This window comes from Pristis pectinata, chromosome 3, assembly GCF_009764475.1.
Source record: "Pristis pectinata isolate sPriPec2 chromosome 3, sPriPec2.1.pri, whole genome shotgun sequence".
NCBI classification, from domain to species: domain Eukaryota; kingdom Metazoa; phylum Chordata; class Chondrichthyes; order Rhinopristiformes; family Pristidae; genus Pristis; species Pristis pectinata.
Genome location: NC_067407.1, coordinates 120,253,581 through 120,325,669, shown reverse-complemented (window position 1 = coordinate 120,325,669; position 72,089 = coordinate 120,253,581). Strand labels below are relative to the sequence as shown.

Here is a 72,089-nt window from a genome sequence, read left to right as displayed (position 1 = left end):
AAAAGAGCCTAATCCTTCCCAGATGAACAAATTCTTTGCAGGCTCAAGTTTTCAAATGCTGTCATTGCCAAGATAGACAACATGATGCTAGAAACTTCTGGCACCTCAACTATTCTCTCCATCGATGTCAAGCAACTTGACCCTCAACTTCCTTACCACAGGATCTGTCCAAGCAGCCACAGCAGGTCTGTGCTATGCTTCACAATTTGCTACTCATGATATCATTGTAGGGGTCACCTAGGCACTCAACTTGCATTTACTTCAGATTTATTGATGAGCTAGTAGCACTTCAGGCGATGGGTTTTGCCAGTTTATTGATTTCCCATAAACGCAGGCATTCACTGACTGCGTTCATGCGCCCATAAATGCTTCCATTAATAACCCAGATCTTTTCATCAACAGGACTGGTTTTTACTTCCTCTGTGTCCAGTTGATCACTGATCATCAAACATGCTTCTAATGATGAATACCATGTTTCCAGGAAGCTCCCTTGAGGCCTTTATTTTCATGGAGGCCAAATTACCAGACACTTCAGTGGCCAGCAATGATGGATCCTGGAGGACAAGGACTACCCTCTATTTTCCTGCCTCCTCACATCAGTGTGTTATCCAACCACAACTGCAGAGCATCACTACTATAAGTGCCAGTCAAATACTAGAATTATCACCATTGGTTTGCTAGAAATGAAATTCTAGTGCCCGCATCAGTCCAAGATATATGCCAACCTGGTGTACTGACTTCACCATTGTGAGGTGCATGCTATACAATTAGCCATCCAGAGTCAGCAAGTGGTGTCGGGGAAGAACAGCAAGGAGCTACAGAGGCTCGGAGATGTCACTAAGCAACTTTTCAGTGGCACGTGGATGTTCACTTAGAGCTTCATTCTGGTCCCATGTATCAAAGGTTAGATGCCCAGCTGGATCAGTGTGAGACTGCATAAAATCAGAAGAGCTTCACATTGGTATTGGTATTGGTTTATCATTGTCACTTGTACCAAGGTGTAGTGAAAACTTGTTTTGCACACCATTTGTACGGATCAATTCATTACACAGTTCATTGAGGTAGTACAGAGTGCATTGAGGTAGTACAGGGTAAAAACAATAACAGAATACAGAGTAAGCTGTCACAGCTACAGGGAAGTGCATTGCAGGCAGACAATAAGGTGCAAGGTCAAACAAGGTAAATTGTAAGGTCAAGAGTCCATCTCATTGTAGCAGGGAAACATTCAATAGTCTTATCACGGTGGGATTGAAGCTGTCCTTGAGCCTGGTGGTATGTGCCCTCAGGCACCTGTATCTTCTGCCTGATGGAAGAGGAGAGAAGAGAGAATGACCCGGGTGGGCGGGTGGGTGGGGTCTTTGATTATGCTGGCTGCTTCACCAAGGCAGCGAGAGATATAGGCCATGGAGGGGAGGCTGGTTTCCATGATGCGCTGGGCAGTGTCCACAACTCTCTGCAGTTTCTTGTGGTCCTCGGCAGAGCATTTGCCATATCAAGCCATGATTGATATTGGTATTGGTATTGGTTTATTATTGTCAATTGTACCAAGGTACAGTGAAAAACTTGTCTTGCAAAACAATCATACAGGTCAATTCATTACACAGTGCAGTTACATTGAGTTAGTACAGAGTGCATTGAGGTAGTACAGGTAAAAACAATAACAGTACAGAGTAAAGTGTCACAGCTACAGAGAAAGTGCAGTGCAATAAGGTGCAAGGTCACAACAAGGTAGATCGTGAAGTCATAGTCCATCTCATTGTTATAAGGGAACCGTTCAATAGTCTTATCACAGTGGGGTAGAAGCTGTCCTTAAGTCTGGTGGTACGTGCCCTCAGGCTCCTGTATCTTCTACCTGATGGAAGAGGAGAGAACAGAGAATGTCCTGGGTGGGTGGCGTCCTTGATTATCCCCACCAAGGAGGGGATGCTGGTGTCTGTGATGCGCTGGGCTGTGTCCACAACTTTCCGCAGTTTCTTGCAGTCCTGGGCAGAACAGTTGCAATACCAGGACAGGCTATTGGTGATGTTCACTCCTAGGAACTTGAAGCTCTCAACCCTCTCAACCTCAGCACCATTGATGTAGACAGGTGCATGTACATCACCCCCTTTCCTGAAGTCAATGACCAAATCTTTGTTTTGCTGACATTGAGGGAAAGGTTGTTGTCATGACACCATATCACTAAGCTCTCTATTTCCTTCCTGTAATCCCACTCATCATTATTTGAGATACGGCCTACTACAGTGGTATCATCTGCAAACTTGTAGATGGAGTTAGAGCAGAATCTGGCCATGCAGTCATGAGTATACAGGGAGTAGAGTAGAGGGCTGTGGACGCAGCCTTGTGGGGAACCAGTGTTGAGAATAATCGTGCTGGAGGTGTTGCTGCCTATCCTCACTGTTGGTCAGAAAGTCAAGGATCCAGTTAGAGAGGGAGGTGTTGAGTTCCAGGTCTTGGAATTTGGTGATGAGTTTGCTTGGAATTATATTATTGGAGGCAGAGCTGTAGTCAATAAACAATAGTCTAACATAGGAGTCTTTACTGCCCAGATGCTCCAGAGATGAGTGTAGGGCCAGGGAGATGGTTTCCACTGTAGACCTGTTACAGTGGTAGGCAAATTGCAGTGGGTCGAGGTTGTCTGGGATGTTGGAGTTGATGCGTGCCATGACCAGCCTCTCTAAGCACTTCATAATGGTGGATGTCAGAGCCATGGTCAGTAGTCATTAAGGCATGTTACCTTGTTTTTCTTTGGTACCGGGATGAAAGTGGTCTTCTTAAAACAGGTGGGAACCTCAGACTGAAGCAGGGAGAGGTTAAATGTCTGCAAATATCCCCACCAGCTGATCAGCACAAGATCTGAGCACTCAGCCAGGGACACCATCTGGGCCAGGCACTTTCCTCGGGTTCACTCTCTGGAAGACTGATCTTATGTCCTCGATGGTGACCATGGGTTCAGTTGCATTGGAGGCTGTCAGGGTGACTGGTGACAATCCACTTCCCTTCTGCTCAAAACGTGCATAGAATGCGTTAAGCTCATCAGGAAGAGATGCACTGTTGTTAGCTATGCAGCCCGACGTTTTTTTGTAGCGCATTACAGCATGTAAGCCCTACCATAACTGACGGCTGGTCTGGGACTCTATTTTGAACCGGTATTGTCTCTTGGCCTTCCTTATAGCTTTCTGGAGGTCATATCTCAATATCTTGTAAAGGTCAGGGTCGCCAGATCTGTGTGCAGCAGTCCTCAACTTCAGTAAGGAGTGGATCTCCTGGTTCATCCATGGTTTTCAGTTTGGAAAAATCTGTGTTATCCTCTTTGGTACACAGCCCTCAACACACTTGGTGATAAAGTCTGTGATGGCGGTGACATACTCATCAAGGCTGGCAGCTGAGTCTCTGAACATGGACCAGTCCACCGACTCGAAGCAGTCGTGTAGCAGCTCATCTATTTCCTCAGACCAGCACTGCACGACTCTCTGTACTGGAACCTCCCGTTTCAGTTTCTGTTTGTGGCCTCCATCTGTGTCTCTATAGCAGCTCCAGGAGGCAACATGTGAAGGAATTGATGTTAAACCTTGGTAAGGAAATGCTCTTGGCTCCAGAGAGGAACTATGGCTTCCTAGCTCAGGGAAACTTCCTGAGTGTCCATGTTCCCTGTCATCTCCTGCTTTCAGAAAGACAGGCCTTACAACTTGCTCACCACCTCTGTGCATATCCATATCAGTTTTGTCAGGAAAGTATCCCAATTGTCATTTCCATCCAAGTCCTCAACTGCTTCATGAACATTTCCTCTAACCAATCCCTGCACCATATTCCCTGGTGCTGGTTAATCACCCGGTGACATGTTCCTTCAGCCTAATCTGCTCATCCTTCACTGTGCCAGCCTCTGAGATGCTGTGTGAGTTGTCAGGAATGATGCAATGATGTATTGTGCTAATCATCATCATTTCATCTTTCTTTCCCCCAGCTCATCCCCTCCCTCTAGTCCCTGCAGCTCCTCCTGCTCTATCTCTGCCTTCTCTCAGGTGGAGGGGGATACACATGTCCTTTCTGGATACATTTCAAGAAACAAAACACAGGATTATTGCACGTGTAAGCAGTGCCAGAGGTACAACTATGCTGATTCAGTAGCATGGATGGCAGTGACGGCATGTACACAACCAAATCAAAGGGATTACTGTAACCAGAATGAACCATTGTTAGTGAACATACTTGGCAGATGATGGTTGGCACCTGCCATCACCTATGGCTATCAACTAGGGCGTAATCTCTTCATTCCTGTTCAGGCACTGCACTTCAGAAGGCACCCCTCTCATGCAGGAAGCCTTCTTCCTATTCCTTGCTACTATTACCAAAGCAAAGGGAACGAAGGATATAAAGAACGCTTCTCACTCTTGTGTCTTTGGAAGCTTGAGCAGTGGTAGTTGTTAGAATGTCAATTGTGGGGTGAGGGTGGGGGATGGTGTAAGAGAGGATGTTGTGTTTGGAGGTATGGATGGAGTCAGAGTTTGTGTGTATGTGCACCAGTGTGTGTGTGCACCTGTGTGTGTGTGTGTGCCCACGGGCGTATGTGAGTAAAGGAGCAGTATTTGAGTGGTTGTACAGCTCACTCTCACACGTCTTATAAGATCCTGAAATTTCTTACAGCATTTCTTACAACCAGCAAGTAGTATATCATCTACTTGTACGGTAGTCTGGGAAGATTTCCTACCTGGCATCTATCTGAGCCACCAACATCTTAGTGTCCTGCTGAGTAAATTTGCGAGCTGTCTTTCTTTTCATCTCCACTACAGTATTTTTCTTCATGCTGGCAGTCATAATGTGTGCTGCTGTGACCTAGCTACAATGATTAGTGTGACTTTAAGAGCTGATAGCCTTTGGGATTTGTGTCAGCAAATCGCCTAAATTCAGTGAAATCACTGCGGGATCTTTGCAGGTCCAATCTGAATATATGATTCTGGGTAGAAACCACTCTAACAATTTTTTAAAGATGTTTTGGACCAGTTTCACTATTTTTGCCAGTGAACCAATTTGGTGTTAATAATAAACATGTTGCCCAAAAAATGGTGAACTCTGATTTCTCAGCTTTTATCTCCGGGTACATCTGATGCACTGTGCTTTACTAACTGCTGTAGGTCATCTTCCAAAACCCACCCTTCAAGAACTTTAGACTTTGGCCTTAATGATATTATTATGAAAAAAAACCGTTGATGTTCCTGAGAAAACTTTATAGAGAAATTTATTTACCATTTAAAAAAAAGTTTCCTATACTGTAACTAGATGGCGCTGTTAACTTTCTAACGGTGTTGCAGTAAGTACTGATGGTCTTTTAAAACTATTTTTATCACCAGTAACAGCACGGAAGCTTCATCAATTTACTCAATAGAGCATAATTCAACAAGTAACACTCGCCCAAGGCAACTAATTTTAGCAGCCACTTGATTTATCAAAAGCTTTAAGAGATATCTTCTATTTGGGCAACACACACAAAATGCTGGAGGAACTCAGCAGGTCAGACAGCATCTATGGAGGGAAACAAATAGTTGATGTTTTGGGTTGAGACCCTTCATCAAGACTGGAAAGGAGAGGGCACAAGCAGGAATAAGAAGGTCAGGGGAGGAGGAGGGGGAGGAGTACATGCAGGCAGGTGATCGGTGAATTCAGGTGATGGGGGAAAGTAGGAGGGTGGGGGTGGGGGAGGGGGAGAAGTAAGAAGCTGAGAGGTGATAGGTAGAAGAGGCAAAGGGCTGAAAAAGGAATCTGGTAGGAGAGGGCAGTGGACCATTGACTAAAGGGAAGGAAGTGGGGAATAGACAGGCAGGTCATGAGGGTGGGGGAAGGGGGAAGGGGCCACAGGAATGAGGGAAGACAAAAAAAGAGAGGAGAGGGGAGTGGTTACCGGAAGTTAGAGAAATTGATGTTGAAGTCATCAGGTTGGAGACTACCAAGGTGGAAAATAAGGTGTTATTCCTCCAACCTGTGTCTGGCCTCCATGTGACGGTAGAGGAAGCCATGGATAGACATGTAGTATGGGAATGGGAATGTAATTGAAGTGGCTGGCCACGAGGAGATCCTTGCTTTGGTGGCAGATGGAGCAAAGTTGCTTGATGAAGCAGTCCCCCAATCTGCGTCGGGTCTCACTGACGTAGAAGAGGCCGCACTGGGAGCACCGGATGCAATAAATGACACCCTTGGATTCACAGGTGAAGCATTGCCTCACCTGGAAGGACTGTCTAGGGCCCTGAATGGTGGTGAGGGAGGAGGTGAAGGGGCAGGTGTGGCACTTAGTGCGGTTGCAGGGATAAGTGCTGGGAGGGTCTTCTGTGGGGAGGGTAAAGTGGACAAGGGAGTCGCAGAGAGAGTGATAGCTATGGAAAGCGGAGAGAGAGGGGAAGGGGAAGATGCGCCTAGTGGTGGCATCCTGTTGGAGGTGGCGGAAGTTGCAGCAAATGATGTGTTGGATGCGGAGGCTCGTGGGGTGGTAGGTGGGGACAAGGGGAACCCTCTCCCTGTTATGTCGGGGAGGGGGATGGGGTGAGGGCAGATGTGTGGGAAGTGGAGGAGATGTGGATGAGGGCAGCATTGATGGTGGTGGAAGGGAAACGCCATTTACTGAAACAGGAGGACATCTTGGATGTCCTGGAATGGAAAGCCTTATCATGAGAACAGATGCGGCGGAGGCAGAAGAACTGGGAGAAGGGGATGGCAAACAGATGCGGTGGAGGTGGAGGAACTGGGAGAAGGGGATGGCAGATATTTGGGCATTGCCTCTGTTTCAGATTGGCATAACCGCAACTAGTATAAAGATAATTTTCTGAAGTTTCCAGCTAATGTATTTAATTTTAATGAAGAACAGATTAGAACATTACTAATCACGTCATTCCACTTTCAGGCATTCCAGTGTTCACCAGTCTAACACAAAGACAAAGAGCACCTGCATTATATAAAAAAATGGTTTAATATTCTAAATCCAGAATTTGAATTATATGACAATTTCCTATAGTGCAATTCATTTTTTGACTTTTCCAAAGCCTGCCACAACAGTTCATCTTCTAATTCCATCTAGAAATTAATAGGCTACCCGGGAAAGATCTGAAGAATTGGATTGGAATATTGAAGGGTAGGAGTTGCAATTGGCTGGTGAAGGAAGAAGATTGCCCTGGCATTTGGGTTGGTGGCAAGAGTTTGCTCGTGATTGAGTGGGCTTTTTGCCACAGATTGGTCATTTCATGGGCCCAGGGTAGTGCCACTGCGTGAGCTAAGCTTTTAACTTAAGGAGGGTCCATGTGAGGTTAGGGTCCCAGAGCTGGCATCAACAGCTAAGACTTGTTCAGGCTAGTTGCTTTTAAGTTATGCCAAATCAGGCCTTGTGTGCTGTGAAGGCCCGGTTCTGCATGAATGACCTGTCTAATCTACAGGCCACAAATATGTGGACAAAAAGCACTATTTTTTTTAAGCATGGTAGCCATTTCCCTAACGTTAAGCTCCAGAGTCAAGCTTCATTCTTAGTAACAGTTACCCACTAGTGACTGTTGTTCACCCCTGAAAGAAAGTGCATCTTTTCTCCCTGCCCCCTCCCCTCCAATTGTCCACAATCTATATTAGGGCCTCTAAGGTGGCATCAAAGAACTTCAGTGCTCTTTTAGTGCTTGCTTCCTGTAGCCATCTTTCCATTCATAACTTTTGTGAGATTTTACTCTATTATTTTGGCAAAGCACAAATATTAGATGCCATAGTGCCTTCCTATTCACCTTTGTAACATTACAGATTATGATTCTGCTGGGCAGATCTCATCATTTTCTGGAAGCTATGAAAAACATTGCTTTAAATAGTCTGTTGTACTAAAATATCCATTGTTCTGTGCAAATGATCACAAAACATCATGTGCCACGTAATGTATTACTGCTGATTTATTCCAACATTAGGGAGCATGAAAAATTTACTGATAACCTGCACACATCCAATACTGAAATTAATTTAAAAATCCAGGTCAACCTTCCAGCTGTTTATAGTTTCCTCTTCTAGATCTAAAGCTTCAGTCTGCTTGACACTTCTTTTCATTGTGAATTGTGATCAACGATCACAGTAAGGTGTGGTGTACCATCTACAGGATGCACTGCAGCATCTCACCAACACTCTCTTAGACAGCACCTTTCAAACCTATGACCTTTACCTGTTAGAAGGACAAGGGCCCAAAAACATGGGAACACCACCACTTGGAGGGTGACTTCCAAGTCTCACACCTTTCTGACTTGGAAATTATTAACTTTTCCTTCACCTGGATCAAAATTCTGGAACTCCCTGCTTAACAGCATTGTGGGTATACCCACACTTCAAAGACTGCAGCAGATCACGAAAGCTGCTCACCACCACTTTCTCAAGGGCAATTAGGGATGGACAATTAAACACTGACAGCCTGCAAAGTCCACATCCCTCGAATGAATAAAAAAATTATATCATCAAGCAATTTTATTAGAAAACTTATCTAAAGGAAATTGCTTCAAACCTGATTGGAATTCAGATTCAGTTGCTATATGTTGGAGACAATAGACATTTAATGATTGCGTAGATTTATAATATTTTCACAATAGATGTATCTAATGCTGTTAAAACACATCTTTGTTAATTATTTGCCATTATATTTCAATGTTGTTTGTATAGTCATTGTCTCTTTTTCCTCTTTCATTTTTACATTCATTCTTTTTGAAGTTTATTTGCAGGACTCCCAGTCAAGGGAAAACACAGAAATTCCATATCTCTACCCTTTGCTGATTTCCCTCTGCATTGGCTGTGAGAAGAATAGAACAGTCCTCATCTCCTGATTCTGATAATCAAGACTGAAATCTCCTCCACATCAAGAAAATTTGCTCACAATCAAGTGTTCTATCAGCAAAGTCAGAAAATAACAAAGTTCACTGAGGAAGTCATAGCTTTAAGAAACATAATAGGAGTATGAGTTGGCTACTCGGCACATGAAGCCTGCCCTCCCATTTAATATGATTATGGCTGATCTGCCCCAGGCCTTATCTCCTCTTCTGTGCCAAAAGCCAAAAGCTGTGGTGGATGATATAATAAATGAAATGGTTGTAGTGCACACAAGAAAGGGAAGTGACCTTAGGTGAAATTGTGAGACAAGGTTAAAAAGCATGGAAGTGAGGAAAAGCAACAAAAACTGATTAGCAGGGATAATTCAAAGTGGGAAAGTTGGTCTGGGTTAAGAGTGTGGCTAAAAGAGATCAATTTTAATCTTTGATACTTTCATACTGAAAAATGTGATCCTTGTTGATAATACTAATGGGGCCTAATGACTGCTTCAAGCCAATTGATCAATTGAGCAAGACAAATGTTATGGAAGCACTGTTCAGATTTTTCTCTTGATTCATGAGATCTACCAGCTGTTCCAAAGGAGGCTACCTTCAAAACACTAATCTTTTTTTTAAAGCATAGAATTATAAACTGTTTCTGTAGGCACATAATAAATAAAATCTGAGAACAAGTTTCATATAAATCTGGCTTCTGGTGAGTATTGACAAGATTCCATTCACTTCAGGCCTGCCAATGGGCCAACATCAAAGTCTATCCCAGAATGGAAGAGTAATGGGCAATTTGAAACAATAGATGAAAGTGAGTAGCAATATACCATCACTGTTTGCAGGTAAAACAATAATTTTGTTATTGGACTGGAGTAGGTTGTATTCAAAGTTTCATACAATAATGTATTAGGAAGCATAGTTCTGAGGACCACAGAGGCTTCTATGGGATAATATATAGATGGGTAATCAAACTCCATCTACACTTTTTTACTCAATGTCAGCAAATATCAGATGATAGATTTTAGAGAAAATAATATAATTATTAGTTATACTTTGAATAAGAGAAAGCTTAGAGTCATAGAGAGAGGCAGCATGGAAACAGGCCCTTTGGCCCAGCAGATTGGTGCCAACCATCCATTTACACGAATCATACATTAATTCCCACATTCTTATCAATTTAGTACCCCCTCAGATTCTACCACTCGCCTGCACACCAAGGGCAATTTACTGTTGCTATTCAACTTACCAAGCTGCACATCCTTGAGATGTGGGAGAAAACTGGAGCACCCTTATTTCAAAAGGGCAGTAGGAGTAAGCCTGAAAACTATAGGCCAGTGAGCTTTACTTTAGTGGCAGGGAAGTTGTTGGAGAAGATTCTGAGGGAGAATATTTATGTTCACTTGTGGATGGGTGTTTTTCTGACTGGAAATCTGTAACAAGTGGTGTACTGCAGGGATTGGTGCTGGGACCCTTGTTGTTTGTAGTATGTTTAATGACTTGGATGAAAATGTATGGCGGTACGATTAGTAAGTTTGGAGACAACACAAAAATCCGTGGAGTCATAGATAATGAAGAGGTTGTTAAAAGATACACCAGGACATAGGTCAGCTGGAAAATTGGGAAGAGCGGTGAAAGGTTGAACTTAAACCATACAAGTGCAAGCTGATGCACTTTAGGAGATTAATTATGTTAGGACATATAGAGTAAATGGCAGAGACATCAGCAGTGTTGATGTACAGAAACACTTTGGGGTCAAGGCCATAGCTTACTGAAAGTAACACAGGTGGATAGGATAGTGAAGAAGGCATTTGGTATGCTTGCCTTCGTAGGCTGAGGCACTCAGTATACAAATCAGGATCAGTAAGTTTGCAGGTGACATGAAGATTAGTGGGGTTGTTGACAGTGTGGAGTGTAGTCTTAGGCTATAGGGTTTTATCGATGTATTGGTGAAATGGGCTGAGAAATGACAGGTGGAGTTTAATCCAGATAAATGTGAGATCATACATTGAACATAGAACAGTACAGCACTGGACCGCCCATTCAGCCCACAATGTTGTGCCAATCTTGATTTTAGGAGTACTAATGAGGCTAGGTCATATGCCATGAATGGTAGGATCCTAGGAAGTATTGAGCAACTGAGGGACCTTAGTGTACAAGTCTAAAGATCCTTGAAAGTGGCAGTGCCAGTAGTTAACATGATTAAGAAGGCATATGGAATACTGGCTTTCATTAGTCAGGGCACTGAATACAACAGCAGAGACATTCTGCTCCAACTGTATAAAACATTGGTCAAACCTCAACTGGTGTATTGCGTGCATTTCTGGTCATCACACAAAAGGAAGGATTATTGATAGAGGCAGGGGAGGAGGTTGCTGGAGCTTTGACAAATATCTTTGTATCCTCTCTAGCCACAGGCAAGATACCAGAGGACTGGAGATTAGCCAGTGTTGTTCCTTTGTTTAAGAAGGGCAATAGGGATAATCCGAAGGTCATCCAGCTGCAGCTCCTTACAGACCATGTTAGGGAACTGGAGCTGCAGCTGGATGACCTTCAGCTCATACAGGAGAATGAAGAGGTGATAGATAAAAGCTACATGGAGGTAACCACACCTAAGTTGCAGGAGGCACATAGCTGGGTGACTGTCAGGAGAGGGGAAGGCAATAGGCAGATAGTGCAGAGCATCCCTGTGGCCGTTCCCCTCAGTAACAGGTATACCACTTTGGATACTGTTGGGGAGGGGCGGGGGGGAGACCAGCGTCAGGTCACTGGCACTGAGTTTGGCTCTGTGGCCCAGAAGGGAAGTGGGCAGAAGAGGAGAGCAATAGTGATAGGGGACTCTACAGTTAGGGGAGCAGACAGGAGACTTCTGTGGACATGAAAGAGACTCCGGATGGTATGTTGCTTCCCAGGTACCAGGGTCAGGGATGTCTCAGATCGGGTCCACAGCATTCTAAAGGGGGAGGGTGAGCAGCCAGAAGTCATGGTACACATTGGTACCATCGACGTAGGTAGGAAAAAGGATGAGGTCCTGAATAGTTTGTCTTTTATTATGAATAAAGCTTATTTTGGAATAAAAAAAATATGGGGAGCTAGGTAGAAAGCTGAAAAATAGGACCTCAAGGGTAGTAATATCTGGATCGCTGCCTGTGCCATGCACCAGTGAGGGTAAGAATGGGTTGATTAGGCAGATGAAAGTTTGGCTGAGAAATTGGTGCAGAGGGTAGGGTTTCAGATTTGTGGATCATTGGGATCTCTTCTGGGGAAGGCATAACTTGTACAAAAGGGACGGGTTACACCTGAACTGGAGGGGGACCAATATCCTTGCAGGCAGGTTTGCTAGAACTGTTGCAGAGGGTTTAAACTAGTTTGGCAGGGGGATAGGAACTGAGTGATAGGTTAGAGGATGGGGCAGTTGGTGTACAGGCTGATGCAGCATGTAAAATGACTGTGAGGAAGGATTGGCAGTTGATATGGCAAAATTGCAGTCAGTTGGATGGGTTGAAGTGTGTCTATTTTACTGCAAGAAGTATCAGGAACAAGGGTGTTGAACAGAGCATGGGTCAGTACATGGAATTACAATGTTGTGGCCATCACAGAGACTTGGCTGTCACAAGGGCAGGAATGGCTACTGGATGTTCTGGGGTTTAGATGTTTCAAAAGGGACAGAGAGGGAGGTAAAAGAGATGGGAGAGTGGCATTGCTAATCAAGGATAGTATCACAGCTGCAGAAAGGGAAGACTTCCTGGAGGGATCATCTACTGAGACAGTGTGGGTGGAGGCCAGAAACAGGAAGGGGGCAATCACGCTATTGGGAGTATTCTATAGACCTCCCAACAGCAACAGAGACACCGAGGAACAGATCGGGAGGCAGATTTTGGAAAGGTGCAAAAATAACAGGGTTGTTGACATGGGTGATTTCAACTTCCCTAATACTGATTGGCACCTCATCAGTGCAAAAGGTTTGGATGGGGTAGAATTTGTTAGGTGTGTCCAGGAAGGATTCCTGACACAATATGTAGACAGGCTGACTAGACGAGAAGCCATTCTGGATCTGGTACTAGGCAATGAACCTGGTCAGGCATCAGATCTCTCAGTGGGTGAGCATTTTGGAGACAGTGACAACAACTCCCTGACCTTTACCCTTGCCTCGGAGATGGATAGGAACAGACGGTATGGGAAAATATTTAATTGGGGGAGGGGGAATTATGATGCAGTTAAACAGGAACTTTGGAGTGTAAACTGGGAGCAGAGGTACTCAGGGAAATGCACAATGGAAAAGTGGAGGTTGTTTACAGATCACTTGCATGGGGTTCTGGATAGGTTTGTCCTACTGAGGCCTGAAAAGAATGGTAGGGTGAAGGAACCATGGTTGACAAGAGATGTGGAATATCTAGTGAAGAGGAAGAAAGAAGCTTACTGAAAGTTTAGGAAGCAAGGATCCGACAGGGCTCTGGAGAGTTACAAGCAAGCCAGGGAGGCACTTAAGAATGGACTTAGGAGAGCTAAGAGGGCCTTAGTGCATAGGATTAATGAAAACCCCAAGGCATGAATTGAGTGAAGGTAGGTCCAAGCAGGGATAAAAGAGGAAACATGTGCCTGGAATCGGAGGAGGTAGAGGAGGTCCTTAATGAATAATGTATTCACCTGTGAGCGAGGCCTTGACCTTTGTGAGGACAGCTTAAAACAGGCTGATAAGCTAGAACATGTCGACGTTAAGAAGGAGGATGTGCTGGAACTTTTGAAAAACGTTAGGATAGATAAGTCCCTGGGCTGGACAGGATATGTTCCAGGATACTATGGGAAGTGAGGGAAGAGATTTCTGAGCCCTTGGCGATGATCTTTACGTCCTCACTGGCAACAGTAGTACCAGATGATTGGAGGGTAGCAAGTGTTACTTCTTTGTTCAAGAAAGGGAGTAGGGATAACCCTGGGAATTATAGACTAGAGTCTTACTTCAGTGGTGGGAAAATTATTGGAAAAGATTCTTAGGGACAGGATTTATGATCATTTGGAGAAGCATAGTCTGATTAGGGATAGTCAGCATGGCTTTGTGAGGGCAGGTCGTGCTTCACGAGCCTGAATGAATTCTCTGAGGATGTGACAAAACACATTGAGGGTCAAGCAGTGGATGTGGTGTATATGGGCTTTAGTAATGCGTTTGATAAGGTTCCCTGTGATAGGCTCATTCAGAAGGTCGGGAGGCATGGGATCCAGAGAAACTTGGCTGTATGGATTCAGAATTGGCTTGCCCACAGAAGGCAGAGGTCAATAGTGTAGAAGGTTGTCGAGGGTTACAATGGGATATTGATAGGATGCAAAGCTGGGCTAAAAAGTGGAAGATGGAATTCAACCCGGAAAAGTGTGAAGTGATTCACTTTGGAAGGTCAAATTTGAAGGCAGAATACAGGGTTAATGGCAGGACTCTTAGCAGTGTGGAGGAACAGAGGGATCTTGGGGTCCAAGTGATGGGTGCATGGAATGGGCTGCCAGGGGTGCTGGTAGAGGCTGATACATTATGGACATTGAAGAGACTCTTAGATAGGCACATGGATGATAGAAAAATGGAGGGGTATGTGGGAAGGAATGGACAGATTGATCTTAGAGTAGGTTAAAAGGTTGACACAACATCATGGTCTGAAGGGCCTGTACTGTGCTGTAATGTTCTATGTTCGATGTTTCCTCTGGAGTATCAGAGGCTGAGGGACGACCTGACAGGAGTACACAAGTTATGAGAGGCATAGATAGAGTAGATAGTCAGAGTCTTTTTCCCAGGGTGGAAACATTCAGAGGGCATAGATTTTAGGTGAGAGGGGGAAGGTTTAAAGGAGATGTGCAGGGCAAGTTTCTTTTTACACAGTGAGTGGTAGGTGCCTGGAGTACACTGCCAGGGGCAATGGTGGAAGCAGACACAATGCTGATGTTTAAGAGGCTTTTAGACAAGCACAGGACCATGTAGGGAATGGAGGGATATGGATCACATGCAGGCTGATGGGATCAGTTTAATTTGGCATCATGGTTGCCACAAACATTGCGGGCCAAAGGGCATGTTCCTGCGCTGTACTGTTCTATGTTCAGCCATGATCTTATAGAATGATGGACCAGGCACAAGGGGCTGAATGGTCTACTCCTGCTTCTATTTCTAATGTTCTTTACCCCAAAAGCTTTGGTTGAAGGGGCATTGGCAGAGGTGAGGTGACTGTGGTTTCATTCTATTGAATCTAGCCAGGAAGCTTCTTTAATCAAATATTTCAATTATTGAATGGCCCTCTAAGAAATTGTCCACAATAAAAATAATACTTAGTTGTAGTCCTTTTGCTCAGCCTCTCCCCATAAAAGCTTATTCTTTTAAGCATATAGTACTAATGATAATTTTCAATTAAAGGAATATCAGAATGCACACTCAATTAGCATGTTAATTAACTACCCAACACTGTCACGAACTACCTTCTATCATTTTCTTTCGGGCGTCTCTCTGAATGTCCAACAAGATGTTAACATGGTGAATGTTTCCCTTCCAGAGGATTGATAGAAATGTTTTGTTTCAATTTATTCATGTGACATGGATGTCACTGGCTATATTGCCATTTAGTGTTCATTCTTAATTGCACCAGAAGTGAGGAGGCATTTAAGAATCAACAACACTGGTGGTCTTGAGTCACACAGGTCAGACCCAGTAAAAATGGTTGATTTCCCTTGCTTAAGAATATTAGCAGATTTTTTTTGTAATAGTTCAATCATTTCATGGTTATCATTACTGAGACTAGCTTCCTTTAAAATTCAAGCTTTATTTTATTGATTGAATATAAATTCCCCAATTGCCATAATGGGATTCAAAGTTAAGTATTTGGAACAGTGGTCCAGGCATCTGGTTGCTAGTTCAGTAATTTAACCACTATACCTATATGGAATCACCTTTCATCAAAAGTTAACACCTTTAAGAAATGAAAGAAGAAAAACAGGAAAAATGTGGAAAACTGTCAGCACTTCCTTGAGTGTATCTAACTTGAAGCATCTGGTTAACGTTGTATTCGTTTAACATTGTCTCTCTTTGTCTGCATTCTCTGTGGTGAAATACTTAGAAAAATGTAGAGAAATATGCATAGATAAAAAAAGATAAAGAGATACTGAAGAAAGACGTGAAGTTTGTGCCAATTACTAAAAGCTACTCTTTTTACAGTTGTCTTTCAGGTATAAAAATGTGAGCAAAAGAATGCTGAGGACATAGTCCACAGCAGGTAAGAGTCTTCAATTTAGGTGCGGTTTGGCTTACACATGCTTAGTTGCACATTTGCATATTAGAAAGTATGCATATTCACATTAAGATTTTGTGGATGTTGTTAAGAACATGAGCTCAGAATTCTGCGCAGGGACAAATAGGAGCTTTACATAAAGCAATTTTACTGTGAGAATTTAAAGTTAAAAAGGGTAAAAATGGAAGACATGCATTTACATTGCCCCTTCATAAGCTTGGGGACATTCCACAGAACTTTACAACTAGTGAAGCATTCTTGAAGTCTAATAACTATTGCAACAAATGTATGCACTGCAAGATTAAGATAAGATTAAGATATCTTTATTAGTCACATGTACATCAAAACACACAGTGAAATGCATCTTTTGTGTAGAGTGTTCTGGGGGTAGCCCGCAAGTGTCGCCATGCTTCTGGCGCCAACATAGCATGCCCACAACTTCCTAACCCGTATGTCTTTGGAATGTGGGAGGAAACCAGAGCACCTGGTGGAAATCCACGCAGACACAGGGAGAACGTACAAACTCCTTACAGGCAGCGGCGGGAATTGAACTCGGGTCGCTGGCGCTGTAATAGCGTTACGCTAACCGCTACACTACCGTGCCTGCCCACATTAAGAAATTACCACACGGTTTGAGGACCTTGATTGGAAATAAACATGGGCCAAGAAACCAGAAGTCTCCTACTCTCCTCTGAAACAACAATTTTTATAACAATTTTTAAAATGCCTTTTAAGGCAAAACATCCCAAGATACTTGACAGAAGTGTTTTTAAACAAATATTGACACTAAGTTACATCAAATGTTAAGGCAAATGACCAAAAACTTGATCAAAGTGCTGAGTTTTAAGAAGCTTCTTAAAGAAGGAGAGTCAGAAATATTTAGGGAGCAGATTCTGACATTTAAGTGCTGAAAGCGTGGCTGCCATTGGATGAGCAGTTAAACTTGGGGATGATCAGAAGACCAGAAATTGGAGGGGCACCAACATCTTGGAGATTTATAAACATGAAGGAAACTAGAGTAAGGCCATGGGGAAATTTGAAAACAAGAGTGACAATGTTAAAAATTGAGGTGCTGCTGAATAGGAATCAGTGTAGTTCAGAAACCACAGTTGAGTGAATAGGCCTGGTACTAGTTAGGATGTAAAGAACCGAGATTTGGACAACCGCAAGTTTTTGAGGATAGTATGAAGGAGACCTGCCAGGAGTGCATTGAAATAATCAGGTCAAGAGAAAACAGCAGCACAGATGGGGGTTTTAGCAGTGAGGCAGGTGCAGAGTCAGGCAATATTATAGAGGTGGAAACAGACAGCCTGTGATGGCACACATACATTATCTGAACCACATCTTAGGATCAAATATGATACCAAAATTACAAACAGTCTGGTTCTAGTTTGAACAGATGTCTGAAAGTGGGTTGGAGTCATTGGTAGGCAAAGAAATTTTTAATGGGCATCAACAGAGTTTTCTGATGATAAAGCTAGGTGGCAAGGTGCACCAAGAGAAGGACAAGATAAGATAATGCAGAGAGGCTTCAGGAGGACTTAGACAGGTTACAAATGGATGATAGGTGAGGAATGTTAGAAAGGTAGGGTGTTTTTTAAATGGCAAGAGAGTGAAAGGTGTTGATGTTAGGATGGACCTGGATGTCCTAGTACACAAATCAGTGAAGGTTAACATGTAGATGCAGCATGCTTTTAAGAAGACAAACAGTATGTTGGCTGTTATTGCATGAGGATTTGAGTACAGGAAGAGAAACACCTCGGTCCAAGTACCTAAGGCTCTAGTGAGACCGCAGGTGGAATATTGTATACAGGTCTCATCTCTCTACCCTAGGAAAGATATATTTGCAGAAGAGGAAGTAGAGTGACAGATCACTAGATTGCTTCCTGGGATTGTTGGTTTTTGCACAAGAAGGAAGTAACCAGCTGAGCCTATTTTAGCAAGTTAAAACTGAGTTTAGCAAGTGATCTCATTGAAACATAATATTCTTATTGAGCTTCACAGGTTGGATGCAAGGATGATGTTTTCCCTGGCTGGTGAGTCTTGAACTAGGGGTCATAGTCTCAAGATGGTCATAGTCTCAAGATTGTCATAGTCTAAGAGTTCAGCTATACTGGAGAGAACTAAAATGCCTTCACTTAATGAATAATTGGAATTCTCTACCCAAGAAGGCAGATATGGTTTAGCTGCTGAATATATTGTAGAAAGAGATCAATAGATGTTTAAACATTAAGGCAATCAAGACATAAAGGCTTAATGCAAAAAGGTGGAACTGATATAAAAGATCAACTATAATCTTATTTAATGATGGAGCAGGTATGAGGGATAGAATGGCTTCTATTTTTTTTAATGTTCAAGGCAGGCACATCAGCAGACACAACAGACAATTATCACTACCCTGTATAACATATCCCATTTTCTTTCAGGATAATGTTGTGCATTGCATCAGAACCCAATGGAAAATAACAGGGATAGTTTGATTATGGCTGAGACTGCATTCACTAAAACTGTAGCACCCAATACTGAGTCTATTGGCATGCTTCACACAATAGCAAATGACTATATCATCAGACCAGTCTTTCTTTTCATAACCTACTTCCCCCTCATCCCACAATTGGTTCATTGATGTATTCATGATCCCACTAATGCTGTACTTAATGATACTTGTTAGCTGGACAGTCCAGATTGCACTCATACAGGGAAGTACAATCTTAAGCCTCTAGGTTTAGAATTGCTCGGGCTTTCTCACCAAGACCTTGCAATCTTCTACACAACTGCTTTCTATTGGCCATGTTGATGGAATCTTGATCTCACAATCTACCTCGTCATGGCACTGCACTTTCTCTGTAACTGTAACACTATATTCTGCATTGTGTTATTGCTTTTCCCTTGTACTACTTCAATGTACTAATGTAATGAAATGATCTGTATGGATGGCATGCAAAACAAACCTTTTCACTGTACCTTGGTACATGTGACAATAATAAACTAGTTACCAATATTGTTGGCATGGAGTTTCACTACACAGGAACAGACAAATGCACGTGGCAGACAGATATTAAGTAAATATGCACAATGATTAGTTGATATTTCTATGCAGTTTGGCCTGCTTTGATTAAATAAAAATGGTTTGGAATGTTTAGACTGGGTTAGCTTTCAATTTTTAGAATGAAAAATTCTAATCACATACTGTGATGGAAAGCAACAACAGGAACGTGGAATGTGAGAGCACCAATTACATCAGCTAAACACAATGCTGTCACAAGTCAATTCCCCCTCCTGCAGAATAAAGTTGTGCAGGCAGAAACACATCAGTGGTTAGCAAATATCTAGTTCTGGTGTATAAGGGTCCCAACCATATAAATGTTTATTATTATGGTGAACTTGACAACAAGTGGCTATGCTTTCATTGGTTTACTCTGGGTTATGGTTATGATTGGAGGTGGTATATTTGAGTGTGAACATTACTGAAGTCTCTCACAATTTGTTCCTCTATGATGCTCAGTATGAGAATCGGTCCCTGGAGACTTTTTGTGGACATGGTTTCCTGCTAAAAGCCCCCTTCTCATTTGCCCCTACACACAGACACAGACACACACCCTTTTTGAGCAGCTGATTCTGCTTTTCTTTTCCTCCACTCATCTCCTAGGCATGCTATATTCCAAAGGGAATGAAAGCTTATTTTTGAGAACAACGAGTTGATTCAGAAGCACTGACATCAGGAAAATGTCCTTTAACACTTGCTGCAATATTTCCTGCAGACTTCAACAATTTAATAAAAACTCTAGAAAATACACACAGAGAATTGTAGCAGCAGTTTATAGTAATCCATCACCGACTGACCTTCAAATAGTTGATAAACCGTTTAAATTGTATCAATGGGGATGTATCCAGCTGTACTAGGTTAAAAAGCAGGGTTACCTGCAGCAATAAGTTCCAATGTGGCATTATTGGTAGCAATTCAGTGTTCTGTACTAGTTTTATTTATTCATTTATTTTGCAGGATACAGGCTTCTCTGACAAGGCCACCATTTATTGCCTATTCCCAACTGCCCTCCAGAAGATGGTAATAAGCTAGCTTCTTGAATTGCTGCAGTCCTTCTCACAAGATCACAAGACAAGGGAGCAGAAGTAGGCCATTCGGCTCATCGAGTCTGATCCAAAGAAAAGGGGAAAAAGAAAAAAAAGAAGGGGAAAAAGAAAAAAGGAATGAGAAATGGTGGGGGGGGGGGGGGGGGGGGAGTCTGCTCCATGAGCAGAAACAAAACTATTCTAACCCCAATTTCCCGCCTTATCCCCATATCCCTTGATACCTTGACTAATTGGATATCTATCTATTTCCTCCTTAAACGCCCCCAATGATCTGGCCTCCACTGCTGTACATGGCAAGGAATTCCATAAATTCACTACCCTCTGGCTAAAGGTATTCCCAAAATGCCATTAGAAAGGGATTTCCAGATTTAGATCAAGCCTTGGTGTAGGAATAACAATGTTTCCAAGTTAAAATGGTGGGTGATAGTGAACCTGCCTATGGCAATCCACCTGCTATCCTTATTGTTGATGGTGGACATTGCAGTTTTGAGAGGTGCTGATGGAGAAAGTAGGCAAGTAACTGCTGTGCATTTTGTTGATGGCTTGGGGTACAGGAGGTGAGTCACTTGCTACAGGATACCTTGCCTCTGACCTGCTCTCATGGCTATCATATTAATGAGAAGGTCCAGTCGAGTTTTTCTTTAATGGTGACCTCCAAGATGTTCATGGCAGGGTCTCAGCAATGGTAATGCCATTGAATGTCAATGGTCAGTGACCAGATTCTCTCTTGTTGGAGATGATCGGTGCAGGTACTTCTGTGGTGTGAATGTTGCTTGCAACATGTCAATCCATCCTGAATGTTATCTAGATCTTGCTGCATGCAGGGATGGACTACTTCATTTTCTAAGTGGTGAAAGGAACTGAATGTTGTGCAATCACTGACTATACTCAGTTCTGACCTTAATGATAGAAAAGGAAGACCATTGGTTAAACAGCAGTACATGGATAGGCCAAGGGCACTGTGGAATTCCTACAGTATTGTCTTGGGACTGGGATGATTCACCTCCAACAACTATAATTATCTTTCCTCCTGAGAAGTATGACTCAAACCACTTTATTGTTTACTCCTCAATACCCAGTGACTTCAGTTTTACCAGGGCTCCTTCATGACAAGGAGAGTCACTCTCACCTCAGTTCTGGAATTCAGCTTGTGGGTCCATGTTTGAACCAAGCCTGTTGAGGTCTCGAGCTAAGGTGTCCTGGTGAAACCCAAAACCAGCATCAATGAGCAGCTAGTTGGAGAGCAAGTGCCACTTCATAGCACTGTTGACCACAACTTCAGTCATCTTGCTGATGATTGTAAGCAGTTGGATTGGACAGTCGTACTTTTTTTTTGAATGTGACATACTGGGGCAATTTTCCACATTGTCAGTTAGATAGTAGCGTTGCAACTCTACTGAAAGAGCTCAGCTAGAGGCACAAGCAGTTCTTGACTACAAGGCCTTAGTATTATAGTCAGGATGTGTCTGTTCCTGTAGCCCTTGCTGCACCTAGTGCTCTCAGATGTTTCTTGATATCACGAAGAGTTAATTGGCTGAAAACTGGATTCTATGATCGCAGGGAGCTCTGGAGGTGGAACCATGTGAGAGATCATCCACTTGTCACTTCTGGCTGAACATGGTTGCAAATGCTTCAACCTCATCTTTGGCACTCATCTGCTGGGCCCTGCCATTGTGGAGAATGGAGATACTCTTGAAGGCTCTGCCCATTATTTGTTACGTAGCATGCATGCAGTCCTGTGTTGCAGCATCACTTGGTGTACCTAAAATATGCTTGCTCTACCACAAATAGGGTTGATCTCCTGGCTTGTAATGACAGTATAGATACACTGGGTTATGGTGTTTTAGAATGTGGTGGAATGTATTTCTGCTGCTAATAATGGTCCAGAGTGCACATGGATACTTGATATACCTATTCCATTTTACACAATGATGGTGCCTTACAGTACAAAGGAAGCCATCCTCTGTGTGAAGGTGGGACTATATTATTACTAATTCTGTCATGGTCAAATACATCTGCACAGGTAGACTGTCAAGGCTAAGGTCAAATAGGTTTATCCCCAATGTTGGTTCACTAACTCACTACCTTCTAAACTTGGCTAGCTTGGTCAGGAAACGGCTTGCTCTCAAATCACTTGTGGTAAAGGATATTGAAGTTTCTCTACCCAGAGGACATTCTGTGTCCTTGCTAGTTTTAGTGTAGCTTCCAAGTGTGGTTCAACATGGAGGAATACTGATTCCTCAGCTGAGGGAGGATGGTTGGTAATAATCAGAAGGTTTCCTTGCCTTTGTTTGACTTGATGCCATTGTGATTTCCTGGCATCTGTAGTCAATGTTGACAACTTCCAGGGCCACTCGCTTTATACCACTGAAGCACTTTTGGTGGATCTGTCCTGCCAATGTAACAAGGCTACCCAGGAATTGTTTTGGAGGAGCCTGGCATATTGTCTATCAGTACACTGTTTCAGGCTATTTCTTTACTTGGCTGTGGGTCACCAGCCCACATATATTTGTGAAGAGGATTTTGCAAAATTAACTGGACTGGCAGTGCCTTTGCCACATCCACATTGAGTGTGTAGAGTAATGCTGGATTGTGCACTTGGTTTTATCCTAGTTTAACAGAGCAGTTATGACACAACTGAATGGCTTGCTCAGGCATTTAAGAATCAACCACATTGCTTTGGTTCTGCAGGGATCTTTAGATTGGGCCTGATAAGGGCAATAGACTTCCTCCTCTGAAAACGTTAGTGATGGGCTTTCACAACAACTTTGTAATTTCACAGTCACCTGTGATTGTGTACCTTAGTGAGCCAACTCACAGCTCTGGCAACTTGGATTTGATTCTGACCTCTGGTGGTGTCTGTATGGAGTTGGTAGATTCTCCATGTGACTGAGTGGGTTTCTCCTGGGTGCTCTGGTTTTCTCTCAAAAGAATCAAAGGCAAACAGGAAAAGCTATAATGGAAAAAAGGGAAGTTGAGAAAATGATAAAGCCTGTTGTAAAGGATGTGATAATAGGACACTTAGAAAATATCAACTGGATTAGACAAAGTCAACATTAATTTATGAAAGGGAAATCATGTTTGATAAAACTTTGAGGATGTAACTGAGAAGCAGTGGATGCAGTTTTCAGATTTTCAGAAAGCCTTTATAAACTTCCATAAGGGATAGTGTGCAAAATTAAAGTACGTTAGTTGGCACAATATACTAGGCCAGCATTCACTCAAGTTTAGAAGAATGAGAAAGGATTTCATTGAAATGCACAAAGTTCTTACAGGGCTGCACAATGGATGAGACAGGATTCCAGTCTCAAATTACAGGGCAAGACATTTAGGACTGAAAGGAGGGGAGTGAAGAACCTGTGGTATTCTCCACCACAGAAGGTGCTGGAGTCAAATTGACTACATATATTTAAGGGGACACAAATTTCTAGACACAGAAGTCATTGTCCCATTTACCATATATGCCCTACACCTGTTTGACATCCCAAAATGCATCACCTCGCACTTATAAAGTCATAGAGCACTACAGCACAGAAACAGGCCCTTTGGCCCATCTAGTCTATGCCAGCCTAGTTTTCTTCCTGGTCCCATCTACCTGCACCTTGACCATAGCCCGCCATACCTCTTTCATCCATGCACCTATCCTCTTAAATGTTACAATTGAACCCGCTTCCACCACTTCCGCTGGCAGCTCATTCAACACTTGCACCACCCTCTGAGTGAAGTAGTCCCCCCTCAGATTCCCCTTAAATATTTCACCTTTCACCCTAAACCTATGACCTCTAGTTCTAGTATCTCTCAACCTGAGAGGAAAAAGCATGCATGCATTCACACTATCATTTCCCCTCATAATTTTGTATACCTCTAAGATCTCCTCTCATTGTCCTGTGCTCCGGGGAATAAAGTCATTAACCTATTCAATCTTTCCCTATAACTCAAGTCCTCAAGTTCCAGCAACATCTGTGTAAATTTTCTCTGCACTCTTTCAAGCTTATTGACATCTTTCCTGTAGGTAGGTGACCAGAACTGCACACAATACTCTAAGTTTGGCCTCACTAACGTCTTATACAACTTCAACATAACATTCCAACTCCTGTACTCAATACCCTGATTGAAGGCCAACGTGCCAACAGCTCTCTGGATTGAATTCCGTCTGCCAATGCTTCACCCAACTTTCCATCTGATCTACTTCCTGCTGTAGCTTTGGACAACTCTCCTCGCTATCCACAACACCTCCAATATTCTGTCTACCACAAACTTACAAATCATAACCCCTATATTCACATTCACTAATATATATCACAAACAGCAAAGGTCCCAACAGCAATCTCTGCAGTATAGCATTAATCACAAACTTCCAAACAGAAGAATATCCTTCCAACATTATCCTCTGCTTCCCATCTCCAAGCCATTTTCGGATCCAATTAGCCAGCTTATTTGGATCCCATGTATATCAGCCTACCATGCGGGACCTTGTCAAATACCTGACTAAGGACCACATAGAAAACATCTACTGCCCTGCCTCTATCAATGTCCTTTGTTACCTCCAAAAGAAAATGCAATCAAGTTAGTGAGACAGGATTTCCCTTGCACAAAGGCATGCTGACTGCATCTGAGCAATTCCTGCCTTTCCAAATGTACACAAATCCTGTCCCTTAGAATTTTCTCCAATAATCTCCCTACCACTGATGTAAAGCTCATTGGCCTACAATTATCTGGTTTATCCCTGCTGCCCTTCATAAATAAAGGAAAATTAGCCATCCTCCAGTCTTCTGGTACCTCATCTGTGGCTAAGAAAGATGGAAACAATTCTCCATCAGGGCCCCAGCAATCTCCTCCCTGGTTTCCCATAGCATTCTGGGATAGATCTCATCCGGTCCAGGGGATTTATTAATCCTTATGCATTCCAAGACATCTAAGACCTCCACCATTTTATTGATGTGTTCCAGACCATCAACATATCCCTCCTTGGACTCATTATCTCCATGTCATTCTCCTTGGTGAATAAGTATTCATTTAGGATCTCACCACATCCCCTTGCTCCACATTTGTATTACCCTTTTGGTCCCCAAGAGGACCCACTCTTTCCCTAGCTACTCTCTTGTTCCTAATATACTTATAGAATGACTTACGATTCTCCTTAATCTTACCGGCCAAGGATATTTCATGGGCTCCTTTTGACCTCCTAATTTCTTTAAGTACTCTCCTACACCCTCTATATTCCTCAATTCATCTGACTGTAGTTGCCTATACCTGTCATATGCATGCTTTTTTTCCTCATTTAGCCTTTAATACCCTTTATCATCCAAGGTTCCCTAATATTACCATCTTTGCCTTTCACTCTTACCAGAACATGCTGGCCCCAAACTCTTGCTCTCTTTTAATAGAGTCCCACTTATCGGATGTTGTTTTACCCACAAGCATCTGCTTCTGACCTACTTCTGCCAAGTACTGGTTTTGCCCAATTTACAATCTTAACTTGAGGACCAATCTTATTCCTTTCCATATCTACCTTGAAATTTACAGAATTATGGTCACTGCTTCCAAAGTGTTCCCTTACCAACACTTCCAACACCTGCCCAGTTTAATTTCCAAAGACTAGGTCAAGTACACTCCCTTCTCTGGTAGGAGCATCTAAATTTTGTCTCAGTAAACTATTCTGAACACACTTAACAAATTCTGCCCCATCTGAGACAGTTACACAAAGGTAATTCCAAACAATATTGAGAAAATTAAAATCCCCCACTACTATAACCCTATTACTTTTACAGCTTTCTGCAAGGATACAATATTTTTCCTCAATGTATCCTGCAATCTTTAATGACGATGACATGTACCCTGAGGTCCCTTTTTTCCTCCTGCACACTCTTTAGAATAGTGCCATTAAATCTATGTTGCCTCCTTTCATTCCATTTGCCGAGATGCATTATCTCACACTTCTCTGAATTAAATTGCATTTTTACATTTTTTACAGGAGTGAGGAACGAAAATGGGAACCGTTGAAAAGGCAAGTCTCATCGCTTCTTAGTTTCACTTTTACAGGAGTTAGGAGCGAAAGGGGGAACATTAAGAAGGCAAGTCTCATTGCGTGTTTCATTTTTACAGGAGTCAGGAACAAGAATGGGAACCTTTAAAAAGGCAAGTCTCGTTGATTGGCTAATTGGAGGGCATTTTAAGCAATGAAGGGAAGATAAGATTAAGTGAACTGGCCATTCTGAGAGTGGGCCAGAGTAAGGGTGAGGAGCTGTGACTATGGCTCAGGAGGCACAGGTGAAAACAGGCAAGGTTTGCCTCTACTGCCACGTTGAGACCAGATGCAGGTTGGAGGAACAACACCTCATATTCTGCCTTGGGACTCTCCAACCTGATGGCCTCAACATCGATTTCTTTAACTTCCAGTAACCCCACCCCTTTTCTTCCCTCCCACTCCTTTGTCTTCCCTTATTCCTTTGGCTCCCTTCCCCTGCCTTGATGAGCTGCCCATCTCCTCTCTTTCCCTCCTCCATCCTTTATTCCATGGTCCACTGCCCTCTTCTTCCAGATTCCCTTTTCTTTGGCCCTTTGCCTCTTCTACCTATCACATCTCAGTTTATTACATCTTCTCCCCTCCCACCTACCATCCCCCTCTCACCTGGACTTGCCTAGCACCTGAACTCACCTATCCCCTGCTGCATGTGCTCCTCCCCCTCCCCCCACCTTCTTATTCTGGCTTCTGCCCTCTTCCTTTCCAGTCCTGATGAAGGGTCTCGGCCCAAAACGTCGACTGTTTATTTCCGTCCATGGATGCTGCCTGACCTGCTGAGTTCCTCCAGCACTTTATGTGTATTGCTCCAGATTCCAGCATCTGCAGAATTTTTTTGTGTCAAGGTTTTATTTTCGTGTTTATCCTTAGCACTTGACTCAGTGTAGGCAGGCTGGCAGTTAGGGCAGTGGAATGCTCTTCCTGCAAGATGTAGGAAGTCAAGGAACCTCACGGTCTCCGATGACTGCATCTGTAGGAAGTGCATCCAGCTGCAGCTCCTGACAGACTGGGTCAAGGAACTGGAGCTGGATTTGGATTTAGTCAGAATCATCCAGGATGCTGAGAGCATCATAGATGAGACTTCTACTGAGGTGGTCACACCCAACGTGCAGGCTTCAGATAGATGGGTGACCACCAGGAAAGGTAAGGGGAGTAGGCAGACAGTGCAGGTTTTCCCTGTGACCATTCCCCTCACTAACTGGTATACTCTTTGAATACCTTTGGAGGGGGATGATCTCTCAGGGGCTACAAGCAGCAGTCAGGTTTCTAGTACTGTGACTGGTTCTGAGGCTCAGAGGGAAAGGGTGCAGTCAGACAGGGCGACAGTGATAGGAGACTTGATAGTGAGGGGGACAGACAGGAGATTCTGTGGCTGCTGAAGAGACGGCAGGATGGTGTGTTGCCTCCCAGTGCCAGGGTCAAGGATTTCTCTGAGCAGTTGCAGAACATTCTCGAGGGGGAGGGCGAACAGCCAGGGGTTGTTGTACATGTTGGCACAAACGACATGGTTAGAACAAGGGATGAGGTCCTGCAGAATGAATATAAGGAGTTAGGCAAGATGTTAAGAAGCAGGACCAAGGGTAATGATCTCAGGATTACTGTTGATGCCACATGCTTGTGAGGATAGAAATAGAAAGATAAGCCAGATTAATGCGTCGCTGAGGAGCTGGTGCAGGGGGCAGGGATTCGGGTTCAGGTTCTGGGGTAGAGGCAACTTTTACATGAGGGATGGGTTACACTTGAACCAGAAAGGAATGAATATCCTTGCAGGGAAATTTGCTAGTGCTACACGGGAGGGTTTAATCTATATTGGCAGAGGGTTGGGACAGGAGCAAGTCATGGGATAAAGTAGTAGCCAGCGAGAGCAAGTTTAGTAATCAGGATAGCCAGGGGCACAGTAAAGGGAGGGAAAGGAATACCCAGTTAAACTGTATTTATTTCAATGCACGAAGCTTGATAGGTAAGGCAGACGAACTCAGAGTATGGATTAGCTCTGGGGACTGGGATGTTATAGCTATAACAGAAATATGGCTAAGAGAAGGGCAGGACTGGCAGCTTAATGTTCCAGGATACAGATGCTACAGGCGTGACAGAGATACAGGTCAGCGAGGAGAGGGTGTTGCCATTTTGAAAAGGGAGGATTTAACAGCAGTGCTTAGACAACATTCTTGGGGGATTGTCCAGGGAGGCGATATGGGTAAATTACTCATAATTGTAAGAATAATAGGGTTGTATTAATGGGAGATTTTAATTTCCTGGTAATGACTGGACCACCCAGAGTGTTCGGGGCTGGATGGGGTGAAATTTGTGAAATGTGTCCAGGAAAGTCAATACTTTGGAGGGTGCAATACTGGACTTCCTCTGAGAGAATGAGGCAAGGCAAGTAACTGAAGTGGCAATCAGGGAGCACTTTGGCTCTAGTGACCATAATGCTATTAGTTTTAGGTTAGTGATGGAAAAGGATAGGACAGGTCCTCTGGTTAGGGTCCTAAACTAGAGCAGGCTAATTTTGGGGGAATTAGGCAGGATCTGGCAGAGGTTGATTGGGTGAGCCTGCTTGAAGGGAAAGGAACAAATGGCAAGTGGGAGGCTTTTAGGAGTGTGATCACAAGAGTCCAGGGGCAGCATGTTCCTATTGGGATGAAGGGTAAACCTGCCAAGTTTAGGGAACCCTGGCTGCTGAGAGATATTGAGGCTGTGGTCAAGAAAAAAGGAAGCAGACATTGGGTCTAGGAGATTGATTACGAGTAAATCCCTTGACGACTATAAAAAGATTAATAATACACTTAAGAGGGAAATCAGGAGGGCAAAGATAGGGTGTGAGATAGATCTGGCAGGCAAGGTTAAGGAAAATCCCAAGAGGTTCAATAGATACATTATGAGTAAAAGGGTGGCCAGGGAGAGAGTAGATCTCCTTAGAGATCAGCAGGGCCGCCTATGTCTTGAGCCACAGGAGATGGATGGGATTTTTAATGAATATTTCTCCTAGGTAAGCGGCGATGTTTTGGAGATCATTCAGATTACCAGGGAGGAAGTATTTGCAGCCTTACTGCACATATTAAGGTGGATAAATCCGAGGACCTGACTGAGTGCATCCTTGGACTTTGTGGGAGGCTAGAGGAAATTACGGAGGCCCTTGTGGAGATATTTGCTTCATTGTTAGCCACTAGTGAAGTTCCTGAAGACTGGAAAGTGGCTAATGTTGTTCTGTTGTTTAAGCAAGGTAGTAAGGACAAGCCTTGGATTGTCAGGGGTGGTGGTGGAGGCAAATAGAATAAAGGTGTTCAACAGGCTCTTAGATAGGCACATGAATGTGCAAAGAATGGCGGGATATGGACATTGTGTAGACGGAAGGGATTAGTTTAGTTAGGCATTTAATTACTAGTTTAATTAGTTCAGCACATAGTTGATAGTGAAGAAGGTTATCATAGATTACAGGGGGATCTTGTTGAGGTAGGGAAGTGGACCGAGGAGTAGCAAATGGATTTCAATACAGATAAGTGTGAGGTGATGCAAGTTGGAAAGTCAAACCAGCGCAGAACTTATACAATGAATGGTAGGGCATTAGGGAGTGAAATGGAACAGAGGAATACAAGTGTATAGTTCGTTAATAGCAGCATCACCTGTAGACAGGGTGGTGAAAAAGATATTTAGCATGCTGGCCTTCATCAGTAAGGGGTGCACTTGGAATACTGTGTACAGTTTTGGTCACCCTGTTATAGCAAAGATGTGGTTAAACTAGAAAAAGTGCAGAAAAGATTTACAAGGATGTTGCCAAAGACTAGAAGGCCTGAGTTATAGGGAGAGATTGGCCAGGCTAGGTCTTTATTCCTAAAGAAAGTGTTTAAAATTATGAGAGGCATAGATAAAGGTGGACAGTAACAGTCTTTTCTGTAGGGGAGTCCAAAACCAGGATAGATTTAGGGTGAGAGGGGAAAGATTTAAAAGGGACCTGAGGAGCAACTTTTTTCATGCAGAGGGTGGTGAGTATATGGAATGAGCTGCCAGAGGAAGTGGTTGCAGCAGGTACAATAGTATCATTTAAGAAGCACTTGGATAGGAACATGGAGGGGTGGGGCTTGGAGGGATATTGCCCGAATGCAGGAAATTGAGACTAACTGGGTGGACAACGTAGTTGGCGTAGACTGGTTGTAGACATGGTCTACATGTCTTTGTGGTTGGCATAGACATCTTTGCATTTGGTATCATCAGCAAAATTTTGAAAATTTCCCCTGGATTCTAATATTCAGGTCACTTGTACATATCAAAAAAGGCAACGGTCCTGACAGGAACATTTGGAGAACACTGCTTATATAAAAAAATAATTCACCATAACCTGCTGCCTTCAGACCTTGAACATTTTTTCCCCAAACTGACCCTAACTCTTCTATTCCATGAGTCTCAATTTTAACAAACTTTTTATGTGGTACTTATGACATGAAAGTCACATTGATGCCGTGACTGGATCAGCCATGATTTTATTGAATGGCAAAGCAAGATCAAGGGGCGGACTGACCTACTCGTGCTCCTGTTGTTGACCTTAGGCTCGGACTGACTCATAGGCAGACCTGATGCAAGTTGGCAACATTCAGGTGACCTGAAGTTGTCATTTAAGTCTCAAATGCGCCAACTGTTTTGCACAACTTACCAGAGACTCCAAGTTGGGTATTTCCAGGTATGCTAATACATAACTGCACTATACAACTATCCTCAAAGAAAAAGGAAAACGGGAGGGGGGAGTACCTAAAATTGGAAAATTCAATATTCATGCCATTGGGTTGTAGACTACCCAGGTGGAATATAAGGTGTTGCTCCTCCAGTTTGCGTTGGGCTTCATCCTGGCAGTAGAGAAGGTCAGTGTGGGAAGGTGAAGGGGAGTTGAAATGGTCTGCAACTGGGAGCTCTGAAGGGTCATTACAGACTGAGTGTAAGTGTTCTGCAAAACGGTCACCAAGTCTGTGCTTGGTCTCGCTGATGTAGAGGAGGCCACATTGGGAGCACTGAATGCAGTAGAAAAGGTTGGAGGAGATGCATGTGAACCTGTGCCTCACCTGGAAGGACTGTTTAGGTCCCTGGATGGTGTGAGGGAGGAGGTGAGAGGACAAGTGTTGCATCTACTGCAAGGGCAGGGGAAAGTGCCAGGCGTAAGGGAGGGATGGGTCTGGAGTGATGAGAGGACTAGGGAGTCATGGAGTGGTCCTTGTGGAAGGTGGAAAGGGCTAGGGAGGGAAAGATGTGGCTGGTGGTGGGATCTCATTGCAGCTGGTGGAAATGACGAAGGATGACATGCTGGATGCGGAGGCTCATAGGGTGAAAGGTAAGGACCAGGGAACTCTTTCTCTGGTCTGTCTGGGAGGAGGCAGGTGCAAGAAACAGAGGAGAATCAAAATCAGGCTCCATCAACCACAGGAGAAGGGACGGTACACTTCTTGAAAAAGGATATTTCAGATGTCCTGGAACAGAGAGCCTCATCTTGACAGCAGATGCGGTGGAATCAGAAACTGGGAGAAAGGAATGGCGTCCTTACAAGAGACAGGGTGGGAAGAAGTGTAGTATAAGTAGCTGAGGGAGTCAATGGGTTTATAGTAAATATCAGTGGATAGTTTCCCTCCTGAGATGGAGACAGAGAGATCTAGAAAAGGGAGAGAAGTGTCAGAAATGGTCCACGTGAATTTGAGAGCAGGGTGGAAGTTGGTTGCGAAGGTGATAAAATTGATGAGATCCAGATTCAGCATCTGCAGTCTCTTGTGTCTCCCTTGCTCTCCAGTTTTTTTTCATACCTAGTCAACCTTTTATCGTAACAAAAAAAATGCTGGAAACAGTCAACAGGTCAGGCAGCATCTGTGGAAAGAGAAACAAAACGAATATTTCAGGACAAGGACGCTTCTTCCAAACTGTGAAGGAGAGAAAAGAATTTGCTTTAATTTTGCAGGGAAGGTTGGGGAAACATGGTTAGGACAATGGCAATATCTCTGACAGGGCAAGGCCAGCATTGCTCTAAATTAGCTTAACTGGTCATTGGGGCAGATGGGGAGAGAGAACATGGTCCTTTGTTCAAAAAAGCTATGAAATGTTAGAGAGATAACACACAAAGGGCTGTAAACAGCATAGCTGCAGGACATGCCCAACATGATTGGCTTTGCTATTGGAGAAAGTGAGCCAACATCTCAGATGACTGACACAAGAGAACGCAAATGCTGGAATCTGGAGAAGAACTCAGCAGGTCGAGCAGCATCTATGGAGGCAAAGGGATGGTCAACATTTCGGGTCAAGACCCTGCATCAGGATTGAGTGCAGACAGTAGTTAGCCAGTATATTAGAAGTGAGAGGAAGTGGCTGGAGGAAGTGGTGATAGACGGAAACATGAGAGAGAGAGAGAGAGAGAAAAAAACTTTTGGTAGATGGATTGGGGAGGGGAGGGGGGAAGGGTAGATTCAAAAGCTGGCAGCTGAAAGGTGGAACCAGATAAGGGAGCGATGATGGGTGGATGGAAGTGGGGTGGAGGGGCGGACGTGATGAGTCTAAGGTAACTGGAGTGGGCGGTGGGGGGAGAGGAAATGAAAAGGTGAAGAAGGGATGTGTAAACTGTGGGAGTGGGAAAGGAACACAGGGAGGTGAGTGGGGGTGGTTATCTGAAATTGGAAAATGCAACATTCATACCATTGGGTTGTAGGCTACCCAAGCAGAATATAAGGTACTGTTCTTCAGTTTGTGTTTGGCCTCACTGTGGCCGTGGATAAGGCAGAGGAAAGACAAGGTCTGTGTGGAAATGGGAAGTGTAGTTGAAATTGCATGCAACCAGAAGCTCAAGAAGGCAATTATTTTTTCCTCTTTTCATCCGTTTCCACTTCTCACCTACCGCCCTCCATCTCAACACTCCCCCTCCCCCACCTGGCTCCATCTGCCCATCATCTTTCCCCCGCGAACCACCCCCCCCCCCCCACACACAATCTGGTTCCACCTATCAGCCTCTGTCTCACTCCTCTCTCTCACTTCTATATACTGGCAATCTTCCCTCTACACTCTCAGTCCTGATGCAGGGTCTCAATACAAAGTAACGATGATCCCTTTGCCTCTACAGATGCTGCTTGACCCCCTGAATTCTTCTAGCAGCTTATTTATATTTTGAATTACAGATGGTTGACCTGGCCTTTTCTGATACAGAGAAAGTAAGTTACCCTAAGTTGTAGAATTCAGTATTGAATCTGGAAAACTGTAATGGAATCCTGACAGAAGATCAGCCAATCTTGGCTGATGAGAGATATTAAGGCTCTGGTCAAGAAAAAGGAAGCATACATTGTATTTGAGGTCAGGGACGAGTGAATGCTTGATGACTGTAAAAAGATGAAGAATACTCTTAAGAGGGAAATCAGGAGGGCAAGGAGAGGGTATGAGATGGATCTGGTAGATAAGGTTAAGAAAAATCCCAAGAGGTTCTATAGCCATATTAAGAGTAAAAGGTTGGCCTGGAAGAGAGTAGGTCCCCTTAGATATCAGCAGGGCCGCTTATGTCTTAAGCTGCAGGAGATGGGTATGATTTTCAACAAATATTTCTCCTCAGTGCTTACTAGTGGATATCATTCATATTATCAGGGAGGAGGTATTTGCAGCCTTGTAGCACATTAAGGTGGATAAATCCTCAGGGCCTGGCCAAGTGCATCCTAGACTTTGTGGGAGGCTAGAGGAGAAATAGCAGAGGCTCTTGCAGAGATTTATGCTTCATTGTTAGCCAATGGTGAAGTTCCTGAAGACTGGAAGATGACTAAGGTTGTTCCGTTGTTTAACAAAGGTAGCAAGGACAAGTCAGGGAACTACAGGCCAGTCAGCCTGACATCAATTGTGGGAAGGTTACTGGAGGGCATTCTAAGCCGCAGGATCTACCAGCATTTGGATAGACAGTCTGATTAGGAGGAGTCAGCATGGCTTTGTGTGTGGAAAGTTGTTCTTGACGAACCTTTTAGTTTTTTGAAGAGGTAACCAAAAGGGTAGATGAGGGTAGGGCAGTGGATGTTGTCTGTTTGGACTTCAGCAAGGCCGTCAACAAGGTCCCACATGGTAGGCTGGTCTGGAAGGTTGGGTGCCATGGAATCCAGGGAGAGCTGGTTAGGTGGATTCAAAATTGGCTCGGAGGTAAGAAGCAGAGGGTGGTGCTTGAAGATTGTTTCTTGGAATAGAGGCCAGTGTCTAGTGGTGTGCCGCAGGGGTCGGTGTTCGGACCCTTGTTATTCGTTATTTACGTAAATGATTTGGATGTGAATGCACAAGATTTGATCAGTAAGTTTGAGGATGACAAGAAATTAGCAGGTGTTGTTGATACTGAAGATTACAGGGGAATCTTGATTAGTTAGGAAGTGGGCCAAGGAGTGGCAAATGAATTTCAATACAGCTAAATGTGAGGTGATGTATTTTGGAAAGTCAAACCAGTGTAATGGTATGAATAGTAGGTCACTAGAGAAGGTAATGGAACAGAGGGACCTAGAAGTACGAGTGCATAGTTTTTTGAAAGCAGCGTCACCTGTAGACAGGGTGGTGAAAAAGACATTTGGCACGCTGGCCTTCATCAGTCAGGACATTGAGTATAGGAGTTGGGACATTATGTTGCAGTTGTATAAGTTGTTGGTGAAGCCGCACTTGGAGCACTATGTACAGTTTTGGCCAACCTGTTATAGGAAAGGTGTGGTTAAACTGGAACGAGTGCAGAAAAGATTTACGAGGACTTTGCCAAGACTAGAGGGCCTGAGTTACAGTGAGAGGTTGGCCAGGCTAGGTCTTTATTCCTTTGAGCGTAGGAGAATGAGGGGTGAATATATAGAGGTTAATAAAATCATGAGGGGCATAGATAAGCTGGATAGTCTCTTCCCCAGGGTAGGGGAGTCCAAAACTAGGGGGCATAGATTTAGGGTTAGGGTGGAAAATTTAAGAAACTTGAGGGGCAACTTTTTTTTACACAGGGTGGTGAGTATATGGAATGAGCTGCCAGAGGAAGCGGTTGAGGCAGATACAATAGTATCATTTAAAAAAAACACTTGGATAGGTACATGCAGAGGAGAGACTTAGAGGGATATTGGCTGAATGCATGAAATTGGAACTAGATGGGTGGGCCCCATGGTCGGCATGGACTCGTTGGTGGCCGAAGGGTCTGTATCTGTGTTGTATTGCTCTATGACTCGGAGGTGCTGTTTATCAAGCTTTCATTGGGCCTTGTTATAAGAATAGAGGAGACCACAGATAAGCCAGGATGGCAACAGGATGGAGATTAAAGTGGCAGGCAACAGTAAACTCGGAGTTTCTCTTTCCACAGATGCTGTCTTACCTGCTGAATGTTTCCAGCATTGTTTTTTATTTCAGATTTCCAGCAATTGCAGTTTCTTGATTTTCAACATTTTACTATATCTATTTTTCTATTTTATGAAGATTCCATAAAAGAATATACTTCCGTCAGTGCTGCGTTTTTGGTCTCGTTTCTTTCGTTTGCCTTTTTAAATGTTGCCTTATCATCTTCGGTGTTTTCTTTTTTCTACTGTTTACTAGTGTCCCTATTTGAATTTTACGGGGTAGGAGTGGATACCTTTTCAAATACTGGTGCCTTTGTCTGTGCCACTGTGATGGTGTCTTACTTTAAAAATGTCATCTTATCTAGAACTTTAGACCCCGATCTTTCTCTCTGGCGCACATTTACATCGTCGGCCCGTTCTTCTTAAAACAGATACATCCCATATGCTAAATCGGCATGTAGTTCAGGAGCAGAGGTTTTCAATTCGGCTTCCCTCCCTTCGCATTTGCGATAGTGCTCTCTCTACTTCCCTCCCGCTCTTAATCTTCATCCACGAAACTCTTCCACTGTTTTCACGGCAGACACTTTTCACTGCCTTTACGCATGCGTGATGTTTCCACCCTAGTTACTGCATTGCACCACTGACTCACGGTAACAAACATCACCCAGCAACTGAACGCAGATGTGAGAAGTTCGTCTCCAGTTCAATAACATATTATAAAACAAGCAGATAAATAATAAATAACTTAGTAACATATTTTGCCATCGTTGTTTGCCTTTGGTCATCTCTTGCTGGGAAAATTCGCAGAGAAAACACCAGACTTTACAAAGTCATGAGCACATAATTAAGCAGGCTCTTCGTCTAAACTGTATCATTGCTATATGCAAGGATGTTGAAAGTTATGTAAAATCAACAAAAATGCAAGAATCTGTGGTCCAACGTGTTCAAAACCATCCCTTCCCTGTACATACTCACTTAAAACAACATAACAGTTTAAGAGATAAAGCAATTAGAAACCTCACAAGCAAGCAGCCATAAATATTCCAGTTACTTTAAAAACGTGCTTCATATTAATTTTTGCTGGTATGCATCTTAAATTTGTAAATAGTATCATTAGTGATCTGACAATATTTGTGAATCAGAAAGACACGTATAATGCCAGGAGTTAGGTTTAATTTAATTTGACATTGTCTGCATGCATTGTAATCCAATATTGTCATTTCAGCAAATCTATTCGATTGGAGCATTGTGGTTCAGGACTTTGAGCAACTCAATGTCTGCCTTTGCAGAAAGGTGGAGAAATTTCCTTGATTAGAATGAATCAGTGAGAAGTGAACTGAATGGTCTATGTCTGCTCACACAACTATGACATATGTGCTGTACCAATTTGAAACATAAAATATTTCATAATACTAAAGGTATAAAACATCTGATCATATAAACCTGTGTGTTTCATTGACAATTGATAATTATTAGGGACAATTACACCCATCAATATGTTTAAGAGTTGCTAAAACAAATCACATAAATTGAGCTTCTGCTTCCTTGATATGAAATGTTTATGCATAACAAACTGAACATACGCAAATCCAGAAAACGTTAGTGCGGATTAGCATCAGCCAAAATATATGCACTACCAAATATACTGCTGATATTTAACTAAATAAGATTCATTAACTGATCAGCTTTGCATATCCAGTTAAATATTTTGCACAATTTTGCCTGATATTTCTTGGGTTCTGGACAATGAAGTTACTATTTTGTCCAAAAGGATTGGAATCATTGTAAGGCAACTCAGATTCTCCTCTTTTAAGGTTATTTGCAAACTGTATTTTAGAACAAAACAACTTTCATGATTAATTACTGAGCCACAAATTGTCAGATTTTATACACTCAATTTCAGAATTTACCATAAACTTTGACTCCAGGTTGGCTCTGCCACTAAAATAACTACAAGATATCGAGTTGATGCAGATCAGCTGAAACAGGCAGCTCCAAGTGACAGATGGACTTCAGATCTTGTCAAAAACGCACACTCCAGTCAATTATCAGCAAGTCCTGAAGATCTACTTTAGGTTATAGATTATTAAGTGTCAATTCAGTTGTCACCAAACTTTTACTATTATTCTTATGACATGCTCATTTTGAAAGAAATTAGTTACTTCCTTACTCAAGAAGAGAATATTAGCATGTTAGTCATTAGACAACTGATAAGCTTAGTCCATCACTAAGAGGCAGTGAGCAAAAATCTCTTCCAAATCGTATAATGAGCAACAGAAACCAGAACAAAATGTGCGAGTATACTGCCACTGTTCTCCTAACTGCAGCAACTGAAAGAGGGCCTTTTGTGAAGGGCTACTTCAGCAACTGTTTATCACCACATAACACAGCTAACAAACTAATCAAGGCAGCAACTAATTTCTGAATTCAAATCTCCAAGAAATCCATTCTGATAGTGGACAACGTTTGAGTTTTTTTTCAGATCAGACAAAGATTTGCCTTTAGTGAGGGCCACTACCAATTTACCAAGTTGGATATGTTGAAGTCTTATGTTAAAATGCCATTTAATAAACTTAACCTTTTGGATTTGGTTAAAGACTGATCTGAAAAAGGTAGCATACTCAACTTAGTGACCAGACTCGCAAGCCCACTAAACCAAAAAATTAGAGATTAAGTGCAATGTGTCAACCTGTACGTTATGTTGATGATGTGTAATGGCTTAATCCTGGTGTAAATGCTCATATTAAAAATTCTGACCTTTAGGCCTCTCAGTTGCTCAGAACATTTAAGTATCACTCATGGCCCAGTTGGCAGCCAATGTGGTGGATTCCACTTCAGAGACTAGAGCACAAAAATCTAGGCTGACACTTGCAGAATTCAATGAGTCAGAAGTGTGTGAGAACAATCCCAGGAATGAGGGATTTCAGTTATTATGGTAGATTCTGTGATTGTTCTCCTTAGAACATAGATGGCTGAGAGGAGATTTGACAAAAATCACTATATGTTTAGGGAGAGTAATAGGAGAATAGCAGGTCACATATTTAAAGTGACTTCCAAAATATCCACAGGTGATGTGAGGAAAAATGTTTTTATGCAGAAGGTAGTTATGATATAGAATGAAATTCCTAAATGTGTGTAGGCTGCAGATTCAATTGTAACTTTAGAACATCGAACCATACAGCACAGCAACAGGCCCTTCAGCCCACAATGTCGTGCTGAACTAATTAAGCTAAAAGGGAAATGGATAAATATTTAAGAAGATAAAAAAGTGCAGGGCTATGAGCAAATAACAAGGAAATAGAACTGACTGAGTTGGATTTGATGAACCCCTTTCTATGCTGTAACAATTTTCCAGCTCCGGGAATCATTAAATCAAAGTCTTGTTTGCTCCCTCACAAGGAAATTATGGCACTACTTCAAAGAACAAGTTTTCCTCAGTGTCCTTACCAAAATTTATCCCTCAATCAAATCCACTAAAAAGCTACCTATTCATTAACGCAGCATTGTTTGTATGTACATAAGTGGCTACCATGTTTCCTACATTTGCAACATTGACTTCATACTTCTTTGGGAGATCATGAGTGTTTCTATGTAAATACAAGTCCCTCTTTCCAAAAAGTGTCTACCAAACATAAAGCTTTGGTCATGTGTTCAGTGATGCTTGGGCACAGCTCCCTTATTACTGAATAAGAAGTTGTTGTCAGCAGTATAACTTGGATCTGGCAGATGCTAATTGGCTTATTATTTCCAGCATTTTCTGGCTTCATAACTTGGGTTTGCTATTTGTGAATACTGCACCTTAACTTCTGTAAACTTGAAAACCATGACATATAATAGTTTAAAATTTCTGATATTTTAATGGTTTAATATCAAGAACGTAAAAGTTTCATACGATAATGTAAGGTTTTCCATTTTTAAAAAAACTCCCCTTTCAGGTAATTCTGGTATTCTGCTGTATGTAGAGAAAGTACAATCCAGTTCTGTCATGAATGGAAATTATTTTGAAATGTACAAGACTATCTGCTGCTTGCAAAACCATTATTGGCAGTAATGGGAGGAAGTTGACTAATAAAAAATCAAGACTATCACTCAATAAGCATTGAATTAAGTGTATTTTTTGTGCCTTTACAAGTATCAACAGCTAATCAAGCAACAATTCAGTTATAGAAAGCAAGATGATATCTAATTCTTTCTTAAATAATTTGATAACTTTGTACACTAAATCAGTAAACTAAATAGTAAATGGAGAAAGGAAATAATGATGTAAGCATTTATCCATATGATGAACTACCTAAATGTATTTGATTACCACGTATGCACCCAAAATTAATTTTGTACACCACATACTAGAGCCTTAAAAGTCGAAATGGCTTGTTTTGGCTCGTCATTAAAGAGTCACTGTTATCTGTAGCGCACAACCTTTACGAACAGGCCCCAAACCTTGTAGTACCCCAGAATGTGTGTCGTAAAAGATAATGAGAAATGTATAGTACAAAACTGTAGGATTGAATGCTACCTTAAATTTTATAAATGTCAATTTGGAAGTTGTGGTTAACAAATATTCCACATTTAATTGGTGTTCAAATTAAAAACTGAGAACTATTCAGAAACTTACGTCTACGATTTTGCTAGGTAGTAAAGTAAGCCAAACAGCAAAAAGTTAAAACAATGAGATCTTAAAAAAAATACAGGTTTAAATTTGCAACGAAATAACAAATGATCGTACACTATTGGAATATTGCAAAAGTAAAATAATATATTCAGCAACTACATTCGGTACACAAACATTAAAACAGCCGAAATTACAATCCTGTACAAAAAAATAAAAGATTACAAAGGCATCAGACAAAAACTGTTTATAATAATAAAAAAGCTTCGACTGGCGAATACCAACAGCAACAATGAAGATATACACGTGTATCTGTAACAGAAACCGCGAATGCATTAACTTAAACCCAACTCTAGAAAACAACTCAAAACTTTGTTACATGAATAAAATAAAATCCACAGCAAGATTCTGCGTTCAACAGTCAAAACTACATGTGTATTAAAGCAAATTTCATATAATATGGAATAAAATAAACTATTGTAAGAAAAACCCTGTATAAACACAAGAAGCTTGTACCAGGAAGATGCAAGGGAACAGGTTGAGTTAATGTGTTAATACTGCAATGTGCATGTTAAATCAGCATTTATCCCATCCGTATTGCTCCTTTTTTTCGCTTTACTACACCAAGCGCTGCACTGCGCCGAACCATACCACACCGTACTGCGCTAAGCAACCACCCCCTTCCTGTGAACACCGACTGAAAAGCTCCGAATAACGGAGCAAAGCAAACGGACGCCAGGCAGCGACGCTGCCCTGCAATGACGCATTGCAGGTACGGTCCAGCCAATCAGCGGCCGCAGAAGGACCGAAGCTTCGACCGCGCCAGCGTCATGCGGGCTTCATCTCCTTCCGCAGGAATAAAATAATCCCTAGCCGGTCTTGCGGGCAACCGCGAAATTGGCACTTTATTTGGTCGACGGTAAAATGGGAATGGAAATTTAGCTTGAGGCTTGGTGCGCAATCCTGCAATGGTGGATCTTTAAGTTGCCTCTGTGATAGTGTAGATGTGGGTGAGGGACGGGGGGCGGGGGGGGGGGGCAAGCTGATCCGCGGAGTGCGCGGTAGGCGGGGCTAGGCGGAAGGGTACGGGAGCAGAGAGGAGTTAAGCAGCCGCGGTGAGCGGGGTGTTTATAGTCAGTGGTGGTGAACGTCTGAGGAGTTAAGGTGCCAGAGAACAACCGCTGATAAGTTAACGTAGCAAAATGGTGAGTTCTGCTACACGTCGGGATCGCCAATTAGCTGTTACTGTTTACCCGCCGCTACAGCGTGGCAGAAAAACTGGATGTTCCAAATGTAGCCGCACATATTTTGACTCTACTTTTGTTTTACCCTTTCTTCGTTGGGAACGTGGGCTGGGTGTGTGTGTGTGGAGGGAGGACGCGACCGCTGCCGAGTCCACCGCGGCCCATATGCTGCGGCTTTCTCTTTCGCCTTGACTCCTATCCTCTACCTCCTTTCCTCCACCCGACGAGTATGCGGCCGCCGTGAGGGCAAACGATGAGCAAGCGGGGGAATAGTCACACATCCGGGATGGGGGTGTGTGTGTGTTTTTTGTAACGAGCTTGAGGCTGCCCTGGGGCGTGTCACGTTAGGTCGCCTCTCCGTCTCACGGCGGCTGTGACCTTACCGAGGTTTCCGCGCCGTTCTCAGCGGTCGGCGGCTGCTCGGCGTGCGGAGTGGCCGCGCTGCTGCGTCCGCCCGCTCTCGCCGACCCTCCGATTCAAACTGCGGCGGTGGTCTCGGACCGTTAGCCGGGCGCGAGACAAAGCGCAACGGCCGGAGGCGCGCGCCAGTCCACCCCGGGTCTTCCCGCCCGCCCTCACAACCCGCGCAGCCCACGGCGTGCGCGCTTATTTCGTGTGTGTGTTTTGCAAACGTGCTAGGTTTGGGTTTCGAAGTTGTTTTACGATTGGGATGGCGAGGACGGGCAGGGTTGCCGGTCTCCGATGACGGGTGATTTTAAATTATCAGCACTTCCGGCTGCAGACGCGCAATGCAGAAGTGAGGGTCGAGGCAACTGCAGAGCATGGATCCAGCATATCTCCATCGTCTGCAGCACCAACGCACGATTTTGGCGAACTGGCTTTTTTTTAAAAAGGAGAAACTTGGCCTCTAAGCACTAATATCGACTTGCATGTATCTTAAGGTGTCTTTGAAAAATCCTGAATGGGTTGTCCCCTTCTGCACCACGTGGGGTCTGATGTTCTGTCATTTCGCTCTCGCTTCGTTTTCCCATATTTTATTTTTTTTGGATTGGGAAAGGATGCGTGCGATGGTTACTAAGATCGTATTGATGTCCATGACTGTTAGCTTGGTGGAATTTGGGCTCTTGCTGCCATAGGTTCTCCAGTTTCTCTCTTTTCCCCCTCTGCATCAGTGAATATTTTCACTTAAATGGTTTTTTGATTTATTCAGTGAGCTGCTTTCAAAACATTTACTGTAGATCGTATTGACTTTACACTGACTATTTTCATTGCATGCTTAGTTTGAATAAATTGTCATAATTTTAGTCATTGCTTCTGTGGTGAAGCATAGCTCTTAACTATTTTATTTTGATAGGGGGTTAATGCTTATTTGAAACGTCAGTTCTGGAAGCCTGCATCTTGCCAAAGAGTTCCAACTATTGAATTAATGCCCAATGACCACAACTTGGTTTCCTGAAATGTCTGGGTGTAAATGTTGAAATGGGCATTTTGTCACAAACAGCATGTGCTATATTGAAATCTTAGTGGCTTTAATTGGAGCAAAATTTTCAATCTCTGGGTTTCCACCCATGCTCTTTATTTGCCTTTGTTTTGCATGAGGTTTCCTTTGGAGATGTGTATTAACTTTAGGATTAAATTGTCCTAATTTTGAATTTCTACTTGCCCAATACGTAGTCTTGTGTAAGAAAAGTGTGTAATATGCAAATATCTCTTTTCAGGCTGATCAACTAACAGAAGAGCAGATTGCTGGTAAGTCTGAATAAGCTTCCCTACTTGGGGGGGGGGGGGGGGAGACATACCTCTTGAATGGATGTGTGGCCCAGTACTTGGAGTTACAAGGGAGTTGTTTTAAAATCTTGCTGAATTATAGGGCCTGTAGATTATATTTTTAAGCATCTAAACTTGAGTGAGTGCTAATGCTTTGCTTAGTTTGTGATGTGTAGTTGAGTTTATTGTTGTTGAGATTATTAAATGTATAGCTTCTGAAAGGAAATGTACTGAGTCTGCTCCTGGTGAAGTTTGTTGGTTTTCTTGATGCCTGTCCTTTGCTCTTATCAGTGGCTAAATTAAATAACATGGAAGGAGAGTGAAATTCTGTGCTATATATCTCTGTGGTCTAGCTTTCTGGAAGGCTTTTGCATGTATCAAGTGCATTGGCATTGTAGATTCACTTGGCCTGATCTTGTTTGGGAAGGATGTTGTTGCAATATGAAGGGGGCAAAGCTGCACTCTTGGTCTGCAATGTACCATGTGTGAATATCTGGAATTGCCCTTGTTGATCAAGGTTCTGGCACAGCATAAACTGTTCCAGTAGTACAATTTGATTTTAATCTTCAGCTAGCAAGGAAGTCCAGAACACTTTAAATATGGGGTAATCCAGCACTTGTAAGCAAGGATGTTACTTAGGAGATTTGAGGTTTAGCAATGATGCTATCCATAAGTTAATGTGTTACTTCATGAAAGTAAAGACTTCAAAGCCTAGATTAAAGTTGACTTGTTCAAATGCATTTTTTGTGCAATATCTCTGTACACTGACTATTTTTCTGCTGTATTATAGAATTCAAAGAGGCCTTTTCACTCTTTGACAAAGATGGAGATGGTACCATAACAACAAAGGAGCTTGGAACAGTTATGCGGTCACTAGGCCAGAACCCAACTGAAGCAGAACTACAAGATATGATTAATGAAGTGGATGCTGATGGTAAGCCAGTGGAACAAAAACACTAAAAAAAACTTTTAATTGCATATTTGGTTTTACTAATATTTATCTTTTTTGTTGGGATGGGGCAGGAAATGGAACAATTGACTTTCCAGAATTTCTGACAATGATGGCAAGAAAAATGAAAGATACAGATAGCGAGGAAGAAATCAGAGAAGCATTCCGAGTGTTTGATAAGGTATTGAGCAAATGTTAAAGTTGCATACTAAAATTGTTTGCATATGAGATTGTTTAGCTGATCTAATTCCCCCAACCTGAACCTAGTCTATCTTTTTGTTCTTGGGATACAAGTTGTATTTGGAGTACATGTTTTGGGGTGAGCCTTAGTTTTGGGAGACTTCCAATACGGACTGGATTTTAGTCTAGGTCTCTAGGTAGTTTGTGCGGTGTCTGTCACAGCCTTGGCATCTGAGTACTTGTAAACTAGTTAATTTGACTGTGGTTCCTGTTGGAATGGAATGTGGCAAGCAATATGCACAACAATGAGAAAATGATAAGTTCTGGTTAAAGGAGCAGAGCATCTGGTTGAGCAACCTTGTTCTAAAACAATGACAGATCTGCATCTTTGAGCAGATAGGATCTCACTCTTAAAGGCAGTGGACAATTTGTATAAAGCAATTGCACTGTTGTCTGCAAAGCTTGATTAACATTAGAATACATCAAGTGTTGGCCTTTATTAGAAGTAGTGCTGCAGTTCGGCACTTCAAGGCACCTGGGAATAGTGGGTATAGGAACTAAAACAAGGAACAATGTTCATGGGTGGTTTAACATTGATTTTTGTGGGCTAAGAGTTGGATGTGGAACAGTGTGGAGAATATTTTTGGGGTCCTTAACATGGATGTTAACATAACTAGTTCAACATAACTGACATTTTTGGAGTTCTTAACATAACTGGCTCTTTTCTCATTGGAGACAGTTTAGGGCAGAGTCTCAGAATGAAGATTAACCACTTAGGTCTGAAATGCACAATTTTATTGTGACTAGTTCTTTACCCCAGAAGGCTGCTTTTAAACTTGGATGGAGTTGTGATGGGGATCAGCCATGATCTTATTCATGAGAAAGTATGCTCTATGGGCTGGTTGGCATACTGCAGTTTAACATGGGATTTGAACTCTTAATGATAGAAGGGTGTTTAATGTGCATGTCTACTCCATTTCCTCATGATGCTCATTACTGACCTGTTCTGTGCCTTAAATGTGAGCTTGGAGAATAATCTTTCTGCAACTTTTGTATCCAGGATGGTAATGGGTATATCAGTGCTGCAGAACTTCGTCATGTAATGACAAACCTTGGAGAAAAATTGACAGATGAAGAAGTTGATGAAATGATCAGAGAAGCAGATATTGATGGTGATGGTCAAGTGAACTATGAAGGTGGGTTTGCAGCTTCCTATTGTGTGCAGTGATTTGTTTTAGATGTTCTTGTAGCCTTGACAGAATGCATTTCCAAATTGTTTTCCTGAAGTGGGAGGAAGCAACTATTTGAGAAGGCTTTTTAATTGTCTAAGCAATCCATTGTGACACTTTAGAAGTGTTTGCAGATGGGAAATGCAAGTCCACTTTTGTCTCCCTTGTGTATTTGAAATGCTTTCCTCAGTTTAGACACTTTTTAGTTGGTTTCTCAAGCAATGGAGTGGTATGTTGTTTAATTTTCTAAGTATGCAGCCGGCACTACAGTACAGAATTGGGTCCTTCGACCCATAGAATTTGTGCTGATTATTGGTCACCCATTTACACTAACCCCACTTATTCACCCTTTTTATGGTTAAGAAAAATAACTGTTTCTAGTCTCTGAAACAGATTACTATAGTTAAATCACTGAGTAACCTAAGGTATTCCTAGTTGAGCTCATGGTATGATGAGGCTGTCTACATTAATCCCCAAGTCCCTCATCAAGAAAATATTTAATAAATTGCTGTTTGTAATCATTTGTAGTTTGATAATGTGTTGGTGGGAAACTCAAACTAACATTGGGTTATCAACTTGAATGTAACTAGTGTAAGGAATTGGGTGTTGTTCACAACTATTGGGGGAAAAAAATTAACTGACAACCTATTCACTTAGCAATTAAAAATACATTTCTAGTATCAAATCATGGAACTTGCTGATTAATTTGACTGTGGCTGTTAGTTAGAAATGTCATGTAAGCATTGTTGCTGTCATTCAATATTTGGAATCCTTGGAAGGAGTTTGCATCCCTTAATTTCTTTGTGCCATGAAGTTGGCTGTAGAATATTGAAACGAGTACTTGATGCTCATACAACATGAGCTACAGTGAAATGAGTAAATTTTAACCATGTTGGATTCAATGGATAATCCTGATCAGGCTTTAACTGAATGTTTAACTGATTTTACTCAATAGTAGTATCATAGATGTATGGAATTTTTAAATTTTAAATAACTTGGTGTAGTAAAATTGATCATAATGTAGAGAAACTAGATTGCATTTAATGGAAAACTTGCATATTTGCTTGTTAGTATTTTGTGCAACAGTTATTAAACTGTTTTTCTTGACTGTTGGATTTGTTCAGCTGTTCAACATACCTTCTAACCAATATGATTTGGATTGCTTGATATAAGAAACTGGGGTAACACTGCTTCAGTGTCTTGCAATTTAATTTAAAATTGTTTAAATTTCCAAAAGTTTTGTTTTTTTTTTCTCCCCTTGGTTCAATGGGAGGATAAAGTTTGCAGACTATTCTGAAAGCACTGTAGTACTTAAAACAGCTGACTTGGAGGTTTTGAATCTCAAGCCCAATTTTTTTTTTCAAAATGGCTTTTGAGGTGAAAACAGGTGGGTTGAAACTTGAGCAAAGTGATAATTAAATCAGTCAGGTTTGCTGTTTTTAGAAACTCAATATTTCCTCCTTTCTTTACAGAGTTCGTACAAATGATGACTGCAAAGTGAAGATCTTGTACAGAAAACTGTTTTAATTTTCTTGTAAAAAAAACCCATTGTTTATTTGCCTTCCTTTGTTTGTAATTTCTGTAACGTTTCTCTCCCTGCCCTAACTGTAAAACATTTGCATGTATAGTGGGTAGAGTTAGTCCGTTACTTTCCTTCATTATCATCTTGTCATTGTTTTCCTTTGCATTTGAGAAGACTATTGGTGTGACAAAAGTTGCATGTAGCTTTATCTTGAAGTGCATCCAAGCTCTTCTACACATTCAAAGCTACATAAGGACTTGTGGTTTAACGAGGGATCATCTGGATATGTTGCTGTGAGGAAATGGCTGACATGTAATGCATTGCTGTTAAAATGCAGAGTTATTACTCTGCATGGAATGAGGACAAAGCTTAAAATTTCTCAGCATTGCACTATAGCAAAACGGGTGTATCATCCAGGTACTCGTACACTAAACCTTTTTTGTATTTGCTGTTCCATACAAGGAAGCATTCATGTTTTCTTACTGTGCTTTCATAATTTTGTTTAGCCATTGAGTTCTCTCTGAAATCTGCTTTGGCACAAAACATGCCTGAAATCCATTCCAAGTTGTATATTTTTTTCCAATAAAACTACAATTTACCCAAAATAGCACTCTTGTGATTGACGTTTATTCCCAAAATTTAGTAACACGGTAAACATGGGAATTCGCTACACTAATGAATGTTTTGTGTAAATTACTTGCTGTTAAGACTTGAATGACATGCCTATTTTAGTCTTGAGTACATGAAAAGTAACTGCCAATGTTGAGCAATTTGTTAGCATCTTGAAGTCCACATTGGGGGGTGGGGGGGAAATGGATGTTTAACATTTTATTTTTAAATCTGGTAAGGAACTGGCAAAACCTGGTTCCAGTCCTATACTCAAATTTTCATCCAATAAGTTCTACTGGATGTTGCCACATGCTTACTGTATGAAATTGATCTGTGATAGGGAAACAATCCCTTGAGGAAATGATGTGGTCTTTTTCATAATGGTGATGCTAAAATAGTCTTTAAATGCTAATTTTAGTTTCGCCTTCAATTTATTCTGTAGTTAAAGTATTCAAAATTTAGGTTTGGTTTTTATTTAATGATGGCAAAAGAATACTCCATGATCCTGTGGATTTTCTAGTTTAAGATTAACCAATGCTGGATAGTTGAATTATTGTTCTATTAAGTATGTAGAATTTGCCCCATGAAATAGTGATTTGAGTTTATTTCTACAATAGGAATTGGCATTCATATTTATCCAAACTGGTAGTAATTGAAATGATCTAACATCATGACCTTTCTCAGTAAAATGAACTGATTTGTAAATGTACTTATTTTCAAAGCATTTTGAATTGTAAACTTGATTTGTGTGAAGGATTGTGCTCATGGGTACAAATGTAATATCTGTAGTGTTGCAATGCACTGGTGATGGGTGTGAATGCTTAAGGTTAAGCAAGTTGCCTTCTGGGTTGGTAAGTTTGGTGTTTGGAAGTGCTCTTGAATCATACTTCTGACTTGGAGATGGTGCAAAGGGTTTGGCTGGTAGGTGTCACTTTTTGCAGATACCCAGCTTTTGATGACTAACTGCAGTATTTACATGGGTGGCCTAGTTAAGTTTCTGGGTCAGTGATTCCCAGGGTATTCATGATTTGGCAAAGATGATGCAACTGGAAGGATGGTGGTTAAACTGAAAAATGAGTGCCATAGTGGCACAACATTACTGTTACTGCACAGCTCCAGTGTCCAAGGTTTGATTCTGACTTCGTGTGTACTCTGGTTTCTCCTTGCATCCCAAAGACTTACTGGGTAATTTATAGTAGCTAATTTGGTATAGGTGGGTTACAGGGGAATTGGGTAGAGAAAATAAGTTATGGCTGTTGGAGGCAAATCATCCTAGTACCAAAACATTCCTATAAAAGGCTCTTTGGGATAGTGTCCTAGGCCCTGCTATCTACAGTTGCTTCCTTCCATCAGTGGCCTTCCTTCCAAAGGTCAAGTGGGAATTCCATTTGCAACCTAGTATTTTAATGCAACAAGACTCTTAACATTCAATCATGTCTGATGTGTAACGCAAGTGGAGTAGGTGAAACTGATGGGAATGCTCAGCTAGCATACTCAATAGACTGAATGGCCTTGTATGCAATGAGGGGAAAATGAGTTGCTTGAAATTTTAAATGGTAAGTCACACTTGTGTTGCACATCAGACATGATTGAATGTTGAGTGTCTTGTTGCATTAAAATACTTGGTTGCAAATGGAATTCCCCCTTGACCTTTGGAAGGAAGGCCACTGATGGAAGGAAGCAACTGTAGATAGCAGGGCCTAGGACACCATCCCAAAGAGCCTTTTATAGGAATGTTTTGGTACTAGGATGATTTGCCTCCAACAACCATAACTCTATGTACCTCATGGAAGTTGTGATTCCAGTCACTTTTCTCAGTACCATAATATCCATATTTGTCCAAATACTCCCTTGATGTTAAGAGCCTCATGTCTCTGGTTAGGTGCTTTGGTCCAGAATGGGTTTATTCTTTAACTGGGGCCTCCAGCTTGCATTCCTAGTAAAAGTGAGCATCTGAATAGGTTTTCATAAGTGCTATTTGATAGCTATCTTCCCCCATGAAGAGTGCACTTTGTATTTCAGTTACATTTTCCAAGTGTTCAAAGAGAAATAGCAAGTAATTGGTTTATTTGCTAGTGTTTGACCTGAGCCATGTGGTTTCATGGGGTGTGGAGTTAAGGGTTACCAAGTCTGCTCTCCCTGTCTGTACAACACTGCAGCCATTCTGGTGGATTTTTCCTGCTGGTAGGATCATGGACTATTCTGGCAGTAAGGTATGTTATTGGGCATGACTTGTTCTGGTCACCCTACTTTTTTTTTACTCCTAACAATGTTTTTGAGGAGAAGAATTGCACATTTTCAACATTTTGGTAGCATAACACCTTGATGGTGGAAAATTTATCAGCCTTTTCAAATCTCCTAATTTAGCTGGTGGTTCTCAGATATTCATGAGTTGTCAGGATTGGGTAAGCAACTTTGCCATGTCTAAATCCTGTATGTAGTTTGATGCAGATGCTTTCTAAAGTGTTTATGCATCTAGTTGTGTGCTAGGCCATTTAGGAGAAGAGTTAAGATTCATCACATTGTCTAGAGTTGCATGCTGGCTGGATCAGGAAATGGCTGCATTTTTCTTTGCACAAGGAAACTGCTCAACCACTGGCTTTAAGTCAAGCAGTCTCAAGGTTGATGTCAGACTTATAAATTCCAATCATAGAATTTAAATTTGAATTCTGGATTTTGTCCAGCCTTATTTGTTTTAACTAAACACCCTGCCACCATTCCCATGCTGACTCTACTCCTGCCTCTTGAGTTTTAACCATGTTAGATTCAAAACTGAGTATTTTCACTAAGGTATCAAGTCACACCATCAAACTGACTTTCACCACAGATACAGTTCCAATGAATCTTGCACCTGCTCCAGGATGCCTGAGCCATGACTGGAGGGCCTACCCCTTTTATAGATGCCTTTTTTATCAACTTGTCTGGCTATCAGCACCTCTGCATCAAGCTGTTTCTACATCTGCTATGAAGATGTATTTCATTTTCCTTTCAAATTGAATCACTTCAAAATTTATCTGCCATTTGAATATCTTTCCTGCTGAGTGTACTGATACTTTGCTGTATTTCCAAACTTTGTCTTTGTAAACATTGGATTTTCTATCACACAATTTTAAGAACTGGGAGACTCCATATACTGCACTTGGTTTATCATTGCACTGGATGACCTTGTCAAGAAATAACGATGCAATAATCATTTGAGGTCTTTAGCAATTTAACTACTATTATGGATTTTAAAGACCTGTTTTTCAATGGCTTGCTTTAAGTAGCATTGTTATGCAATCATGTACAATTTTAATAACACGCAATCAATGTTCCAGCTTGTTTCTTTAGGTTTTCAATAATACTTCAATTTATACATCCAAGAAGAATCTAATTTCTCAGCTGCTCACTGGGAATGTCATTTTCCATTTAGTTTTAATTATAGCCAAGCTATAGTTTTAACTACTTTTCCTTGACCAAGTTAATTTCCTGTGACTTAAAAGTAAACTAAGTACATCCCTATTTGCTATGCACAAATGAAGTCAAAGATTTGTTGTTTCTTATGGAGGTGACACCATTTTAGTGATTTGCATCACCTAGCATACCACTATCTGAGGAAACTGCAACTGATGAATTGTTGAATACAGTTCTAAATTTAGATAATTTTTTAGTTTGGAGTGAAAGTATGATTAAATAGGCTGCCCAGAATTAAGTAAACAGTTAATGCCTGTCCACTTTATGCAGAGCACTTAAACTACTGTAAGTGTTGCAATACTCAACACAAATTAATCCTACCTTCTCCAAAATTGATAGCTGACTATTTTGGTGTTTATCCTCTGCTTCTACATGTTGTTAGTTGTCTAACTTATTTCAATAGGATTGTGCTTGCAAAGTGTAATGCTGAAGCTATAAATCTGATCAATTGAGAGAATTGTGTAATTCACTGTTTCCAAACCGACATCTTAAGTTGTCAATTTTTTTCCATTTGTTTAAGGGGGCATTCAAAGTTTATGGCCAGCTGCTATCACATCCCAAAGCCTCCTGAGAATGAGGCTTGCATTTCTTACAGATCTAGCAATTTTTTTTAAAGTACTTTAGAACAATGACATCCTTAATGTCTACATTGGGGTAGAGTCAGCAATGTTAAATTCCTGGGCATTAACATTATCAGATGACTTATGCTGGGCCCAGTTATAGATGCAATCATAAGGGGAAAAAAAACCATTGTCTGTCTGAAGGAGGTTTAAGTATCACCAAACACTAAACTTCTACAGATGTACTGTTGGAAGCATCCTGTCTGGTTGCATCATGGTCTGAAAGAAGCACTCAAAGGGTACCCCATTTTTCCAGACTCACTAGCAACCTACAGGACCCAGCCTTGTCAGTAACCCAACCAACCAATACATTTTGTTACTTCAAAAATTTCCATCAGATTGGTCATACAAGATCTGCTCTTGATTTGCCCATAGAGGCAGTGAGCATGATTGGGGGTACTAATTAACTACAGCCGTGTTCAAGGTGGAAGATGTGTAGCAAAAGAATATGTAGTTGAAATTTTGGATGAATAAAAATTCATAAGTTCTAGCTCTATTTAATGGGTTGATGTGGTATATGTGGACTCCTAAAAGGCGTTTGGTTAGGTGTCACAAGCTTATCAGCAAGATTGAAGGGCCATGGAATAAAAAGGGTCTTCAGCAGCATGGACAGAAAATAGAACACAATAGCAGCGAAAGCTTTTGTTTTCCAAACTCAAAGGAAGTATAAAATGGTGTCCTCTGAGTCAATAGGATTACTAATTCTCTTAATATTTCACCTTGGATGCAGAATTCAGTTTCCAAATTTACTTCTACAAAATGTGGAAGTGTAGTAAACTCCCTCCGCGTTTGTGATTCTTCAGATAAATGGATTGCCCCCAAGAAATTCTATTCTTTCCTGCTGGAAGCTTATTGAGCCATATTACTTGATGTCAATTACCAGATCTGTTGATGTGGCCTATGGTTTTCCTGGTCTTGTCCGTGTTTCCTGACCTATACAGTTGGTTTCATAGTGGCGAGGAAGTGTGCGTTGAGTTGCATAAACCGGAAATCCTGTACAACCACTCTGGCGCCAAATCCTTCGAGGAAGTCGTGAATATTGGAGCTGGAAGAGACTCCTGGAAGGAACATCTATCAACACAACAATGTTTCTTAAGCATTTGTATTTTAATGATCTCATTTAACCAGTTACCTAATGTGCCAGGAAGACTCTTGCAGTTAAATCATAAAAAAAGCAAACTGCAAATCCGACAAGGGACGGGAGCTAGTTTGGTTTACGGGGTGAAGGGGAAGACCGCTAGCAGAAGTAATTGTATCCATAAAAAGTTGCAAAAGCACGTCATAATGGGTTCATCACTGACCGCAATGGTTTTCTTAGCCGTGTTAAAAACACTTTAAACTCAATTATTTTAAACTGACGATTATACAAACAGGCTGTTCACTCGTTGTCACGGCTTAATCTACGGTTAATTTTAGTCTGAATATTCTTGCGATTATTTTTGTTTGAAAAGGGGCGGTGGTCAGTAACCACAAAAAAATGCTACCAAACTGGCAGTGAGTAAGTGAAGTCTGGGGTTAAGGAAAACCCAACCAGTCGGGCTGTGCTGGTAACTAGGATCCCGGTAATGTTATGAACATGGACACAGCGTCTTCCAACCCCCCTGAAAAAATATCGAAGAAAAAAGGCAGTTTAAGCAACAAATTGAAAATAAAAGCTAAAACTAAAGACGTCAATAATGTTAAAATCAACCGTGATCACAAGGTAGTGGAATGGGAAATTCTGACTAAAAGCCATCGTTTCTGGTAGATTGTGATGCCACATTCGTTTGAGAAATTCACTAACTGTCAAATTATTTTCACTGATCATTCCAGCAAAAAAGTAATTCGGGAACAGAAGACCAGGAATCAACTAAAGGAGGGTGGTGGCAAAAAAATTTCAATGTAAGTGTAGAAGGCATTGGAAATAAATCGAAGAACATGTAAGTGGATCATAATCACACCTGCATGGTAGTAAGATTTTCACTTATACAATATATCTTAAATGACATTTAATAGGTTTTATGGCACAAAAGTAAGCCATTGGACCCAACCTGTCCCTGGGGTTTATGCTGCACCTGAGCTTCCTCCCATCTTTCCTCATCCAGATTTATCAACATAACCTTCCATTCCCTCTTCTCCAATAAGTCAACCTCCCCTTAAATCCATCTGTACGATTTATTTCAACCACTCCTGGTAGCAAATTCCATATGTTCACCACTCCTTGGGAATTCCTTCTGAATTCCCTGTTGCATTTGTGATTTTCTCTAGTTATGCTGTTCTCCACAAATAGAAACGTTCTCTCAGAATCCACTTCATCAAAACCTTTCATAATTTTAAGGACAACCATGCATTCAGCTTCCTTTCCGTAGGAATCTATCCATCCTTTCCTGATATATATGCCCTTGCATTTCTGGTATTATCTTTGTACATCTTCCCTGCACTATCTCCAATGCCTCCATGTCTTTTTATCAATATTGCCACAACACTCTTAAGTGTGTTTTAACCAAGATTTGTTGCAGATTTAGCATACCTTTCCTGTTTTTCATTTATATCCTCTGGAAATTAATCCTAGTACTTGGTTTTCTTATTCGTCCGGCCTTGCAATGCAGAACAACATTTAAGGGTTGTGAAAGCCCTTTGTTCACTTACCCACCAATGCTCTTGCCAATTTTAACTTGGATGTAGCTATTTTATATATTTAATAACAGAGTTTCTTTACATAGCCAAAATTTGATGAGATCCTAGGGGGTATGTTAGTGCTGTTTCACTGGAAAGTGGTTCATTGTTCACGTTCAAGCAAAAACACTAGAATTTGAAGTTCATTAACAAAATTGTATTCTAAAGGGAAGATTTGGCCACATTGGAACTTTGAGACTTCAGTCCCCATTATTTTCCAGATATACCAGTGAAGAGAGTATCAGTGAATTAAAAGTAATCTTTACAATTGTGACTGACAAAAAGTACTTGGGATTTTGATGGATATAGTGGGTACTGTAGCAAGTTTGATGTGCTCCAAGATACTGCAGTATTGGCGCCTTCTGCATGCAGTCTAAGCAATTTTCGATAGGGCATGTGCCCCCTTTACTGCCTGAGATCTGGCCCAGGAGTAACACCTTATATTCTGTAAAGCATACTTTTTACATGGACTTCAATGTGATTTTCTGAACTTTTTAAATGTAAGGTAAAATTGTCCAGCCCCTTGGGGCTGCTGGACAAGCAGATTTTCCGGACTATTGAATAGTCCAGAAGGGCTATTCGAGGTCACCTGATTGTCTGAGAGGTCCTATCTTTGCAAGGTCCTTGAGATATTCAACAAAGATTTTCTTGTGGTAAGGTCAGGCAGTATCTATAAAGAATCAGATAGACATGACAAGAAATTATTGACCTTCATGAATTGGGTATGACCAAAAATGGAGGAGGACTTGCCACCAACAATGCCCACATCTGTGGAAATTAAAACTAAGTAAGGAGATAAATCTGGATTTCAAGAGCAACGGGGAAGTCTATTCTTCTGTTCTCCTTGCTCCTTTCCCACCAGTGATATCCCCCAAATATCTCTCAAAATCCTTCACAGGCAATCATCCAATTCATCATATAGTTGGCCAGTAGTGTCTCTTAATTCTGGCAGAGCAGAGCCTTCCAAGGAGATTCAAAAGTGGAGTTGGGGGCTGGAGGCTATTGGGGGAAGGATGACTTCTATCACCTTCCTGACCTGGAATTTAAATTTTTGCAATTGAACAGGGTATCTTATGACAATAAGGACGGAAAATATTTATCTTTTTATCTCTGTCCAATTTAATAACATATATGTGTCAAGATCTTTGACTCTCACCAACTTTTACCGATGCACCATAGAAAGCATCCTATCAGGATGTATCACAGCTTGGTATGGCAACTGCTCTGCCCAAGACCGCAAGAAGCTGCAGAGTGTTGTGGACACAGCCCAGCGCATTACGGACACCAGTCTCCCCTCCTTGGACTCTGTCTTACCTCTCGTTGTCTGGTGTAGCAGCCAGCATAATCAAAGACCCCACCCACGCGGGACATTCTCTCTTCTCTCCTCTTCCATCGGGTAGAAGATACAGGAGGCTGAGGGCATGTACCACCAGACTTAAGGACAGCTTCTACCCCACAGTGATAAGACTATTGAACAGTTCCCTTATACAATGAGATGGACTATGACCTCATGACTTCACAATCTACCTTGTTGTGACCTTGCACCTTATTGCACTGCACTTTCTCTGTAGCTGTGACACTTTACTCTGTACTGTTATTGTTTTTTTTACCTGTACTACATCAATGCACTCTGTACTAACTTAATGTAACTGCACTGTGTAATGAATTGACTTGGAAGATCGGTTTGTAAGACAAGTTTTTCACTGTACCTCGGTACAAGTGACAATAATAAACCAATACCAATACTCATATGGACATAGAACAGTACAGCATAGAAACAGGCTCTTCAGACCACCATGTTTTACGCCAAACCATCTACCTGCATATGGTCCTTCTCCCTCCTTTGCCCTGCCTGTTCATGTGTCTGTCTAATGCTGCTGAACCATTGCTATTGTATCTGCTTCTATCACCTCCCCTGACAGCACATTCCAGGCACCTACTACTCTTTGTATAAAAAAACCTGCTTCACAAATCTCCTTTAAACTTTCCCCCACTCACCTTAAACTTATGTATTTCATGCTTCCACTCTGGGAAAAAAACTCTGACTATATGACCTATCTATGCCTCTCATAACTTGTATGCTTCTGTTAGGTTGCCCCTCAGCCTGTCATACTTCAGAGATAATAATCCCAGTTTATCCAACCTTTCTTTATAGCTAATACACTTCATTCCAGGCCACATCCTGGTGAACCTCTTCTGCACTCTCTCCAAAGCCTCCACATCCTTCCTATTGTGTGGTGACCAGAACTGCATACAATACTCCAAATATGGCCTATCTAAAGTTTTATACAGCTGCAACATGACTTCATGACTTTTATACTCAGTGCCCTGACTGATGAAGGCAAGCATGCTGTAAATCTTCTTTACCACCTTACCCACCTGTGTTGCCACTTTCAGGGAGCTATGGACCTGCCCCCCAAGATCCCTCTGTACATCAGCACTCATAATGGTCTCGCATTTACTGTGTACTTTCCTCTTGCATATGACCTCCCAAGATGCAACACCTCAAACTTGTCTGGATTAAACTCCATCTGCCATTTCTTCCCCAAAATTTCCAGCTGATGTATATTCTGCTGTATGCTTGACAACCTTCCTCATATCCACAACTCCACCAATTTTGTGTCATCTGCAAATTTAATCAGAACAGTTACAGTTACATCCAGATCATTTATATATATCGTAAACAACGGAGGTCCCAGTACTGATCCTTGTGTAACACCACTGGTCACAGACCTCCAGTCAGAGAAACACCCATCCCCCACTACTTTCTGTCTTCTGTGATTAAGCCAATTTTGTATCCAACTTACCAACTCACTGTGAGTCCCATCTTCTAGACAGTCTACCATGAGAGACCTTTAAAAAAGTCCATGTAGACAACGTCCACTGTCACCATTCATACACTTCCTCAAGACTCAATCAAATTTGTGAGACGGGACCTTTCCCACATAAAGCCATGCTGACTTTCCCTAATAAACCTATGCTTTTCCAAATGCGAGTATGTATTCTGTCTGTGCTTCAAATGAATTTCATAAATCTTACATTTACTGAGTTTCACAGTCAACGGCTAAAAAAAGGATAAAGTATTATAAAATCTTCAAATTGGAAGTAGTAAAAAACAGAACACTGAAAGTATTCAGTGAGTTTGACAGCATGTATGGTGTGAGTAATGTTTCGTGTCAGTGATCTCTGGGCAGATTGGGGTCATGATAACTAATGCGAATAACAACAATTAGTGTTAAAAGACAGTGTTACTGTAAAGAATATCTTTAGGATATACACATACAAACAAACAACTAGTCAGAAAACAGGTGTTTGGAGAACAGAAGTTTTGAGTTTTATGAGTTTTAAAGGACGTGAGGGAGAAGAGCCTACAGTTCCCAAAAGTAGGATTACATAACTGATCAACACAGAGCAGCTGAAGTTTTTAAAGTAGTTGCATTTAAAATAAGTTAAATATTAATTATTAATTTAGGTATGCATATTATACCAATGTGAATTGGCATGTCTGTCTGGTAAAATGTAGTTCTGACATACAATTCCTGTTAAAATATTAATTGCTTTTCTCTGAATAACTCATGGTGTAGTTGCAACACATGCTGCTTCAATTTCAAATTTCCTACATGGATTCTTTTAAAATCTAGTTTAGATCTTTAGCATAAATTCTTGTGCTAAGAACTTGAATTCAGCTCGTTATTTGCTTTCAGGAGATGCCATTTCCTGGAAAACATTCCACAAACTTATATACTCAAGAGGGAGTTCTAAATCCAGTGAAACGAACATATAATTTTGAAAGGAAAGGCAAGGGCAGCTCCAGTACATCAGAATCATAGTCAGGTGCACAGTTGACCAATGCTAGTCAGAGTCCACTAATCTTAACTCCGGTGGGCAAGAATACGTCTTCTTTGAAAGCTCTCAAAAGCATCACCAAAAAGAAAGTCGTACCACCTATATCTCAAAAGGTGACGTGCTTTACTTTATTGATATGTGTACTTATGAATTTATTCTTTAATTAGCTTAATGTTGCTCTAAGGAAATGATCGTAAGAATAGAAGCCGTAAGCCATTTGGCTTTTTGAGCCTATTCTGCTATTCATCAAGATCATAGCTGATCTTCTACCTCAACACCATTTTCCTGCACTATCCTCATATCCCTCAATATCTAGAAATCTATCAATCACTGTTTAAATAAACTGAATGCCTGAGCCTCTACACCCTCTTAGGTAGAGAATTCCAGAGATTCATAATCCACCGTGTGAAGAAATTTCTTTTCATCCTAGTCTTAAATGTCCTCTCCCTTGTTCTGAGACTGTCACTGCAGATTCTCGATTCCTCAGCCAGGGAAAAAATCATCCCTACATCCAAGAATTTTAGAAGTTTTAATAGATCTGCTCACATTCTTCTCATACAGCAAATCCACTATCCCCAGAACTAAACTATTGAAATTTGCTGCGCTCCTTCTATGACAAGTGTACACCTTTTTGAATAAGAAGACCAAAACCTTACACAAAATTCCAAGAACAGTGTCGCCAAGGCCCCATATAAATGCAATAAGACATCTTTTACTGGTTTATTCCTATCCTTTGCTTTGTATCTGATAAGCAGTTCTCAAAACATATCTGTACAATATGGTCAACTCCATGTGCTCTAACCTTGTTGACCAACATCCTGTGCGGAGCTTTACTGAATGCACCACATCCACTGGCTGCCACTTATTTATTCTACTGGTCACATCCCAGTAGATCAGTGAAACATGATTTTCCTTCCATAAATCCATGCTGACTTTCCTCAATCCTAAGATTCTTTTCAAGGTGTCCATCCTACATTACAGATTCCAGCATTTTCTTCCAACTAATGTTAGGCAAACAGGTCTTTAAATCGTGTGGTCATGTCTAGAACCATAGAACAATACAGCACAATACAGGCCCTTCGGCCCACCATGTTGTGCCGACCTACCAACCACTCCTGAGACTATCTAACCCCTTCCTCCCACATGTCCCTCTATCTTAAATTCCTCCGTATGCTTATCTAACAATCTCTTGAACTTGTCCAATGTATCAGCCTCCACCACCACCCCAGGCAGCGTATTCCATGCACCAACCACTCTCTGGGTGAAAAACCTCCCTCTGACGTCTGCCTTGAACTTCTCACCCATTACCTTAAAGCCATGCCCTCTTGTATTGAGCATTGGTGGCCTGGGAAAGAGGCGCTGGCTGTCCACTCTATCTATTCCTCTTAATATTTTGTATACCTCTATCATGTCTCCCCTCATCTTCCTTTTCTCCAATGAGTAAAGCCCTAGCTCCTTTAGTCTCTCTTCATAATCCATACTCTCTAATCCAGGCAGCATCCTGGTAAATTTCCTCTGCACCCTTTCCAATGCCTCCACATCCTTCCTATAAGGAGGCGACCAGAACTGGACACAGTACTCTAAGTGTGGCCTAACCAGAGTTTTGTAAAACTGCATCATTACTTCGTGGCTCTTAAACTCGATCCCACGACTTATGAAAGCTAACATCCCATAAGCTTTCTTAACTACCCTATCCACCTGTGTGGCAACCTTCAGTGATCTGTGGATATGAACCGCCAGATCCCTCTGCTCCTCCACACTGCCCAGAATCCTGCCATTTACCTTGTATTCCGCCTTGGAGTTTGTCCTTCCAAAGTGTATCACCTCACACTTCTCCGGATTGAACTCCATCTGCCACTTGTCAGCCCAGCTCTGCATCCTATCAATACGCCTCTGTAAGTTTCGACAGCCCTCCACGCTATCCACAACACCACCAATCCTTGTGTCATCTGCAAACTTGCTAACCCACCCTTCCACCCCCTCATCTAAGTCATTAATAAATATCACAAAAGGTAGAGGTCCCAGAACCGATCCTTGTGGGACACCACTAGTCCTTCAGTCCATCGAACAATTCCAGAATCTATATTTTGGAAGATGATAATCAGAATGTTTACCAGCTCTGAACCAGCTCTTTCAAAACTCTGGGATGCAGATCTTTGAGTCATTTGGATTTATCAGCTTTTTGCCTTAGAACTTCTCTCTGGTACTATTTTTTAACTAACACTTATTTTCTTCAGTTCCAACCGTCACTAGAACCTCTGTTCTCTGGTAATTCGGGCAGGTTTTACATGTCTTCTTCCGTGAGGGTGTTTACTTCCTCTGTCATTTCCTTATTCCCCATTATAAATTCTCCTGTCTCTGTCTGTGAGGGATCAACATTTGCCCTCGCATGTCTTAGAGCAAATAGTGTGCAGATGATGTTTACAGTAGTATTACCAGTTTATTAAGAGTAATAATGAAGTGACTGATGTCTCTAACTATTCTCTTGTTACTTGCTATTTTAGCTGCCATTAATCAGCTTTGTAGAATTTGGCAGAAAACAATTATTTCCTATCTATGAGGTGCTGTGGGCCATCAGTAGCAGCAGAATTGTACTCAACCACAATCTGCAACCTCATGGCCGGCATATCCCCCACTCTACCATCACCATCAAACCAGGGGATCAACCCTGGTTCAATGAAGAGTGCTGGAGAGCATACCAGGAGCAGCCACCAGGCATACCTCACAATGAGGGATCAACCTGGTGAAGCTACAAGACAGGACTACTTGTATGCCAAACAATATAAACAGCATGCAATAGACAAAGCTAAGCAATCCCACAACCGAAGGATCAGATCTAAGCTCTGCAGTCCTGCCTCATCCCGTCATGAATGGTCGTAGACAAGTAAACAACTCACTAGAGGAGGAGGCTCCACAAACATCCCCATTCTGAACAATGGGGAGCCCAGCATATCAGTGCAAAAGAGAAAGCTGAAGCTTCAGTCAGAAGTGCAGAGCAAATGATCCATCTGTCTCCTCCAGTGGTCCCTAGCATGATAGATTCCAGTATCAGCCAATTTGATTCACTCCACATGATATCAAGAAACAACTAAGGACATTGGATACAGCAAAGGCTATGGGCCCTGACAACATTCCAGCAATAATACTGTGCTCTAGAACTTGCCATGCCATTTCCAGGCTGTTCTAGTACACCTACAACACTGGCATCTACCTGACAATGTGGAAAATTGCCTGGGTATGTCCTGTCTACAGGAAGCAGAACAAATCCAACTTGGCCAATTACTGCCCCATTAGTTCACTGTTAATCATCAGCAAGGTGATGGAAGGGATAATCAATGGTGCTATCAAGCAGCACTTGCTTAACAACAACCTGCTCACAGAAATTCAGTTTGAATTCCGCCAAAGTCACTCAGCTCCTGATCTCATTACATTGTCCAAACATGGATAAAAGAGCTGAACTCCTGATGTGAAGTGAGAGTAACTTCCCATTGACATCAAGGCAGCATTTAATTGTATTGGCTAAACTGGAGTCAATGGGAATTGGGTAAACCCTCTGCTGGTTGAAATCATAGCCAACACAAAGGAAGATAGTTATGGTGGTTGGAGGTCAATCACCTCAGACACAGGACATCTTTGCAGGAGTTCATCAGGGTAGTATCCTAGTCTCAACCATCTTCAGCTGCTTCATCAATGACCTTCCTATAACTGTAAAGTCTATAATAGGAATGTTTGCTGATGATTGCACAATGTTCATCACCATTCGTAGCTCCTCAGATAATGAAGCAGTCCACAACCCAATGCAGCAAGAGCTGGACAATATCCAGGCCTGGACTAGTAGGTGGCAAGTAACATTCACACCGTACAAATGCCAGGCAATGATCATATCCAACAAGAGAAAATCCAGATCAACCCCTGACATTCAATGCCATTACCATCACTGAATTCCCCACTATCAATATCCTAGGATTGCCATTGAGCAAAAACTGAACTGGAGTAGTTATATACATAATGTGTCCACAAGAGCAGGTTAGAGGCTATGAATCCTGTGGCAAGTAACTCCCTCCTAACTCCCCAAAGCCTGTCCACCATCTACAAGGCCCAAGTTAGGAGTATAATGGAATACTCTCTACTTGCCTGGATGAGTGCAGCTTCAACAGTACTCAAGAAGCTCAACATCAAGCAGCTTGCTTGATAGGCAACCATTCACTCACTCCACCACTGACTGCAGCAGTTTGTACCATCTACAGGATGGACTGCAGCAACTCACCAAGCTCCTCAGACAGCACCTTCCAAACCCACAGCCTCCACCAGCTAGAAGGACAAGGGCAGCAAATGCATGGGAACATCACCACCAGCAAGTTCCCCTCCAAGCCACACACCATCCTGACTTGGAAGTATATCACTTTTCCTTCACCATCACTGGGTCAAAATCCTGGTACTCTCTTCCTAACAGCATTGTGGTTATACCTACACCTCAAGGACTGCATCAGTTCAGGTAGGCAGCTCATCACCACCTTCTCAAGGGCAACTAGGGATGGGCAATTAAATGCTGGCACAGCCTGTGAAGCCTATGACCCTTGAATGAATAAAAAAAGTCTTTTCCTTTATTTTAAGGTTTTAGGGGTGCTAGCTTCCTCCTCACAACAATCACTCCCCACTTCCATTCCATTGCATTACCTAAGCAGCCATTCTTCAGCTGTGAGCCAATATGATGAACATCAATATGCTTTTTCCATTAACTAAGGAGAGAGAGCAGAACAGCAGAGCACAATCCTTCTCTCATCCAATGTTACTTCCTGGGAAAGATAAGTAGATAGCAATGATTCTTTGGACTGGGAATAGAGAAATAAATTAGTGATTCCATTGCTACTCTGTATCCAAGAATCAACCTATCTTAACTTCTTTAAAAAAATTAACCTGTATCTTTCAGTGCTATAAGTGGATTCCTGGTCTTTGAAATGAAATTTTAACGCTGATTCTCTAAACACAGACACTGCCTGACCTGCTGAACATTTTCAGAATTTTCTCTTTTCTGCTTTCCAGCATCTGCAGTGTTTTGCCTTTCGAAATGGATTCCACAATCTATTTCTGTTATCCTTGCCATCGAGGTTAAACCATAGATCACAGTCACATATTTCATTATTCTAACATTGTATAATACAGATTCTAAAAGCAGAAGACAATGTGTATTTCCTTCTCACATTATTTCAAAGTTATTCTTTATCTTAGAGAGTCTCTTCCTCCATAATACAAAGTAATTAATTATTAACACTTACCTCCTTGAGATATTCAGCAGTTCCCATTGCCATCCTTGTGCGCTTACCTTTTGCTACATGGGCTACAACCAAGCTTAGAGCCTCACATACTCTAAACAATGGAGGGTGTGGGAACACCCATCAGAAAGTCTATCAAAAACAGATAGACTCAGGATGTCATTCCTATATGCAAGACTCCAGTCTGATTTTACCGTGCTACCTGGACTAGGGCTCCAGATGGGAACACTCCCACAATGTACCTGGAGCAAGCAAGGAAGGGTCAAAGGAGCAGTATCTATATTTCAATATTAAAACTGAGATTTGGAACCACCCCACACACTGCAGGGTCTGATGAGTCAGGAAGCAAACTTAAGGGTACCTCGAATTCCAATGTGAGGAAACCCTTCACTAGCATCTTGATCAAGAAAAAAATGCAGTGTTGTTTTTTGATTGGTGTCTTGTGATGTCTTGGAAAAAACTTCATGATAGGAACTGAACGTAACAGGCGTGGATGCAATAAACTTCCAGCTCAGGTGGTTAGGGTTCCAATTTTAATTAAATCAACCATGTTGTACAGTTTATTGCTATGAAAACTCTGCAGTAAATTGGAGATACTTACTCTGCTTAATATACAGAATCTGACTGGATCAGATGCATCAGTGTAACCAGTGCACAAAACACTGGTTAGACTACACTTGGAGTGTTGTGTACAGTTCTGGTTACTACACTATAGAAAGGATATTGTTGCACTAGATGGAGTGCAGAGGAGATTCACCAGGATATTGGAGGACTTTAGTTATGAGGAGAGATTGGATAGGCTGTGTAATGAATTGATCTGTATGATCAGTATGCAAGACAAGTTTTTCACTGTACCTCGGTACAAGTGACAATAATAAACCAATACCTGTTTTCCCTGGAGCGAAGGAGGCTGAGGGGTCACCTGAGAGAGGTATATAAAATTATGAGAGGCATAGGGTAGATAGTCAGAATCTTTTTCCTATGGTAGGAGTATCTAAAACAAAAGGGCATAAGTTTAAGGTGAGAAGAAGGAGTTTTAAAGGGGATCTGAGGGTAGTTTTTTTATGCAGAGAGTGGTTGATGTCTGGAACTTGCTGCCAGAGGCGATAGAGTCAGATAAAATAACTGTTTAAGAGACATTTATACAGGCACTGAAATACTGTATACAAGGCATAGAAGGATAGGGGCCTAATGAGGGCAAAAGGGATAGTGTGGACGGGCAGAAAGGTCAGCATGGACATAGTGGGTCAAAGGGCCCATTTCTGTGCTGTTCAACTCTATATGAATTTTCCATAGATCTTTTTGAACCTGATTTTGATACTATTTTACACGTATGCTCTTTAGGTGTTCAAATGTTGTTTGTTGGGAAATGCTGAAGAGACAACAAACCCTGGTGTCACAAGTCAAGTTAGCAAATTGAGTATGAAAAGATTAATCAAATGCAAATAATTTCAGGAGGGTAAAGATTGGAGGTAAGATATTCTTTCAGATCAAATTAAAAAGGTGAAAGTGCAAGTTTATTTGTTAAATGTGGTGTTTAAATAAAGGCAATTTTCAGTCATATGGCATTGGTAACCTAGTGAAGCTTCTGTGGGAATCCATCTATGTTTTATACCTCCAAGACAAGTATATCCTCTCAGAACCCTAAATTCCACGGTGTAGTCCAAAGGAAATAAAAACCAAAACCCCCAGATGCTGGAAATCTGAAATAAAAACAGAAAGTGCTGCAAACATTCAGCAGGTCAGGTAGCATATATGGAAAGAGAAACAGTTAATGTTTCCGGTCTGAATCCTTCATCAAAACTGCTAGGTAAGGAGAGAAAACAAGTTAATTTTCAGTTCGAGAGAAAGTGGGGAGGAATGAGTAGAACAAAGGGAATATTTCTGAAAGGCTGAGTCCAAATGAATTAAATGGGTACAGTTACAAGTACATTAAATTTCTTTGTCTGTGTAATGTGTTTTTAATGGCAAAGATGTGAGACGTGCTCAGCAAGTCAGACTTTATGAACAGAAAAGGAAAAACCGAGCCAAAATGATCGTAGGCAGAAATAGCCAGTTCTGATATAGACTGAAATAAATAATTAATTGCCTAAAGTTGGAGAAGTTGATATTGCATTTGGCAGGCTGTAACATGCCCAGAAGGAAGGTGAGGTGTTGTTCTTCAAGCTTGTGTTGGGCCTCATTGTAACAGTGCTGCAGGTCACAGGCAGAAAGGTCAGAGTGGGATGGCGAATTATCCCTTTGTAAATATGTTGCAAATTCCCCACAGCTCACTTCTTTTCTAGGGTACATCACACTTTTTACATGTTGGGGGTAGTTGAGGACTCAGGCCTGATTCCTGTGGGACCCCACTAATAACAATCTGTAAACCTGAACTTGACCCATTTATTTATGCTATCTGCTTTCTGTTCTTTAACCAATTCTCTGTGTAAGCTAATATATTACTCTCAATCTCATGAGTCTTTATTTCATATAACAGCCTTTTAAGTACTTAATTAAGTGTCTTTTGAAAATCCAGAAAAGCTACATCCACCTGTTCCACTTATGTACCCTACTTGTTTCACTCTCAAAAAACTCTACTAGATATATCAACAATGATTGTCCATTTATAAATCCTGCCAACTACGCGTAAGCAAATTTAGATTTTCTAAATGTTCTGCTGCCACATCCTTAATGATGAATTCTATCATTTTATCAACAACTGATGTTCGGCTAACTGGTCTACAGTTCCTTATACTTCTCTCTCCCTCCTTTCTTAAATAGCAGTGTTACATTTGCTATCAACAAATCTGCTAGACTGTTCTGGAACAGGGAATTTTGGAAGGTCATCACTGCTACATCCACTATTTCTAATGTTAGTTCTTTTGGAATCCTGGGATGTAATCTATCAGGTTATAGAGTCATTCAGCACAGAAACAGGTTCTTCAGCTCAGCTGGTCCGTGCCGACTAAGATGCCCATCCAAGCTAGTCCCATTTGCCAACATTTGGCCCATAACCTTCTAAACCTTTCATATCCGTGTACTTGTCCATCTATCCTTTAAAAGTTGTTACTGTACCTACCTTACCTACTTCCTCTGGCATCTGATTCCACAAAGATACCACCCTTTCTGTAAAAAGGTTGCCCCTCAAGTTCCTCTTAGATCTTTCCCCTCTCACCTTAAACCTATGCCCTGTAGTTCTTGATACCCCAACTCTGGGAAAAAGACTGAGTGCATTCACACTTTCTATGCCCCTCATGATTTTGTACACCTCTATAAGATCACCTCTCAGTCTCCTACGTTCTAAGGATTAAAGTCCTAGCCTGTCCAACCTTTCCCTATAACTGAGTCTCTCAAGTCCTGGCAGCATCCTTGTAAATCTTTTCTGCACTCTTTCCAGTTTAGTAACATCTTTCCTATAGCAGGGCGACCAAAACAACACAATACTCCAAGTGTGGCCACACCAGCATCCTGTAGAACTGCACCATGATCTCCCAACTTTTATACTCAATGCCCTGACTTATGAAGGCCAGCGTGCCAAAAGCCTTCTTCACCATCCTGTCTACCTGTGACTCCACCTTCAGTGAGGCATGCACTTGTACTCCAAGGTCCCTCTGTTCTACAACACTCCCCAGGGCTCTGCCGTTCTCTGTGAAATTCCTACCTGGATTTGACTTTCCAAAATGCAACACCTCACACTTAACCAAATTAAATTCGATTTGCCATTCCTCAGCCCACTTACTCAGCTGATCAAGATCCCCCTGTAATATCTGATAACTTTCTTCATTGTCCACTATACCACCTATTTTAGTATCATCTGCAAACTTACTAACCATTGTACATTCTTATCCAAATTGTTGATAGAGATGACAAACAACAATGGGCCCAGCACTGACCCCTGAGGGACACCACTAGTCATGGGCCTCCAGTCCGAGAAACAACCTTCTACCATCACCCTCTGCTTCCCACCATCAAGTTAATTGTGTATCCAATTAGCCATCTCTTCCTGGATTCCATGCGATCTAACCTTCCAAAGCAGCCTACTGTGTGGAACCTTATCAAAGACCTTACTGAAGTCCATATAAACCACATCTACCACCCTGCCCTCATCAACTTTCTTGGTCACCTCATCAAAAAACTCAGTCAATCAAGTTTGTAAGACATGATCTCCCATGCACAAAGCCATGCTGACTACACCTAATCAACCCCTGTCTTTCCAGATGTACTTATATCTTATCCCTTAGAATCCTCTCCAGTAACTTACTTACCACAGATGTTAGACCTACTGGTCTATAGTTCCCAGGTTTTTCTTTGCAGCCCTTCTTAAATAAAGGCACAACATGTGCTATCCTCCAGTCTACTGGCACCTCACCTGTGGCTGATGCAAATATCTCAGCCAGAGCTCCACAATTTTTTTTCTAGCCTCTCACAGTGTTCTAGGACAAACCTGGTCAGGTCCTGGAGATTTGTCCTTCATACCTTTTAAGACATTCAGCACCCCCTCTACTGTAAGGCGGACTGTCCCCAAGACATCCCCGTTTACTTTTCCTAGTTCTGAGGTCTTCACGTCTTTCTCCATGGTAAAAACAGAGGAGAAATTTTCATTAAGGACCTTGCCCATCTCCTGCACCTCCACACAAAGGTGTCCCCTTTGGTCTTTGAGGGGCCTTATTCTCTCTCTAGTTACTCTTTTTCCCTTAATATACCTATAAAATCTCTTTGGATTTTTCTTAATCTTTGCTGCCAAAGTTATCTCTCGCCCCCTTTTTGCTCTCCTGATTTCCTTTTGAGTACACCTCTGCATCCCTTAAAATCCTTAAAGAGATTTTCCAGTTCTTTCAATTTTTCCAAATTTTACAAATTTTTTTGGCACTTTTCCTTCAGTACGAAGCTGCAGAGACCCAGCCCAATACATCACGGGCACATCCCTCCCCACCTTCGGTAGTATCTATCCACAGGAGGCACTGCCTCAAGAAGGCAACATCCATCATCAAAGATCCCCGCCATCTGGGCCATGCCATCTTGCAGCTACCATTGGGCTGGAGGTACAGAAGTTTGAAGTCCCACACCACAGGTTCAAGAACAGCTACTTCCCTTCAACCATTCGCTTCTTGAACCAGCCAGCATGACCCTAATCACTTTGATCATCTTGCACTAAAATAGACTTTATGTTCTTTTTGTTCTAATTGAATTCTTTCTTGTAAAAATTGTGTATAATTTATGTTTAATTTATGTTTTTCTTGTGAATGCTGCTTATATGATGCTATGTGCCTGTGATGCTGCTGCAAGTAAGTTTTTCATTGTGCCTGTGCATACATGTACTTGTGCATGTGACAATAAACTTGTCTTTGACTTTGATTTTGACATTACAGACATGATAGCATAAGTTAACATAAACTTAAAATAACATAAATTATGCATAACTTACATAACAAAGTATAAATTGAGAGAGAGAAAAAGAACTATAGTCTGAGGTAGTGTTAGGGTTTTACAGGTCCGTTCAAAAACCTGATGGCAGTGGGGAAGAAGCTGTTGTTGAACCTTGAGGGGTAGCTCTTTAGGCTCCTGTACCTAATGACAGCATCGAGAAGGGGGCATGGCCCAGATGGTAAGCGTCCTTGATGATCAATGTCACCTTCATGAGACATTGCCTCTTGTAGATATCCTCGATGGTGGGGAGAGATATCTATGAAGGAACTGGCTGAGTCCACTACTCTCTGTAGCCTCTTGTGTTCCTGTGCATTGGAGTTTCCATACCAGGCTGTGATGAAACCAGTCAGAATGCTTTCCACTGTACATCTGTAGAAGTTTGTCAGCATCTTTAATGACATGCCGAATCTCTTTGAACATCTAAGAAAGTAGCATTCTTCAGGGTTGCATTTATGTGCTAGGCCCAGGCTAGGTGCTCCAGGATGTTGACAGCCACGAACTCCAAGTGCAGCCTTGCCGGTGTTTTGTAAAGTTGCAACATAACATCCCAACTCTTACATTCTGTGCCCTGACCTATGAAGGCAAGCATGCTGTATGCCTTCTTCACCACGCTATCAACCCGTGTTGCAGGGAACTCTGGACTTGGACTTCCAAGTCCCTCTATTTGCTGAGATTCCTTGGTGTCCTACCATTTACTGTATCTGTCCTATTTGACAACCCAAAATACATCACTCCTCTGCTGTGCATCAGAGCCAACCATGGTGTCACAAACTTGGCTGCTGCTGCCACTTTGATCTGAGAGACCATCCCCCGCAGTAATATCCAAAACCGTATACCCTGTTTGAGAGGGAAAGGACCACCGGGAGCTCCTGCACTACATGCCTGCACTTACAGCATGTACTGGTGGTCACCCATCTCCTTTCTTTCTGTACCTACAACGTGACCTTGTTGCTAAACATATTACCTACCACATGTTGTGCATCCTGGATACTCTATAGTGAGTGTAACTGCGGCTCCAGCTGCTCATTGCTGTCTGACAGGAGTTGCAGCTCGACACTGTTCCTGCAGGTATAGTTACCAGGAGTTTTGGAAATGTCCCTGATCTCCCACATCATGCAGGAGAAGCATACCACTACCCTAGCTTCCATATCCCATATCTCCAGTCCCTTCTACTAAGAAAGGGGAATAAAAACGTTTTTGTATCTAAAGGATATAGATTTGGATAAAGCCCAAAATAACCAGTTCCCCAGTTGATTCCATGATATATTCCTCCCAGAACTGTCCTAAATGAATTCTATGAACTTGTCCTCCAAACAAATTTTGCCAGTTACATGCCGAGTCTATTTGGAGATTTAAGTCTTCATGACTAATGTTTTATCTTCACAATAAGCTTATCTTATTTCCTGATTAATTCACTCTCCAATTTTGTTGTTGCTTTTTGGGAACCTAAGAATCACTTCATTCTTTGTCATTTGTTATCTTCACCCTATCTAACTCTACAAAATGTAGGGGAAAGGGGAACAAAGACATCTCAGTATTTTTATTGATCTAATTGGTTATCTTCTCTTCACTAAGAAATGTGCACAGAAGAAATTTCAGTCAGATATAATAAACTTAATTCACAACATGGATATTGGCCATTTGGATGATCTGCAAGAAGCTTTGATATAAATCATTGACATGTGAGAAACATTATTACATCGTCACTGGGATGAGTTAATGCAAAATTTTTAGTATAACACTAGTGAATTCCCCATGATGGCTTCCACAGTAAGTCACAGGATGCACAGTTTTATAAAGACAACAACATGTTATACCATATATAGCAGAATGTGGATGTTACTTCCTTTAAGTCTGAAAATTCTTGAAATGAACTGTGTTCATCTACAAATCAGATTGTAGATTAGAACCTTTCCGTGATTAGCATGCCAGATAACATGTGGAGACTCTGTGGGCCCTCTGTGTCCTGTTCAGAGGGAGCAGAAAAGCACAGCATCAAGATTGCTATGCATCTGCAAGTACATGAAATAAATTGTTCCAGTGTTAAGAACTATTGTTAAATAACTTTGAGCTTTCTTATAACTGCACCAAGTCTGAAGAAAGTAATTATTTTTAGTTTATTTTGGTGGTGGAATAAGTTTAACTAGAACATTTGCACAAGTTAAGCTAAATTTACCTATGGTTAAGAATGAAATAAAAACAGTACAGGAAGTGTTGCACAAAATGTTGCAGGAAATGAGTAATAGCACATTTAGTAAGACAAACAATAGCTTTAGACAATAGAAATTATTAATAACATAGTAAATGCACCAGAATCTTCCATTTTGTAAAGATTTATCAATGAACTTTTGCAGGACAACCTTTCTGTGCAATCATACAACTTAAGAACTCCTATATTTGAAAAGCCATCAGCCAAGTAAGTGTGGCTTCACTCTCCAAGAAGGGTACAGAGGTAACATGCTTAAACAAGCTGCAGCAGTGAAGTCATTTTAGTTAGATCAAACTTTAGTTTTATCTAAAACTCAATTCCACTGCTCGAAAGCAGTGATACTATCCTTCACCACCCTGCCTTCCTGTTGCGATCTCTCATGACGTATTCTTTCCTAAAGCCTTCACTAATACTGATGTCTTTTCCCAAGAATGTTTCCATTACCCCATTACTGTCCTTCCATGAACAAAGCCAGCCACTTCATAATTAATACCTAAATGTATTTAGAAAACAATATTACTGTGCACCCAACAGTCTCAATAATATTTGAATCAACTCCAGCTGTTTTGACATATTTAAAGAGATAGATCTTTAATGGTATTGCTGAACAACATTTGTTGTTGCATGGGTAAGGATACTGAAAGGAAGAAGGGCTAATTTACACTGCAACTTAAATGATTTGGAAGAAAAGAGTTGTAAGGAATCTTATGAAAGTTCATTATGGCTAAGGTGATGCAAAGGTTTGTGATTGTTCTTTGAAGAGCAACTAAAATATACCTTCCTTACCCATCACAGGAATGTAAGTGCTTTTGTTTCCATTGTGTATCATAGTTTCACAAATAAATAAATCCATGTCATAATTACTAGGTGACCATATTTCCTAGTTAAGTCATGAATTCCCATTCATTCTAATGAAATCATAATTACACAATAAATAATAATTTACATAAATCCATAATCTGCCAACATCAGTGGATCCGAATTTTACAATATCACTGCAGTGGGAAGGATCTTATGATTCTGTTAAATGTAAACTTGTATATTCTTATCCGTTAGTTTTTTTTATTCATTTACAGCTTGCAGGCATCAGTAGTAGCAAGGTTAGCAT

The 72,089-nt window shown here is 41.6% G+C and overlaps 1 protein-coding gene across 1 annotated transcript; it reads left to right on the top strand.

Moving 5' to 3' along the window:
- The first annotated feature begins 41,141 nt into the window (after positions 1-41,141).
- On the top strand, positions 41,142-47,512 carry calm2b (calmodulin 2b, (phosphorylase kinase, delta)). The gene is made up of 6 exons (XM_052011022.1): positions 41,142-41,260; positions 42,979-43,009; positions 43,818-43,961; positions 44,051-44,157; positions 45,217-45,352; positions 46,858-47,512. Exons 1-6 carry the CDS (start codon positions 41,258-41,260, stop codon positions 46,884-46,886), a joined length of 450 nt encoding a protein of 149 aa, XP_051866982.1. The 5' UTR covers positions 41,142-41,257; the 3' UTR covers positions 46,887-47,512.
- The last annotated feature ends 24,577 nt before the right edge of the window (positions 47,513-72,089 follow it).

Coding starts and splice junctions, on each gene's coding strand:
- calm2b (XM_052011022.1), top strand. Junction 43,962..44,050: donor TAATGAAGTGGATGCTGATG/GTAAGCCAGTGG, acceptor GGGATGGGGCAG/GAAATGGAACAATTGACTTT. Junction 44,158..45,216: donor CATTCCGAGTGTTTGATAAG/GTATTGAGCAAA, acceptor TTTTGTATCCAG/GATGGTAATGGGTATATCAG.